The sequence below is a fragment of the Gossypium hirsutum genome, chromosome D09 (assembly GCF_007990345.1).
Source record: "Gossypium hirsutum isolate 1008001.06 chromosome D09, Gossypium_hirsutum_v2.1, whole genome shotgun sequence".
In the NCBI taxonomy this organism is placed as follows: Eukaryota; Viridiplantae; Streptophyta; class Magnoliopsida; order Malvales; family Malvaceae; genus Gossypium; species Gossypium hirsutum.
Window position 1 is genome coordinate 45,181,799 of NC_053445.1, and position 70,818 is coordinate 45,252,616.

At 32.7% G+C, this 70,818-nt stretch overlaps 8 protein-coding genes and 2 long non-coding RNA genes across 12 annotated transcripts; 6 read left to right on the forward strand and 4 right to left on the reverse strand.

Annotated features, from left to right (window-relative positions):
* Positions 1-3,076: 3,076 nt before the first annotated feature.
* LOC107891132 (uncharacterized) lies at positions 3,077-4,367 on the reverse strand. Its single transcript, XM_041100859.1, has one exon. The coding sequence runs from the start codon at positions 4,125-4,127 to the stop codon at positions 3,573-3,575; it is 555 nt and encodes a 184-aa protein (XP_040956793.1). The 5' UTR covers positions 4,128-4,367; the 3' UTR covers positions 3,077-3,572.
* Positions 4,368-6,074: 1,707 nt separating this feature from the next.
* LOC107891131 (60S ribosomal protein L12-3) lies at positions 6,075-7,202 on the forward strand. Its single transcript, XM_016815810.2, has one exon. The coding sequence runs from the start codon at positions 6,458-6,460 to the stop codon at positions 6,956-6,958; it is 501 nt and encodes a 166-aa protein (XP_016671299.1). The 5' UTR covers positions 6,075-6,457; the 3' UTR covers positions 6,959-7,202.
* Positions 7,203-20,072: 12,870 nt separating this feature from the next.
* LOC107891130 (aquaporin PIP2-1) lies at positions 20,073-21,915 on the forward strand. The gene is made up of 4 exons (XM_016815809.2): positions 20,073-20,694; positions 20,855-21,150; positions 21,241-21,381; positions 21,496-21,915. Exons 1-4 carry the CDS (start codon positions 20,394-20,396, stop codon positions 21,613-21,615), a joined length of 858 nt encoding a protein of 285 aa, XP_016671298.1. The 5' UTR covers positions 20,073-20,393; the 3' UTR covers positions 21,616-21,915.
* A 113-nt stretch (positions 21,916-22,028) lies between these two features.
* LOC121220941 (cell wall protein RBR3) lies at positions 22,029-23,954 on the forward strand. Its single transcript, XM_041100860.1, has 2 exons — positions 22,029-22,287; positions 22,380-23,954. Exon 2 carries the CDS (start codon positions 22,553-22,555, stop codon positions 23,561-23,563), a length of 1,011 nt encoding a protein of 336 aa, XP_040956794.1. The 5' UTR covers positions 22,029-22,287; positions 22,380-22,552; the 3' UTR covers positions 23,564-23,954.
* An 8,128-nt stretch (positions 23,955-32,082) lies between these two features.
* Positions 32,083-35,034, forward strand: LOC107891129 (serine/threonine-protein kinase-like protein CCR1). The gene has a single exon (XM_016815808.2). It carries the CDS (start codon positions 32,325-32,327, stop codon positions 34,860-34,862), a length of 2,538 nt encoding a protein of 845 aa, XP_016671297.2. The 5' UTR covers positions 32,083-32,324; the 3' UTR covers positions 34,863-35,034.
* Positions 35,035-38,092: 3,058 nt separating this feature from the next.
* Positions 38,093-39,852, reverse strand: LOC107892870 (uncharacterized). The gene is made up of 3 exons (XR_001682646.2): positions 39,750-39,852; positions 39,238-39,312; positions 38,093-38,278 (listed from the first exon to the last, which is right to left on the reverse strand). It is a non-coding gene; the product is annotated as an uncharacterized lncRNA (long non-coding RNA).
* A 7,211-nt stretch (positions 39,853-47,063) lies between these two features.
* LOC121220942 (uncharacterized) lies at positions 47,064-49,522 on the forward strand. The gene is made up of 2 exons (XR_005918217.1): positions 47,064-48,748; positions 48,834-49,522. It is a non-coding gene; the product is annotated as an uncharacterized lncRNA (long non-coding RNA).
* Positions 48,891-51,436, reverse strand: LOC107891128 (putative serine/threonine-protein kinase). 2 transcript variants are annotated; one of them, XM_041100861.1, is made up of 6 exons: positions 50,772-51,436; positions 50,498-50,573; positions 50,197-50,413; positions 49,788-50,025; positions 49,515-49,665; positions 48,891-49,397 (listed from the first exon to the last, which is right to left on the reverse strand). In XM_041100861.1, the coding sequence occupies exons 1-6, from the start codon at positions 50,819-50,821 to the stop codon at positions 49,074-49,076; spliced, it is 1,056 nt and encodes a 351-aa protein (XP_040956795.1). In that variant the 5' UTR covers positions 50,822-51,436; the 3' UTR covers positions 48,891-49,073. The 2 variants fall into 2 exon arrangements, with proteins under 2 accessions (XP_040956795.1, XP_016671294.1); XM_016815805.2 differs by having other exon boundaries at positions 50,498-50,619; positions 50,772-51,373.
* Positions 51,437-61,504: 10,068 nt separating this feature from the next.
* On the forward strand, positions 61,505-64,566 carry LOC107891126 (probable E3 ubiquitin-protein ligase LOG2). The gene is made up of 3 exons (XM_016815803.2): positions 61,505-62,429; positions 63,477-63,972; positions 64,259-64,566. The coding sequence occupies exons 1-3, from the start codon at positions 61,951-61,953 to the stop codon at positions 64,373-64,375; spliced, it is 1,092 nt and encodes a 363-aa protein (XP_016671292.1). The 5' UTR covers positions 61,505-61,950; the 3' UTR covers positions 64,376-64,566.
* A 134-nt stretch (positions 64,567-64,700) lies between these two features.
* Positions 64,701-70,311, reverse strand: LOC107891124 (probable catabolite repression protein creC). 2 transcript variants are annotated; one of them, XM_016815800.2, is made up of 11 exons: positions 69,687-70,311; positions 68,987-69,301; positions 68,789-68,897; positions 68,617-68,710; positions 67,848-67,935; positions 67,648-67,731; positions 66,881-66,977; positions 66,690-66,777; positions 66,452-66,557; positions 66,270-66,362; positions 64,701-65,527 (listed from the first exon to the last, which is right to left on the reverse strand). In XM_016815800.2, exons 1-11 carry the CDS (start codon positions 69,855-69,857, stop codon positions 65,132-65,134), a joined length of 1,641 nt encoding a protein of 546 aa, XP_016671289.1. In that variant the 5' UTR covers positions 69,858-70,311; the 3' UTR covers positions 64,701-65,131. The 2 variants fall into 2 exon arrangements, with proteins under 2 accessions (XP_016671289.1, XP_016671290.1); XM_016815801.2 differs by lacking the exon at positions 67,648-67,731.
* Between the last annotated feature and the right edge of the window lie 507 nt (positions 70,312-70,818).

Sequence of the window (70,818 nt, forward strand, 5' to 3'; positions counted from 1 at the left end):
CCGGCCCATAGACGCCTTTAGTGTTATCATGCTATTTATTTTCAGTGTCACATCAACATATTTTAACATTGTCAATGAAATACCTAGAAAAAGTATCAAGTTGGTTTCTGATTTCTAAGTTTAGATATCAATTAAGTCAACTCAAATAAAAATTTAGAAACCAAGTATAAATTGTTAAGTGTAAGTAGAAATAAAGTTTAAGATTGAAAGCAAAAAGATTTTCTTATTTAGTTCGGCACTCTTAATAAGTAAGATTAAAGTATAATAGATAAATAAATAAAAGTTTTCCAATATTTGTAATAAATTTTTAATTATAATTATTGATATAATTGTAGATTAAAAAAATATTTAGTATATTGTCAGTGGAGCTTTTAACAAGGTTAAGATGATAATAAGTGTCCAATAGATATAATAAAACATTTTAAAAATTAAATATAGAAAAAAAAAGGGACACATTAGAATTTTTAAATCTAGTTATAGAATTAAAAAAAGTTTATAGTGAATATACCAAATATTAACTCGAAATAAATAAATAGAATTAATATTTAGTACACAAACAATGTACTTTTTTTTTATTCAACAAAAATACTTAAAAAATTACCATTTATCTTTTTTTAATATTTTATTATATTTTTATACAACACTTATCAACCTTCTAACATTGCTCATGAAATTAAACTCTATGAAATAAACATTAAAGACATGTTTATCCATAGGGGTTTGAATTTCAACATTTAAATACTGTACTTGATAATGAGCACCTAGTTCTTATTTTTCAGGGGCATAATTCAGGGCCATCACCAAATATACCAATAAAAAAGAAAATACGTAACCCAGTATTCAACCAAATGTCACGTTTTCATAGGTGAATGCCTTCGCTTAATATTTATTCACATTGAACTTTCCCATTGTTTCTTTTAAGAAAAAAGAAACCCTGGTATTAAGAAAAAACAACTTACTTCAAAAATCAAACTCTATTGCCCTTTTCATCTATAGTATTATCCTAAGTATCTATCTTTAGAAATTCATCTCGCTTCATCATTTAAAAAATATCATATTTAAATTTTTTTTATTTAATGAAAAAAATTAAGATTTTAAATTTAAATTTAACTTATATAAAGCAAATGTAGTGAATTAATTCAGTATTTATAATAATTAATAGTAATTTAAATTATATTTTTAAATATATAATGTATGCAACAACAAAAAATCACCTTTATTACCAAATCCTAGACTAATTATTTTGTCACACAACCAATGGAAAAAAGAAAAGAAAAGCATAAAACAATGTGCTCGAAAACAAGCAGCCGCTGCTTGTTTGATAAATTATATTTGGACAACAAAATTAGGTGCAGTTTTCTTTGTTCTTTTTGTTAGGATGAACCCAAACTATAATAGATTATGACTAATTATAATTAAATCAAATTTAAAACCTAGATAAGGTATCTTCTTTTTCTTTGTTTAATGCTGATTTGGGGGAACTATTTCTTAATGGACTGTCAACTAACAATCCTTTATTATTTTTCTTCAAGCTTAAGTAAAACTATATTAGATTTAATCTTTTCTTGATTTTAAATATAAATTAATAAACTTTTTTTGAAAATTTTTTTAATAAACCTTAAATTTTTTATAAAAAATAACCATCCAATTATTAATAATAGACCACTTTTAAATATAAATTAACAAACTTTTTTTTTTGAAAAAATGAATTAATAAACCTTAAATTAATAAACTTATTAATAAACATTTTTCAAAAATAATCTCGGTTTAACACTCCACCACTTATTTTTAGAAGGAGTTTAGTTCATAGAAAATAAGATTATATATGGTAATAAAATTATCAGAATGTATAGTTATTTAGCATATTATCAAGTAATTAGTATGTTACATTATCTTTCTTTCTTTATTTCTTCTTCTTTCTTTTTTTTTTTGTTTATTTGGGTGCAATACAAGATTTTGTTGCCTAATTAAAATAAGGTAAGATTATCCAAAATAATATTTTATTAAATTGTTCTTATTATATTTTTTAAAACATATATAAATACAAAAGTTGGACAATTTTAGACATTACTAGAAAGAAAAATATTTATTTTGTCATCAATGAAATTTTAGAAATTACAATAAAATTAGGAAAATAGCATATATGTCTCAAAATGTATTTAAATTTAAAATTTAAAAAACAATTGTAATTATGAAATTAAAAAATTATGATAAATATATGTATTCTTAATTTAATTGTGAAACTAGACCTATTAAAAAGTAAAGTATTAAGTAGTGTAATTGAAATTAGTCCAATCCAAAAATATAAATAATAATCTAATTAAAGTCAATTCATTTTGATAAAAATAAATAAATCTTATTCAATTTGACTAAACTAGTTGCTTTATTTTATCTAACCTAGACTCAATTAAATTGTCACAAATGATAGAAAGAAAAAAAAAGAGAGAGAATAGGTTACAATGTAATAAAACTATAAAACTATCATAAAATCAACATCACATGTTCAATGTAATAGGCCAAAAATTGGTATGTTTGGGACATAATTTTATCTAAATCTTATTCAATGTTCATAGTATGATTTATCTAAATCTTAAGTGAACAGTCGTGTGTATGGCTCATGTGCTTTGATATATTGAAAACATGTCTCTTGATGTAATGGGCCAAAAATTAGTATGTTTGGGACATAATTTTTGCATGACATGGCTTCACTCACGATAGTTTAAACCCTAAAATTATAGTTCAATAATCACTCACGGTAGTTTAAACCCTAAAATTATAGCTCGATAAAAATTGGGAATAGTATATTATGAATCATGAAAATGTATATGGCTTTAATTATGAAACAAAACATATCACTTTCAAAATTGAAATTTAATTATTGAAATCAAGATATAATAGTTTATCGAGTTATCTTCGACACATCACATAGACAGTGACAATTATTTCTTTTATTAACACACCGGTAGGTATGCGAGAATAAGTTGTTATCAGATAAAGAAATAAACTTTGTTGACATCAAACCATAAAAATAAACATTTTGAATAATAATAATAAATAAATAAATAAATAAAAGAAGAAGCTAAGATTTGTCTTTTATTTATTTATTTTTTGTTTGTTCAAAACAGAAGGTAGATTTGTCATTTGCTTGAAATTGACTTGAACAATAAATAAAATTTTACTTAAAGTATTGCTCTTAGCTCCCCTGTTGCTATCTTGCCAACTACCACCATTTCAATGAGATTAAATCATCATCATCATCATCCACAATTTATTTGAATTTAATTTCCGTAATTAATAGAAATAACCCAAAAAAGGGGGCTAAACTTACCAAAAAAAAAATTATCATAGAGATCTGCTAACAATCTCAAAGCTTGAATAATTACATCATCCCAAAAACAAAAACAAATCCTCTGATGACTCTCAAAACACTGAAAATCAGAGGATAAAATTTATATATATGTAATTATATATATGGCAATTAAAAATTTGCCAATTCTTACTCTAAGAAAAAAGAAATTGAAAAAACGAAGAAGAAGAAATAAACCTGGGTTGTTGTTTGATGATGTTGTGGGTTAATCTTCAAAACCTGTTTTTTTCCAGACAGCATTCCTAACACGACGCAAATCTCTTCCTTTCAAAGTCCTTCCAATTCCTTCATGGACAGAAAAGGAAGCTCCTCGTCTCCTAGCCAAGTACTCATGCGGTGGAACCCTTCCGTCGCGATCACCGTCGTCATCGCCGTCGACAGCATCTTCATCGGTCTTCCCATGTTCCCTGTACTCCGCTTTGAGAATCGTGGACCAGTCAGGGATGTTGACCGGCAATGAAGCAGAAGCAGCAGTCATTTGGGCACTCCTATGGTTATTATTATCGCTAATCTGAAACTCCTTCTTTTTGAAAGCTTTCTTAGAGGAAGCTCGGTAACTTGGCAATGGTTTTTTGGCTTCTAAGTTGGTTGTTGCTTGATCATTTGAATTGTTCCATACATCCACCTCATCGAACTCCAGCAGATGATGATGATGATGATGATCAAATGAAGGGTTGTTGATGAGATTCCCATCATCAAATTCCATAGTTGGGTAGATATATCGTGGTTTTGAACCAAAAAAGATCCTACTTGTTGCCATTTTTGCAAAACCCCAAAAACAAAGAAAGAAACAAGGCAATATATAAAATCTTTTTGATAAACAGTTGCTGGGTTTTCAAGAAGAAGAAATATTGGGGAACCGTCTTGGCTTTCTATTAGTTTCGCCTTGCTCTTTTATTTATTTGGCTAGAATTGTTGATCACGTTGCATTTTTATAGTGGTGTAGTGGATAACTTCTCTCTTTGTCATAACCAAATCATTTGTTAATAAAATATAGAGTGGAAATTTTATCATGCTTGCTTCCTCAACCGCTACCCATGGGCTTCCCCATTTGATTTTCTCTCTATAATTCAATCTAAAAAGAATGGGATAAAGTTGACTATTTAAAGTATGTGTTTCATGCAATAAAACATTGACTATTTCGATAAAAGCCCAAGACTTAAGTGATAAAACAAATTGCCACGAAACAGCTTCTACCACTTATTACAAAAAAAAAAAATTCAAATTTTATAAAAAGAAATATAAAACCAACATTGGTTCAATGATTTGCATATGATTTTTTAATTCAAATGAATATAATTGGATTGCCTTTTTAATACTATACAGTGTCTAAAATACCGTAGAATGACACGTAGGACACTATCTCCAAAACCAATACTAAGTTGGTAATAATTTACTTGTGTGATGGGCCCTGCCGAAGGGTGAGGAAAACTTATCCAATGGGATGGGACCAAGAGGCTGAAAAGGTGGGCCAATCAGATACCTCCATTAATCACTCCAAGAATTTCATTGGCTTCTTCTATTTATTACACACGCTTTCACTGAGTGACTGAGGGGCGTGGGGCCCACTTTCCTTATTATTATTAAAAATGAAGAAGAAGAGATCAGAGCGTCCATATCTTGACACATCACCTACCGCAGTTTTTTCTTTTATTTTTTTTGTCGTGATGTGTGGATGACGTGGTACGTTATGACTAAATGAAATGTAGTTATCCAACACGTGTCATCTGCATGGAGAAGCAAGGAACCACTGAACACTGTATGGGAATTCTTTTATTTTTATAAATTTGGATAATTTTTTTTATATATATTAAAAACTGTTTGAAGGTTCATTGTAATTTCTACCAACACTTCTTTCTTATAAGTTATAATAATATATGAAGCAGTTGCTGTTCTTAATTTTTCGGAACTTTTAAATGTCTTGAATATACCATGAAGTTATTGCAAAAGACTTATTGTGTATAATTTTTATTTGAGTCAGAAAATTTAAATAGAAATTTAATTGTCATGTTATTCAATTTATTGATAAAAATTTTCTTTTTATAATAATATATTGTCATGCTAAATTCTCGCTAAATTTTGTCGATAAAAACGTTTTATTTGTACCAGATAGACGTGTATTGAAAACCTAAACCCTGGATAAATATGCATCATCATATGGAAGGTTTGACCTAAAATAGTCTAATAAAGCTATTAACCTTGTGAAGTAATTTCAGGTTTTATCCTCCGCTTGGACAACGTGTCGATTTAATTCAATAATGCTCGTGGAAATAAATTAAAACGAAATCCCAACGCATAACAGTTGAGATAAAAAAATCCTAGGCATGCATACCATGCTATAGACTGACCTAAAATCTATTGATAATCTTCTTATAAATCGTATTGGGATAAACAAATGCAATAACCTAATAATGCTGTCCTTACTTTGAATATTAGTAGAACCTATCCTTATCTTATCGAAAGCCCTTTATAAGAAATGATCCCATTTTTGTTTTTAAATGTAGTTAAGCGTCCTTTGTCTCATAATGGAGTTCCTTGGAGGACTTAAAGGATGCATGTGGCGTGTCTAGAGATTCTTTATCAATTGGTAGGGTTCACAATATATGGCAATTTGACACACAATCCAAAAGTAGAAAGCTTTTTTATTCTTTTTTCCTTTGACGTTTATATAAACCAAAGGTAGTTTTTTTTTTGTCTTCCACAAAATTTGCAAGTTTTTGTAGTTTTTTTTTTGTTTTTTAAATTGAGAAAATGGGCTATGGGGTAGATAGCTTTGGGCCAATGCATGAAACCAGTCTTCAATTTCATCAAGTTCAGGGCCTCTCACTTAGGGTTCAATGTGGATTCATGATAAACTCCTTTTGATATCAGGAACCCATTTTTATTGATTCAATTGTTGGGTCGGATGAACTCGAATTCTTTTAATGCTAAGAAAATTTCGCTCCATGGCCCAAATGCCCCAAAACCCTAATTTCTCACACCTTTTATCCCCTCTTTCCCGATTCTCCTCCGCCGTGAAATCTCAGTTTTGCCTTTTCAGTTCTTACACTTTGGAAATCTAAATCATAAACAGCATCATCGCCGCCAACCATGCCGCCGAAGTTTGACCCGACCCAAGTCGTCGACGTCTTCGTTCGAGTCACCGGCGGTGAAGTTGGAGCTGCCAGTTCACTGGCACCCAAAATTGGTCCTCTGGGTCTCTCGCCCAAAAAAATTGGTGAAGATATCGCGAAAGAAACCGCCAAGGAATGGAAGGGTTTACGTGTCACCGTCAAACTGACTGTCCAGAACCGTCAAGCCAAAGTTTCGGTGGTTCCCTCTGCCGCCGCTTTGGTCATCAAGGCACTGAAAGAGCCTGAGAGGGATCGTAAGAAGACAAAGAATATTAAACATAATGGGAACATTAACCTCGATGATGTGATAGAGATTGCGAAAGTGATGAGGCCCAGATCCATGGCCAAGGATTTGAGAGGAACCGTGAAGGAGATTTTGGGAACTTGTGTCTCCGTCGGTTGTACGGTTGATGGGAAAGACCCTAAAGACCTGCAGGAGGAAATTTCTGAAGGGGAAGTCGATGTTCCCTTGGAGTGAAAAACAAAGTGATATTATTTTTGAAGTTTGTGTTTAATGATTGTTTTCCTTTTTGTAAGTTCTTGATAAATGTTAAAAATGATGATTGAGTTGGGGTTTAGGTTTTAGAGATAATTACCGTTTAATGATTTTGCACCGGTATTTATACTCTATGATTGAGCCATGGATGCTCTTTCTAGCTTTGAATGTTTTCATGAATGTGTTTATTGCCTATAGAATAGCAATGGATTCTCAATGTTCATCATTTCCATTGTGGAATCCCTAGCCTTAAATTTGAATTACAGTTAACCTCTATTGTTGCAAATATCTTATGCTGGAAGAGGGAACAAATTCCAAATCTTGATTTAACTTATCTTCTATGTTTAAGCAGGGGGTACAAGCATTTCAATGGTAGTAAACCACATCGGAGCTCATCCAGGTATTAGTAAGTTTCCGTTTTTATATTTTTCATACAATTAATGAGAAGTTATAAACTGGTCATTGCCATTATTGACATTAGAATGATAACATTGACCATTTTCTTGTTGATGACTTTTTTAACCTATCTATATGCATAAAGTTGATTTATAATTTCCATTAAATTTTTGCTTTTCCCTTTTAAATCATTTTATTTATTCATGAATCTCATTTTGTTTTCCTTATTCATTAAATAGATTTTAGTTTACTTGATTTATTAACTTCATTTAATGTTTTGCTTTATTGGTTTATTCACAAAACCGATTAGGTTTAGTGGGATATTCTTTCTTTTGTGCCATTGATGTTGCAATGAAATTTGTTCTGTTGGCATCTCAAGGTTTAGGGTTCGAGTGCTGGTGTTAACATCCCTCCCTTTAAATTGTAATATAAGCTTTGATTGTACCCAAAAAATAAATGCTTTTTGGTACTGCCATTGCTGTTTTAATGCTTTCTGCACGTATGATTTGTGAACCATGTGCTATAATGTCTACTTCTTTGTTGACCAATAAGTTTGTGTAGAATTGGGATAGTGTGTGTGGTTGGTGAATCCATGGATTGATTGTGACGGTGAGTGATTTTGAAAGCAACTAATGCGATTCATGATAGTGTGCGCATGAGTTCAATAACGAGTTAGACATAAAAATCCTAAGTTGCAGCTATGAGAGGATACGTAAGTATAATGTTTTGCTGGGAATGATAAGAAAGGTTTAAGACAGTTTATAGACAAGGTGATACGGGGTTGCGCGCGGACCAAGATCGAGTTGCCAAGTCACGAGAAACTCCTACGAAAACCCTAAACAATTAGATCTGAAACGAAACAGAAAATTAAAAGATTAGATTTTTGAATTTTCAGATCTGAAATAAAATCTCCAAATCAGCAAAGAATCAAATTGAGAATAGAAATAAGTGTTAGGGTTCTTGAAACTCTCAAGGAGATTGTGATTCTGCCCAATTGAACACCAAGATAGTTTTCCCCAAATTTCGACAATCTAATTTCACCCAAAAAGAGTATGGAAAAACCCTAGAAATTGGGGATTTTTGGGCTGATTCCTTAAGATAGAAAAAGGCTGAAAACACAATAAGAACAGAAAATAGATTAGATAATGATTCAGCACAAGTAGAAATAAAGAAAGAATTGACAGTAAGAAATTAAAAGATAAGTCCTAAGAAGCCTTGAAATCTCGAAAGATCTCACAACTCCCTTCAAACGGCTCTAATCTCCCCTCCAAAGAACATCAATGGCAAGAAGAAGGTTGAAGATGGCTCCCACAATCACAAGATTGTTAAAACAACTTCTAAAGAAAACTCAAGAGAGAAATCTTGGAGAAAACTCAAAGAAAATTCTGCTCTCAACAAATCTGAAATTTTAATAATAATGATAAGTGTTTAACAAGGTGGACAGCCATGCCTTTAAATAGGCCTTATAACTAGTCCTAATCTAATTAGAAAACTAAAATAAAAAAACCCCTAATTATTTTAATATAAAAATTCGGTCAAAGGTCATTTTATCTGGGACTCTTGGACTGAATATTGACATAAAAATTTAAACTAAGTAAATAAATAAATAAATAAATAAAAATAAAAATAAAACTTTACAACTTGGGCCACTTTGACAATTTGGCCTGATTTTCAACTAAGTATGGATGGATTTCTTGATTGGGCTGGGAATTTGCTTATTGGGCCTCGCCTTCAAGAATTTGGGCTTTTGTGACTCGTATCATTCCCCCCTTCCTCAAAAAGATTCGTCCTCGAATCTGAAAAATCAAATGAACTCGACTTTACTCTATCGAACGGGACTAATGGCAATTGAGTCCACTGAAAAGAATAGCCATAAGATAGTAAATAGCAACGGAAACAAGCTTGTAGTCCAATCATAAGCATAACAGAACATGTATAACGCATGTGAATGGACAGATTCAGATTACCATGCAAACAATCTAATTTACTCACCACTGCCTCGTCAAATATTTGAAACAAAGATGGACATGTTTTAAGGCATTCAGTCGTCTCACATTGTTCCCACAAACCATGAATAAATTGCGAGTAATAAATCAAATGGTAAACATAATCGTCACAAGTAGGTATTTGAAAAGATTCACATGGTTCACAGAGTTGCATAATCATACCATGCATTAATCGACGGTCTATAGATTCACTCACACATGCATTATCAAAAACAAGAATCTTTTTATCAACCATCAAAACAGATAGAATAAATAAAATAGGACAGTCAAGCACGTTTCGATCTAAGTGTTCATCAACACGATCTTTATCACTATCCGAGGAGTACAAAAGTGTTTCAAAGGTTTCAAGCATCTTACCTCGATAAGCAGAAGAATAAGGGTCGATTTTACCTTTTTCATTTAAAACAAACCTTCGCTCATCGGGGGCATAGTGTAGTCGAATCTCCGTTGTTGAGTTAACCTTTGTCAAATGGAACTCAAACTTCATGTACAACCACATAAACTGTTTAAGGCACGAATATAAATTGAAAACAAATTTGAAAAATTTCGTTACCTTATTCTCGAAAACAGATTTGGACAAATTCGAGGATTTTACACAAGGTAAATCAAGAGAATAACAAATCACGCTTCTTTTCGTAATGACTTTATCAACCACAATCGAAGAGTAACAATTAATCGGATCAAAATGAGGGGACCTTTTAAGAACTAAGTCACCAAAAGTTTTATCAATAATTTTCAAATCTGCACTGGACTCGGTTTCTAAAATTTCCTTACCTCGCTTACCTTCGGGATCATGTAGTGTGATTTCATCTTTGCCTAAGTTGATCGTATGAAAGCGTCTTTCATTTGAGAGGTATTGAAGTTGAAAGTTATCTTTCGATCTTTCAGGAACCTGAAAAGTAGCAACACAAGAAAAATTCATATCTTGGTTAGTGGAAACATTCCTCACTAGCCTTTCCTCGTCTTTTTCTTTTGTTTCTTTTTCTAACTCATTTTCTCTTCTTTCTTCAACTTCTTTTTCAAATTTCTTTTCTGTTTCACATTCCTTTTCACTCTCAATCTCTTTTTGCTCTTTTTCATTCTTTTTTTCTTTTTTCTCACTTGTTTTAACAGAATTTCTCAGTTTGATTTGGTCCTCATGGACTTGTTCCGGAGTGAGCGGCACTAAGGTAAGTTTCTTTCCTTGATGCTTGAAAGAATACCTATTGGTACGACCATCGTGAGTGACTTTTCGATCCAGTTGCCATGGTTCTCCTAGCAATAAATGGCAGGCTTGAATAGGTACTACGTCGCACACGACTTCGTCTTGATATTTACCGATAGAAAAGGCGATGCGCACTTGTTGAGTGACCTTAAATTGGCTTTCGTTGCTAAGCCCTTGTAGTTGATAAGGTCGTGGATGCTTGGTAGTGGTTAAGCAAAGCTTTTCCACCATCGTCGTGCTGGCTACGTTCGAGCAACTTTCACCATCAATAATAACTCTACAAAGCTTACCTTGTACATGGCAGCGAGTATGAAAGAGATGTTCTCGTTGCTGCTCGCTCTTTGGTTTTGCCAAAGAGGGTTGTCCACGATCATGAAGATCATAATCAGTTCTAGGGACACGCCGAGGAGCGCGCCTATGAGCAGGAGGCTGGTTATCCACATCGTCTTTAATTTGATCTCGATATTGAGGCTCTTGATTCAACCGCACCTCATTGATAGTAGCAGTCAACGCTCGAAGTGCAGCAGCCTGTTCGTCCAACTGTTGTTGGAATTTTTTAAATATGTCACTAGTATTATCACCTGTAGACATTTTTTTTAAAACCTGCAAAACACTCAACACTCAAAAATAAAAGTTATCAAACCTCACCGTTAATCACTCAAAAAGAAAAAATCAAATTCTCAATGAGGTTGAATTCAATCTTGTGAGTTCTTTATCAGAGTTTATATCAACCAATTAGAGAGTGTGAACCAAACTACCAAAGAATCCTAATTTGCACTAGGATGCCAAAAACTGACGAGACACCAATTGATTCGTGTTGCACCGAGGAAGAAGTTGTGCACACGTTTAAATCCTACTAACACAAGAAACAAGAAGGTGTTAGATAACGTAAAGGAAGAATAAAGGGAAACAAATGAAAACCTACAGCTAAGAATCAATAAAAATTGCTGAAAACAGAAAACCCGAAAAACTGCGGAGTAACTTGACAACTTCGTTCGAGGTGTTCCCGATCTCCAAAAATCACGAAATTAAATCTGGAGTGTCCTTATATATTGAATTTTTGATTTGGAAATTTTGGGCACCAAATTCAACCCGCTAAATCTTTTTTTAAATTTTTATTGAATTTCGTATTTTTTTATTTTTTTGACTTTTTTGACTGATTTTTTTGCGGGAATAATTTTTTTATATTCAATCACAGTGCCAAAAATATGTATGTAAAATTTCAGATCAATCGGACAACGTTTACCCACTCAAATGAATTTTTTTTAAACAATTTTTCTGGGTAAAACTGCCGTTTATGCTTTAAAAAATAGAGATCAGTTTAAAAATCAACCAAGAACACCCAAAACGCCCAAAATCTGATACCAAATGATACGGGGTTGCGCGCGGACCAAGATCGAGTTGCCAAGTCACGAGAAACTCCTACGAAAACCCTAAACAATTAGATCTGAAACGAAACAGAAAATTAAAAGATTAGATTTTTGAATTTTCAGATCTGAAATAAAATCTCCAAATCAGCAAAGAATCAAATTGAGAATAGAAATAAGTGTTAGGGTTCTTGAAACCCTCAAGGAGATTGTGATTCTGCCCAATTGAACACCAAGATAGTTTTTCCCAAATTTCGACAATCTAATTTCACCCAAAAAGAGTATGGAAAAACCCTAGAAATTGGGGATTTTTGGGTTGATTCCTTAAGATAGAAAAAGGCTGAAAACACAATAAGAACAGAAAATAGATTAGATAATGATTCAGCACAAGTAGAAATAAAGAAAGAATTGACAGTAAGAAATTAAAAGATAAGTCCTAAGAAGCCTTGAAATCTCGAAAGATCTCACAACTCCCTTCAAACGGCTCTAATCTCCCCTCCAAAGAACATCAATGGCAAGAAGAAGGTTGAAGATGGCTCCCACAATCACAAGATTGTTAAAACAACTTCTAAAGAAAACTCAAGAGAGAAATCTTGGAGAAAACTCAAAGAAAATTCTGCTCTCAACAAATCTGAAATTTTAATAATAATGATAAGTGTTTAACAAGGTGGACAGCCATGCCTTTAAATAGGCCTTATAACTAGTCCTAATCTAATTAGAAAACTAAAATAAAAAAACCCCTAATTATTTTAATATGAAAATTCAGTCAAAGGTCATTTTATCTGGGACTCTTGGACTGAATATTGACATAAAAATTTAAACTAAGTAAATAAATAAATAAATAAATAAAAATAAAACTTTACAACTTGGGCCACTTTGACAATTTGGCCTGATTTTCAACTAAGTATGGATGGATTTCTTGATTGGGCTGGGAATTTGCTTATTGGGCCTCGCCTTCAAGAATTTGGGCTTTTGTGACTCGTATCACAAGGTATTTGGGGCTTAAAGAAAATAAATACAAAAAAAAATCTAGTGACCATATTAGGCAAATTTATGTATATGTAGAGGTGAATATAGGTGTGAAAGAGTTGAAGAATAGGAATATCCCATTTAAATAAATGACTCACCATTATCTTGGTATATTTGTCATTGATCCCAATTGCACACTCACTTTCTTGCAACAAGATGGGAATTCATTCATGTGTCACTAACCAAATGGAGTAGGGCCAAGCATAAGGCAGTTGAAATTGTTGTAGAAATTCATTATCAGTAATATGTCAAAATTTATGACTATTTTAACACACAGACCAATCTTGGAATTACTAATATAGTTTCTGCAGACTCAGGTTGATACTACGCCTACAAACTAGCTTTCAACAGACATAGATATCTCTTCTGAAATAGACTTGAGTTAACAGATAGTTGTGGTTCCAAGATTTGTTTGCTTAAGTGATCTTAGGCATATTGTTGTTTCAAGTGTCTAATGTTATTAGAAAATCTGTTTTCACATTGCAGGGAAGTTAGGAATAGTTGGGTTAGTGACAAATTGTCTGGTTAATATGCTGAGCCATCTGTTTAGATGAGGTGTTTCTATTGTTATCTCTTTCACTCATCTATATTTATATTAATTTGCCAAAGTATGGTTCACTGGATCTGTGTCAATGGACACTTTTGCTTACAGAGTTTTTTTTTTTCATTTTCTTGCTAATCTGTGCAAACTTGACATTATCTTTATGCTTCCATCCGTACGGCCTTACTGTTTTTCTATCAGCAAACACCTATCCTTTTTGCAACTTTTTCATGTATACACTACTACTGAATTTAGGACTCTGAAATCAGACTCATGTACACTGTGCAATTTCTCTTTGACACAATGAGTATAGATTTCTTATTTTTAGATATGCGCGAACCATCTAAATTGCTTTCAACCCCCACTCCTACATTGGCTTCACATGCTTCCACTTCGGACCCAACTACATCATTATCCCTCTCACACTCTCAGAAGCTTCATAATTCGAATATTCACATGCACCAAGAAGCATTAAGACGATAATAGAAGCCCCAGCAACATTCCTTAATAGCAATAGCATTGTCTGCATGTATGCAAATCCTAAACTTCTTTTTGCTTTTAAGTTGGTATTAATTAACTAAAAAGCAATATTCTATTTATAAAACGTTCACTTGTGATCGATAACATGTATGGCAAATATAATCCATGAAGCAAATCGTATCCCTTGTTGGTTAGTGTTAATTCATTCCTAAACAATAATTATATATATTTACATGTTTTGAAAGGATTATTAGTATCTACATCTTCAATATCTATATAATTTTGATAATTTTTTTTACTTCGAATCTCAAATTCAAACATGGAGTCTTTAACCTTGAATTTTGTATTTGAAACATTAAAATTTTGAGCTTTAAATTTTAGACTTTGGATTTGGGGATTGGCATTTCAAGTTTTAGATTCAAAGTTCATTTAATGAAAAAAAAATTATTAAAAAATTATCAAATAATTTAAAAAATACACAATGATATGACACCTTTATTTTATATCATAATTTATAATGAAGTGCATATAAAAAAAAGTCTCTCTCTCAATATAAGATCATCACACGTGGTATCTTTGGGTGAATCAAGGCATGCCCATAATTTCTAGAATCTTCTCCCTTTCTTTCTCTTTCCAAAGTAAACGACGAACTACCATCAATTTACCCTATGACTCGACCTACAATTCTATTTTCTTCCTCTTGATATTTTTAGTCATTATCCTTTGTCCATTTAACCTCTTTTCCCATCCTCAACCCTTCGCAAATCTGAATTTATTCCTTTTCTAAAACAGAAAAATCAAAAAAGCTTTTGTTTTTTTCTTCTGAAGCTGTTGGTGTTTAAACATCTCTCTTCTTCCCTGGATCAAGGAGGAAGAGAGAGAGAGATTCACATATCGATTAACCCTTAATTTGTTAATCATCATCAAATAAACGATTCGAAAACCCCCTTAATTTCCAATGGCTAAGCAAAGTGTAATAAGATGTCTAGCGATGGAAGTCGCTCCTGCTCCTATTATTTTCCCTCTTAAACCTTCCCATTCACCGCGTTTGGAAACCATTGTAGAAGACGCCGACGAAGAATACGGCGACAGTCCTTAAATTCCAGGATTCTACGCTGATTACTCCACACTTGATGACAATGTAAGGAATGCGTGGAATTGTCTATGTTCATTGAATCATGTGGGAGAAGCAATCAAAACCAAATGGAGATTGAGAAAAACCTAAGCACTTCTTAATGCACAAATGTAGTGTAGTTTTATGCATCAGTGACTTCTTTCGTTGTTCTGTATATATGGTCTTCCAACGAAAACACGTAAATAATTTCAATTTAAATTCTTTTTCATAAGACGCTGCAGTTGTCATATGAAATGCATCTTTCCCTTAATATCTTATCTATGCGATGTAAAATTTGTTTATTATATCAATCTTAATAACAGGTATCAGTTTAAATCATAAAATCACATTTACTTTGAAAAAAAATCACTGGATAGACTTGCTTTCATTTAGAAAAAAAAAACCCTACAAGTAGGGGAGTTAACCGCCACAGAGGTGAGCATAAGTTTTTTTACCGGTGCCGTTAATTGTTTTTTGCTTATAGTTCCTTTACTCGTTCGTTTTCAAATGAAGAATTTGTTCCTTCTAATTCTGTTTTTAGGCTTTCATGAACTTTTCATCCATGGAAGAAATGTTTTCCATTAAAGTTTTCTCACGACAGTTTTGTTTATTCTTATGGCACAGTTTTGTTTGCTTTTATGTCATGATTATGTTTGATTCTATAGCACGGTAATTTGGGTTTCTGTTTAGTTTTTTTGGTTTTCCAAGCAGTCTGAGAGAAAGAGAGTAAAGTCTTGGTTCGATGATTTGTTGAGTGGTTGTAGTGGCGGGCGAGGGGCAGGTAGGGAAAGGCAACGTCAGACGACAAGCCCAAATGGGTTACAGGAGAAGCTTTGCCATTAAGCGCCGTGGAGAGTCGGGTGGACTTTCAATTGCCAAGGATGTTGCCATTGGATCGAGGAGTGGATATGGACTAGATGCTATCATCTTGGAGCGGAACGAGGGCTGATTGGGGGTGAACAAATGGTGGTGAATTTTGCTGGAGTCGAGGCCTCTCGTCATTCGTTTGTCATGAGAGACGTGTGGTATCAAGAGAGCTCTGTACGTATCAATGTAAAAATGTTGGTTTTAACAAGGGGCAACTCAAACAACGGCTGGATGCGCATGGATCTTCCCTTTGACAGGATGCTAGTCAACGAAATGGACCCCGATCGTTATCTTATTGTAGAAGACTACATTTGTAATTCGCGGTCTAATTAGACAACATCTTGCTCCGAACGTAAGAATTGCTAAGAGTAAAATTCGGGAAAAAGGGTCGATTGTATGGGAAATACTACAAGAAGTTATGCAGGGACATCCTGACAATTCTAAGTACAATTAGAAATTCCAAATTATATGTAAATTTTTTATTTTTTATTATACTTTTTAGTTTTTTGATATATTTTCTATTTTGGTCAGAAGAATCCTCCGAATATTCTGGTCATGACGAAAAGTGTCCACGAAGGTGGTGTGGTGGATGAGTCAGGCTTGAGGGCGATGGTGGCAAGAGATGGAGGATTGGAATGGGTCTCAACGATCAGGGTGCTTACCATTGGTTTGTTTACTGTTGGATGTTTCTGCTACCGTCTGCTCCTAGCAACGGATGTGGTCAATGGTGAATTTGGGAGCTTTTGAGTTTCTTGGTATTTTGGTTTTAGATGTGGAAAGCTCAACTGTGGCTTAAATCTATACATTTCTTTTGATGTTTTTTTTAAGTCTAGGGTTTGTATTTTGTTTGGCTATTTTTTATTCTCATTTGTACAAAGTTGCTTTATTGATTCAATAAAGATGTCCAGCCTTTGTTTCAATAAAATAAAATAAAATAAAACACTATTTTTTGGAATTAATAAATTTGATCCTTTACTTATATAGTTTTACATGGGTCCGGCTTGACATAAATTTAAAATTGTCACATGAACAGCTATATAATTAGGTCTCTCTATTTTTATAATGTCACATAGGCTCAATGCTTTAATTTTTAGTTTTGACTCCTTATATTATGCTAAAACTTGAAATTTAATCCATTTGCATTGATTATATATATTTTAGCCCCTCTATTTTTATAACGTTATTAATTAGTCGAAATAGTTAATATTATTAACTAATTAAATCAAAATTTTGACATTAATTTTCTTAAAAATACTACTTCAAACAAATATTTTATCATGACAAGTTTAAAAGGTTTTTTAAAGAAATCCTAATTAATATTTTCAATATTATTTTTATCGTTACATGATTATTAAGTAATTTTAAAATGTCACGTCAATGAATCTAATAGAAGAATTTTAACAACGATAAGAACTAGACCTGAATTTTTAAATTCGAAAAGTAAGAGATTAAAATTTTGAAAATAAAAATAAAGAACTAAATTCTAAATGTAAAAAATGCATAAAAATTTAGAGCATATTTTAACTTTTAAAATTTTACTTTATAATTAAATACAAGATTTGAACTTGAATCCTCTTTAAAGAGTATAATGTGCCTTATTATAACAACAACACTTGTTGATTATTCAAAGACTAATATTAAACCTAAGTTATAATTTAAGTGGTTCAATGCAATTAAGTCTTAACATTTTAAAACGATTTTGAAATATTCATTAATGTAACAATTTTATCAATGGATATACACGATCAAAGTCTACCAGAAATTTCTATACTATTATATAAAGTTCATTTTAGTTCCTCTACTAAAAAATGCTCTATATTAGCTTTTATACGTTAAAATTTTATTTAAATTATGATACCTTCATAATTTGTCATTAAGTCAAAGATAATTTACATAAAATATATCATGTCCAATTAAATCACTCATGATCGACTAGACCCATGAAAACCCAACAAATAAAAAAAAAAAGTATGGTTGAACTATCGCACGACTGAAGTTTATAATTATTTTAGTCATATAATAGTTCAAAAGTATAAATCATAGGTAAATCAATTAAATATAATATATTTGATCTAAATTATTAGTAACTAACAAGATGTACATAATCGTATAGACTTTCTGCTCAATATACACTGATAGAACCGAATCAATGTTTTGAAATAGAGAAACGTGTGAAGAGTGTTCTTCTTCTTTGGGGATGCAGACTATCAAGTTTAAATCCAATCAAAATGTGTGGTTGATTCGAATTTGAGACAAGAAATTATTTGGTTTTACACTGTTGTTGTCCCATGCGTGTGTGTGACTTGGTGCTTCACTTCATCTTTCCATATTTTCCACATGCCTTTAGCGTAAAGGCGCAGCAATGCTACCGCCGCAACCACCGCCACCCTCTTTGCCTCTTCCAATTCATAATTTCCTTCGTTTTCAACTCTATTATTATTATGAAAGAAAAACGCATCCACCGCCCTTTCATATTTATTTTGTCGTACAAATAATTCTTTATAATTAAATACGAGGTGTAATTATTCAAACTCTTATATTTTATAATATATAATTAAAAATATTTAAATTTAATTCCGAAATAAATTTAAATTTAATTCCGAAATAAATTTATGTAACTTATATAATGAAATTGAAACTCAGATTATAAAACTCCCAAAGCCTCGGTCTAACTTCATCTAGACAAAAATTGCAATTCTATTTTATCGGAAATTATGCTTTCTTTTTCAAAGAAGAAAACTATGTTTCATCCAAACACGTCAAGTCTGAACTGAAATTTCACGAAAATAAGAAAATTTTAATATTTACAATAAAATTTATTTTACACTTTTACAATCCAAACCCACTACACCCTTCCAGTAAAATGTAAAAAAAAAAAAAACATAATAATTGCAATTTGGAGCTGTATTTATGATTTGATGGCAATTTTGGACTATTTATGTTTGTTTTAAGAAGCGAAATGAAATGCATGACCAATCACCACACATCCAAACAAAATGTCAAACATGAGGGGCATTACATCAAAATACAAACATTCTGATTTTCCCACAAATCAATTTCTTCCTTATCATTATTCTTAAACAACTCATCTAACATGAAAATCTTTTCTGTAGCCGCATTGCGTGATATGCAAAAGTAACGGATGAGGACAACCGACGGAGTCAACATCAGCCTCGAAATACTGATCATCTGACACGTGGCTAAACATAAGCCACGAAAAGCTTTTTTAATGTAGTATTTTCTTGCCGCTCAGGCTTTGGACCGCGACTGCACCATCAAGATAATATAATTAATTATGATAATTATAAATCAATTAAAAATAAATTTAAATAAAAACATTTCCTTGTTAGTATGCATATTATCACATTTATAATAAAAAATTCTTATAAATACCCTGAAATAACATCTAAAAATATTTTTACCACAATCTTCTAACTGATTTGGGCTATTAACTACTTTTTTATTAACATCAACCCAAGTCCCCAACTTAATTAGAGTGTCGTTACACATCTATTTGACATTAAAAAAGGAAGGACAAAACAACTGGACCAATGATTGGTGGCAGCTGTTGGGCTGGAAGACAACGTGGCAGGAGAAGAGTGGTTGAGCCAATCAACCAGTGGGACCGGGTTAAAATGGACGGTGGTGCCGTAAACAACAGTGGTTAGTCGGTAAGCCTTTTAGTCACGCACCAATTTCCATGTGATTCTAGCTGTCCATCGGGTCTTAAACACGTGGCGGATTAGTAACCACTTATCGTATACGGCTCTGATTATCCGAATCTGTCTTTCTTTCTTCTTCTACCCAGTTTTCGTCGGATCGGACGACCCGGCATTTTTCACATTTTTATTTTAGATAAAGTGTTGGATTGGAACTACAGTAAAAGGTGGTGCTGTAGTGGAAGATGGAGGGCACTCTGAAAAGTTAATATATATTACTGAGAAGTTAAATACATTATCCATGATTTAATTATTATGTAGTAATAAAAAAAAAAAGTTGTTTCAAACACAGAAGAGGAAAGTTGAGCATGATTGGAACGTCCACACTCCACCCACTAGATATGTAATTAATGTTGTTGTATTTTCTCACCAAATGAAAGCTAGAAGTTTGATCAGGTTAAAGTGGGGGGCTGTCATTGTTTTTTAAAGAAATAGAACTGACTAGAAACTATGAGGGAGCCGAAGAATCAAAGTCCATGAGCAAATAGTTCTCACTCATGGTGGGGTCTCCCACGGTGTAACAAACCACATCTTTTGTAATATGGGGCGGCAAAACTATATGTTAAATTACCATTCACTCAAAAACTCTCTCAGTTCATCCCGTATATATTCACACACAACTCCTCCACTTCCCCATCACAAAAAATATATTCTTCACTTCACATCTTTTTGGCAATCAATTTTGTAAGCAAGTATGGCTAAGGACGTTGAGGTTGGTGGTGAGTTCCAAGCCAAGGACTACCATGATCCTCCACCAGCTCCATTGGTGGACGGGGAGGAGTTGACAAAGTGGTCATTTTATAGGGCTGTAATAGCCGAGTTTATTGCCACGCTCTTATTTTTATACATCACTGTGTTGACAGTGATCGGATACAAGAGTCAGGTTGACCCTGATAAGGGCAGTGACGAATGTGGTGGTGTTGGCATTCTTGGCATTGCTTGGGCTTTTGGTGGGATGATCTTTATCCTTGTTTACTGCACTGCTGGTATCTCTGGTAAGTTTCGACTCTCTTCCCCTCATGTGTTTGATAAAAAGGGGCATTTTTTTCCAACTTCTTTTCAAAGTTGTTTTTCATGGTTTACAGTAAATGAGGTAAAAGAAAACCGGATGATGGTTTAGCAGATGAGTAATTGTTTAGCTGAAATAATGTGCAGGAGGACACATCAACCCAGCAGTGACCTTTGGGCTTTTCTTGGCTAGGAAGGTGTCCTTAGTTCGAGCCATATTTTATATGACTGCTCAATGTTTGGGAGCCATTTGTGGATGTGGGCTAGTGAAGGCATTCCAAAAGTCATATTACAACAAGTATGGAGGAGGAGCCAACAGCCTCGCTGATGGATACAGCACTGGAACTGGTTTGGCAGCTGAAATCATTGGTACCTTTGTCCTTGTCTACACTGTTTTCTCTGCAACTGATCCCAAGAGGAATGCAAGAGATTCTCATATCCCTGTATGTGTTCAATAGCTGCAAATTTCGTAATGATTGCTCAATTTCTTAAGTATGTTCTTAGGTACTAATTTTTCCATATTCTAATTTAAGGTCTTGGCACCACTTCCTATTGGATTTGCTGTGTTCATGGTTCACTTGGCAACTATTCCAATCACCGGCACCGGTATCAACCCTGCTCGTAGCTTTGGGGCCGCTGTTATCTACAACCAGGACAAGCCATGGGATGATCATGTATGAACCTTAAATTTTGACCATATATTCTAGTTTCCCTTTGTTTTATGTGACACCCTTTTGAAAAAATTTTGATGCTTATGCAACCATTTGTACTGTTTTGAAATGTTGCAGTGGATCTTCTGGGTTGGACCATTTATTGGTGCAGCCATTGCTGCAATCTATCACCAGTTTATCCTGAGGGCAGCTGCTGTTAAAGCTCTTGGATCCTTCAGGAGCAGCTCTGCCATGTAATTAAGCAAATCATTCTCCAGCCACAAGTTTAAACAAAAAAAAAAAAACGGGGGGGGGGGTGGGTTGCCATGGAGGATTGGATTAAGTTTTATCAATGTGGTCAAGAGGCTTTTTCAGACCACTCAATTTGTAAATTATAATGGAGGATGTCATGCTTTTATGTATGTGGCACTTATTTTCAATGTGCCCCATCATTATCCCTGCTTTTCTTTCCTTTTTTATGGTCTTTCTTTGTTTGGCTTGGTGTTTCTAAGTTATCTTTGAAAATTTTATAAAAATCAAGTACTTTGTGTTGCTTTATTTATACAAGTTTAATTCAATTCCTATCCTTTTTTCTCTTATGAAACTTGGGTGTCCTATAAATGCGGTAAAGTTGTCATATTTATCAATTAAAAAATGATCTGATCTAAACCAGGAAAATAACTGTAAAACTAGGAGCCTTTAATGCAAATTAAGTACACAAATCCTGTCAATCTATGGTTAATATGAGGGAGGACATTTTCAACTGTACTATCAAGTAATGAAGCAAGATAGTGACTCCAATTTAAACCCAATGTGCACAGTGGCTGAAACACGTCAAGCTTTCATAATTTGGCGTGTGTTAAGGTGGAGCTTTCCTCATTGTCTCATGGCACCTTTCTGTCTGGGGAAATTCTCTTACAACAAGAACAGGTATTAATGATATTAGCACCCATTTATGGCAATGCATTTAACCCTGATGTTGAGGATATATTAAATGCCAATCTTTTCATGATTTCAACCAGATAATCTATTCATTCGATGCTGAAACAATGTCACCTATGCTTCAGCATCAAACCAACTTGGTCTGGACCAAAGTTTATATAATGCGGTGTTCCGCAACTTGAGAAATCCAAGAGTTTCATTGCATATCTTGGAAAAAATCCTTAGAAGTTTTACAATTTCTAAGACCCCAACCATGGCAAAACAAACCTCCCAAGTATGTGGTGCCTTGTTTATAGTGCTTTCATTGTTAATAAACTATAGTATTTCTACAAAACCATCTGAGCAACATGCTCCCAGTCCTGACAGTCCAACATTTTTTGCTGTCCCGCCTAGTGCCAACATTCCCGACGTCGAAACCAAATCCAATGAAACAATTTCTCAAGAGAATGTTTCCACTCTTTCCAATGCTGATGAACCAACTGATCTTCAAACCAAAGGTGAAGAGACTCTCTCTGATCAACAGCCTGCATCTTCCCAATCAATCAATGTTGATGCTACCCTTGAAACCAATGGTGATAACAATATACCCACTTCTCTTTCTCCTCCCATTGTTGAGAATTCGGTCCTCGACACCCGAGATATGGATAGTGTCTCTCAAGAGAATACATCGGTTCCTCCTTTAAAGGCGGATCCTCCAGCTGCTGAAACCAAAGAGAGTGGTATCATTGAAGATCTTTTCCAAGAAAACACATCTCTTCCCCCTTCTCCAAATGTCGATGTTCCTAATGTTGAAACCAATGAAGAAAAGAATACATTGGTTCCTTCTTCTCCATACATTGACACCCCAGCTTTTGAAACCTCGGATGATGGAAGTTTCACTCAAGAGAATCTGTCTGCTCCTCCTTCCAACACAGTATCCGAATACCCAGAAGATGTACCTCAACTTAATGACTATAGCTCCCTACCCAACAACATCGTTCCTGCACCATCCGAGGCACTTTCGTACCCCGAATCAGACACTTTCAGTTCTGCTCCAACAAGTAATCAGCATACAATCTTGCCATTCAGCTATAGGGCTGAAGATGAGCCAGTTGAGCCTTATGAGGAGGAAGAGGAGGATTCTTGGAATGGAGTGAATGGAGCAGTAGCAGGTGTTCTGGTTGGTGTTTACGTCATTGGGGTGGGAGGCTTTGTCTACAAGAAGAGAAAGAATGATAATGTTAGAGCACAATATCATTCCTTGGCCAAGAAAGAAGGGGTTTGAACTTTGAATTGGAGCTATCTATCTATACATCACCTTCCGTAATTCCAGCTCTCTGAAGCTATATCATTTTACATTTATGTATGTTGTATTGCAACTATATTAGAATTTGGATTGAATGGAACTCGAAGGATCTATATAGGAAAAGCATGCTTTTGGAGAAGAATGCTTTCACTTGGATTTCTTGAAGACTTTTAAGGTAGCTTTGGATGGGCGGTGACCTGCGGCGTGGTGCGTTTAGCTTATTTTTTATCTCACGCTATAATATTAATTTTATCGCCACCTTTATTTTTACTCTAACCGCATTTAAACGCACTGCCCATCTAAACTTACCCCTAATTTGGTGGTGATTTGTCCTTTTTATACGTAAGTATAATTAAAAATTAATTATTTAGATGATTTTACTAATTTTGATTATAAATTAAATAAACATGGGATACTATAGTTGCAAAGATATTGTTTCTATTTGATTCATTTTTTTTAAGTAACTTGAAGGATAAGTTTAATTACCTAAATAACTATAACTAAAATATTTTTATAAAAAAAACTATAACTAAAATCTATATTATAAAGTATAATTAAATTAATAATTGTAGATGTTTGCTTTTTGTTACTAAGGGCTAGTTTGGATGGGCGGTGTGTTTACTTCCGGTGAGGTTAAAAACAGCGGTGGCGGTGAGATTAGTTACTGTAGCGGTGAGATTAGAAACAATAGTGGAGTGTGTGTTTGGATTCAAACGCAGCTGTAGCGGTGAGGTGAGAATGAAAAATGACTATTAAGGACATCAGATTAGAATTGATATATAATAGAATGAAAAATCTGGAAGAACTATTGGTTCACGTTTATTGCTTAAAAATCTATCTACAATACAATTTCTTCATGTTTCTGTCAAATAAAATTAACAAATGCTAATTTTTTTTTATCTATTTTAGAATGATTTGACAAAAACTATAAATTAAAATACTCAAATAAATTTTCTTCTAAAGTTGGAGGACTAAAAAGGTTATTATGCCGAAAAAGAATAATAATAAAATAGATAAACGTGTAATTCACAGGAAGGATGATGGAAGGCTATTTTGGTCTGTTATAATGTCAACTGCACTGAAAGCCTCTAACTGTTGCTATTTGCTCCAGCTGAAAATCAGCTGATCAGTGTGGTTGAAAAGCAACTTCACTGCAATGATACCCCCAACCAAACACAAATGCAGTGAGTTTGGCACCATCTTTTTCTTTCAAACGTGACTCACTGCCTCAATCCAAAGGAGCACTAACTATTCTATCAATAGTAATATCGGAAAATAATGTTGTTTACAATAGCACTTTTGGGAACAATTCTATTTTGGGAAACTACATTTGAAAACAATTCTACTTTCGAAAGTTGGTAGGATTCTTGAATTGTTTTACTTTTAAAATCTATTGGAGAGCATTACTTGGGGGTTCAAATACAGATACTATTAAAAAGTCACTTTTTAATGTTTCTTTATAATACAACTATTTCCTCCTTATTTCTTCATTAAACAAACAGTGCATTTGCACGTAAGAGCCTCCCCTTATCTACGTTTTCAAGTAACTTCTTGTCACTTTCACTACCCATTATATTATCATGTTCACTCCTACTTTTTTATTGTAACCCTTCATTAATAATTTCTTTCTAACATCTATGAATACTGGTTTAAAAGTTTCATTTGGGTCTTTTTGATCTTTTGGTAAATTAGCACTTTAAGGCTTTGCGTAGTAAGTTGGAAGAAAAATTGGAAGGATGGAAAGTTGAAAGGGTAGAAATTAGAAGGAAGGGAAACATAAATTTTCTTTCCATAAGTGTGCGAGATGAAAAAAATAAAAAATAATTTTTTTATTTCTATTCATTACTTGGTAGAGTTGAAAAATGGAAAGAAAAAAATAAAATAATTGAAAAATGCCTATTTTTGAACTAACATACACATCTAGAGGTGCTCATGGGTTGGGCTGGTCGGGTTTGGGTTGACCTCATGCAAAGTATTTAGATCAATTTTCTAAACTTGGGCCCAACTCGATCTAAAAAAAGGGGCTTACTTTTTGCCAAAGTCTAACCCAATTTAAGGAAGGTAAACTTGGGCTTGGGCCGCCCGTATTTGACTTTTTAAAATAATTTTTTTAAAATATAATACACTAGTACAGTAAAAAAAACTAAAAAATAAAAGTTTTCTAGCACATTAAAGATACATTAAAAAAGTATTATATTAAAAGAACTACCATAAATATAATAAATGTTTTATTGTATTAAATATAATTTTTAAAATTTTATATTTTGGGTTGAGTTATTTAGTTGGGTAAATTTTTTTTTTAGGTTTTGGGTAATGTGTTTAATTGTTATTGAGTTAGTAATTTAATATAAATATATATTTATTATTTAACATATATAATTGATATAATTATTTTTTATAACATAATATATTCGGGCCAGGCTGGGCTCATGCCAAACAAACTTATTCAAGGCCAAACCCATATAAGAAACATGCATTAAATTTTACCCAAACCTATTTTTTGGATTTTGTATATTCGGTCAAATCCTCCCATTTTTTAGGTTGGCCTTTGGACTTGGGCGGGTGACCCAACCAATGAGCAAGTCTAGTTTAAACAAAATGAATTAAAATCATTTTCACAAAAAAAAATTAAAATCATTAAAAAATAGAGTAGATTGTAAAAAAAAAAACATTATGAAAAGAAAGTGAAATTAATTTAGGAAAGAAGTAATATTGAGATTCCCATTTATATTCCCGAATCTTGAACTTATTGGTTATTGACTAAAGGTAATATTTAAAATCTAAATGTGGAAATCTTATAATATCGCGCATTACATTAAGACTGTTACATTTTTTGAACCAAGCATACTTTAAATTAACTATTAGCAAACATGAATATATCTACCCGAAAACAACCCAATTGACTCAATCTTAATCCAAAATAATTTAAACCCTAAATCTAAAATAAACTTAAACGACTCCACTTATTTATTTATGTTAAGCTTAAGTATTAAAAAAAGTCACTGTAAAATAATTAAAAAAATCAATTCAGTTTATCGTCGAAAAGTGTAATCAATTGAAGCCTTAATCAAAAGTTAGCAATTAATTGAGTTCTAAGAATATGAGTTTTCGTCGAAGTCTTTGATTAATTGTTAGGTATTGATGTGACAAGTAATATAGTGGTAGACATGAAAAAATGATGATGTGACATTTGATATGACAAAAAATTATTGACATGGAAGACTTAATTGATCTTTAATTATTTTACAAAGGTTTAATAATTTTTTAATTAGTTTAGGTGATTTAATTGATTTTTAGAAATTATATAAAAATAATAAAAATTTATAAAAGGAGAAGTCACTTTAGATTTTTATAATATTTAATAATTTTATATACCAATTTTTTAATAATTTATATAATTTTTTAGATTTTCTTTTTTATTTATAATTTTACAATATTTTAATAATTTCTAATGATTTTTTAAACTTTTTAATGAAAAAATTATTATTAAATTTTGTTTTCCCTCACAAACTACCCTACATCATTCCTCAATCTATCTTTATCAACTTTTCTCGTATCATTACTCCTTAATCAAAATCATTACTTGTTATTAACCTTAAACTACCAAACACTAAACTTATTCTTTTTCAAACCTCATACTCAGAACCCGTTATAATTACTCCTTAATCAAAACCATTACTTATTATTAACCTTAAACCACCAAACACTAAACTCATTATTTTTCAAACCTCATACTCAAAACCCGTTATAAGTTTAATCACCATCACACTTTTGAAATAATAAAATTTTTCTATAATTTTCTTATATATATTTATAAACTTTTAAAACTTTTAATCAGTTTTTATAATTTTTTTAAATAATTTTTTATAAATTTTTTAAATTTTTCTATAAGGTTGTGTTTAGAAAATCATCTAATAATTAACGAGTAACTATTATAATTAACGGGTCTCACTGAATTGCGTGTAATTGGAGCACATCAATTACATTTTTCAATCCTTAGAGGAAGGTGAGAATTAGAGTAATTATGTAGGTAATTACACCCAAATCTCATTTTTAAAAAATTATTGTTATACAAGTTATAAAAATTATATTATAAGTATGAACATGTATAAGTGTTTGAGATGGTTATGCTAAAAAAAATATTATAAATCCTAAAAAGTTATATTATAAAAATAATGTGTATTTTATAAATTTATAGTAAAAAATTATATTATCTAAATCCCAAAATAATTCTAAAGTTACGGTAAACAAATTTATTATAAAAAATAATTTATATATTATAATATATTTATTTATAAAAAGTTATGACCAGATATTGACATAACTTATTTATGTGTCCATATTATATATTATAAAAATAGTATACTTATTCATAAAATATATTTTTTATCATAATTTATTTATTAAAAATAACTTTCTAAATTTATGACAAAAAATAATATTATTTTATAAGAAGTAATATAAAAGTTATATATTATAAATTTTATATTATATTTTACTTAATTTGCGTATTATAAAAAATGATATAATAGACTATTTGGTCTGCAAATACAAACATTATAAGGTCGATGCTAATGATGCAAATAGAAAATATTTTCTTGCACCATATCGTTAGGTATGATACCATTTAAGAGAATGGAGTCAACAAGCACTATAGACAGCTCGTGAACTCTTTGATTTGAAATATTCAATGCTTCGAAATGTGGTTGAAATAACATTGGTTGTTCTAAAATAATATTTCTCATATTAACAACATCGTCTTAGTAAAGCATAAAGAAAATGTTGGATCATATTAGTATTTTGAATATTTCATAACCTCAATCATAAGTGGAATTGAGATAATCCATACTTTGAAGAGTAAATGGAAAAAGATATTGATAATCTTAATTATGCGGATTCAAATTCAGATGATACTGAACTCAGTCAAGGTTAAGGACCAGCAAATGATGATAATGGTCATGTGTTAAATATTAAAGAGGGAATAACCCAACAAATATGCACTAGAACAATTAGATAATATTACATATGATATTTATTTTTCTTATTTTTTTTTATTAGTGATCGTATTATTATATACTTTTTTAGACTAACATAATAAACATGACGATTTAATTTTAATTTTAGTTATTTGTTTATAAATTATTTTTGTCATACTAGTATTTTTTATAGCAATTAATATTTTTTAATATTATAAATTATGTAACTGTGTAATTACAATTTGTATTACCAAACATGAGATGAAAAATTACGATGTAATTACATTCTATTAGCCAAACATGTCTAGAGAATTACAATTTTTTGTAATTATAAGAGCGTGTAATTACTATCTTAGTAATCACACTTTCGTTTAATTACTTTGTGATGTCCAAATAGACCGTAATTTTTTTTATAATTTATATATGTTTAAAATTTTCTACAATTTCCAAATTTTTATATTATTTATATAATATTTTCATTTTCTCGTAACATATTAATAATTTTTTAGATTTTATAATATTTGATAATATTTATAGTTTTTCTATATTTTTTATATTTTTCAAAAAAAATAATTTAATAATTTTAGGCTCAAATAATAAAAAAATAAATTAAGTCCTCCATGTTAGAATTATTCCATATCAACCGTCATATATCATTTTTTTTCAACGACAGCTACCACATTAATACTTAATGATTTGTGAAGAACTTTAATGGAAAATTATATATTTAGAGCTTAATTGATTGCTAAATATTATTTAAGGGCTTAATTAACTGTAGTTTTGGATGAAATTATGAATTTCAAAGGTAATTCTTTTGGTAGTTAAGTCTCTATTTAACTTTTTGTTTTAGATTAACTCTCTGCATGGCAGAAGATCAAAACTTTGTGTTCTCTTGTTCATTGGAGAGAATAAAATTCTGTGAAAGATCAAACCAAGAAAGCAGAAAAAAGATGGAACCTTTTTATATATATAAATTCATCGTTAGTTCAGTACTTATAGTTATGGTTGGTAGGTTCCTTTTTTATCTCATTTTCAAGTAACTTTTTCCCCTCTTTCATAAGGATTTTAGCTATAACACAATTTAAGCTGATGATGGGATCTAAGGAAAGATCTTTAATTTAATAACTGTTTATCAAGCATTAGGACTGAACTTTTGTGGGAAAATTGAGCTGATGATGTCCTTAAGAACTTACCATTACAGTTTATGGCTATAAGCCTAGTTCGCTAATAGTTTACCGCAACACCTTAATACGAGTGAGGCGTTCTTGGCTTTGCAGACATGCAATTAGACTGTTATTATCAATCTTGTTGTTGAAAGTTTGTTTTGGCGTTGTAGCAAAAAACATGGAATCCAGCAGTTGCTTGCTGCAGAACAAGATGCTCAGCACATCATCGCTGCCAGAAACGGTGACCAGTCTTTCAACAGATTTACGGATTGGGCCATATGTAAGTGTTTTATATGGGTTTATTGAACTCTCATAGATTAATATCAATTACGGCTGCAAATATGAGTGACCACTATGGATATTTCCCTTTACCAAGCAGGACACAAACAAAAACAAAAAGAAATGGAAAGAAACATTAGTATTTATTTATTTTGGTTCCTTCTGCAGCTTGACTGCCCCCACCCCAGCCGTTTGTTAACATGCTACTGCCTACTACAATACTATACGAGTATACAGCAATAAAGTAAAATGAAAACAATGTAACCTATACATATATATTTTTAAAGAAGCAAACAAAATCTAGGTTGAGTTCCAAGCAAAATGTTCATCCAGGACAGTCCACATGCAATGATCAGAGTCCCCCTTACACAATGTGGGTCCACTTCTTATCCTGGACCATGGATCTACCACCCTCACCCTCACTCTGCATACCATATATTCACACAATGGAATGGCTTTAATACCACCGAATAGTGACTACTCTTGGACGCTAATATCTGCTCGGAACTCAAGCTTTCTGGGGTCCTAAACTCTATTAATTAAGGTATTAACATCGGATTCTAACAACAGCATTTGACTTGGGAGTTAATCTATTTGTCTGGTAAATGATGTACATATAATAAAAGAAAACTGAATACAAAAAGAATAAGATGGATCCTATGCAAATAATTGGGCTTGGGGATGGTGGGTGGGGGTAATATTTATATACTATATACAATGTATAGACCAATGGGATTAGATTTTTGGAAGATTTTGGTGACCCCAATTGGCTATTTGTTCGGGATTATAGTTTTGACTGTGGAACACAAAAAGATTCAGGTTGACTATAGAGTGAGTCGTTTAGTTCCAAAAAAGAAAAAAAAAGCCATACAATCTGAGCAAGCAAGCATGTGATTGTGATATGATGGGGGCGTTTATAATTTCTAGGGTAGAGGATTTTGGCAGCTACTGCACAATTCACACCCAATTAAGGTGACAACCCAACAAGGAAATTTCAATATTGGATTTGGTTTTTTCTTCCAGCATCAATGTTTAGTTTAGTTTTTTTTTTTTGGGTCTTTGAGAATTTGATTTACTCTCCATCCCTTTGCATTTATTATATTTGCCAGCATTCAAATCTAAACATAACTTTGCTGTCTGATTACAGTTCTTGTCCTGTTTCAGAGTTTTTTTTTTGTATTAATTAGCCTATTCTAATAAATTAACCGTTAAATATTTGAATATAATGATAAATATATATTAATTAAAAAAAAGTAAACATATTCAATAAAACACAAGACTACAATAAAATAATTTGAAATTTTAAAAAAATTTAAATTATAACATCCTTTAAATAAAATAAATGTGAGAAGAGATGGAGAAAGAAAAGTTATGGGGTGAGTAGGATCAAACTTGCAGACTTTTTTTTAATAATTGTAAAATTGTCTTGTGGTTGTAGTGGGAAAAGAAAAAGTATGATTAGCAAAATTTTATAAGGTTGGGAACCAAGTTAATGTTTGTTTTCTTAGTAATATTTGGATGATTAAGAAACAGGAAGAGAGTGGTTCCTGGTCATTGGTTGTTTAATATTTTGTGATTAACAAATGATAATGGCATATTAGTGCCCAATTTGTTTCATGGTAAGTGAGGCACTCTTTATCCATTTATACAAACAAACATTTAGTCTATTTATAAGTTAGGCCAATGCACCTTCAAATGTGTAACAAGCTGCCTCTTTTTTATTTTTAAAATAATTTAACCTTTCAATTTGAACCCAACATAAAAAAAAAATCAAACAATTTTAATATCCCACCTAATTTCTTCTCCATCAAATTTGTTAGTATAATCAGTGAAATGACACTAACTTAATTAAACCTAAAATCCGTGATATTATTTGAATCTTAGGAATAGAGGTAAAACCTGCAAATTAATTTTCATAATCCTTAAAAAAAAACCTAGCAGCCTCTAAGAGAAACCTTGCCACTTTTTGGGAAAAAACACATCACTGTCTTAAAAATAGAATAGATTTTCAGGAAGCTTATAAATATTACGATTTTAGTAAAAACTGTGTTATAATTTGAGTGTGGGTTGAAGCGTTTACGGATTCTCGTATGTCTCCGGTGCCCACACATTTGAAGGTGGGCTAATGGAGCATTTCTTGGAAATCAAAACAATGGAGTTTACTTTGAAATAGTAATTTGATGAGAAGTTGATTTCATGATTAGCACTGTTGACGGGTAAAACTCAACTATAAAGCAACAGTTAATTATGGAAAACCTTCCATTATCTTTGTAAAAATGAAAAACCAACAAAACAGAGGAGAAAAAGAAAAACAAAAAAATGGCGACACCCACGTTGTTTCATCGTCATTCGTCACCAACCTCATCAACTATCTCTATCTCTTTCTTTTTCTATTATTCACTTCAACCTCAAACAACCCACCCTTTCATTTCCACTTCAATCCCATGTCAACAAACAAGAGGAGCAGAAAACGAGGAGGAAGAAGACAATAACAACCAAGACCCGCCGCCAGCCATGCAAATCCTCAGAACCACAGTGTTTCTCCTCCTTGCTTCCGCCATTTCCACATCTGGGTTCGGATCAATGGGCCCCATCTCCGCCGCATTCGGCGACGACGGGTTCTTCTGCGCCATTGATGCCAGTGGGAAACAGGAAGTCATATGTTGGAGCAAAAACAACAGCTCTCCTTCTTCATCTACTTATACTAGTACTAGTACTACTACAACTACTACTTCATCTGCTTCAACTTCACTATCATCGATGGACACTCCTTCTCAAGTTCCTCCAATGGCAGCTCTATCAGGCGGCGAAGGTTTCCTTTGTGGCATATTAGCTAATACTTCTCAAGTTTTCTGTTGGAGCTTGGTGGCGTCAGGTATGGATCTTGTTCCTTCAGATTACAAAACCACAGCATATTCTTATATAGCTTCTGGAAGGAATCATGTTTGTGGAATTAGAGGGGCTTATTATTCCGATCATGGATCTGGTACCGTTGATTGTTGGGAAATTGTAAAAAGTTCTAATAATACTTTAAGTTCAAAACAGAGTACTCTGTTTTATAATGAGACTATCAATAACCTTGCCTTCAAAAAGATTGTTTCTGGTGAGGGGTTTAGTTGTGGTGGGATTAGAGAAGGAGGTCTTGTTTGTTGGGGACCAAATTCTGATTCTTTACGGGTTTCCAATGTTTCCGAGAGTTTTTTAGTTTTAGCCTCAGCTAAAGGTTCTATCTGTGGTATCCTGGATTCATCTCGTGAAGTGAAATGCTGGGGTGATTCTGATTCATTTTCCGGTTGTCCAATCGGGGTCCATTTCATATCATTGACAGCTGGCGCTTATCATTTTTGTGGGATTCGAGAGGATGATCATGGGGTTGAATGTTGGGGCAGTTTCAATTTTTCTTCAGTTCCGAAGCATTCTGGATTCATGGCACTTGCTTCATCAGACGTCACTACATGCGGCATAAGGGAAGATGATTTAGTTCTAGATTGTTGGTCCAGAAATGCCACATTGCAGCCTGATTATAATCCTCCACTGGAATTGTGCAGCCCCGGTCTTTGTCGTCCGACCTCTTGCCTTGAAGGGGAGTTTGCTTTCAACGCAAGTAACCTAAACGAGCCGGATTTGACTAGCTTGTGTGTTAGGAAAGATTTGCAGATTTGTTCACCTTGTGCATCAAATTGCTCTGCAGGTTTCTTCTTGTCTAGTCCATGCACTACGAATGCCGACAGAATATGCACTGCTTGCTCTCTTTGCCAAAACAGTTCTTGTTGGGATGTTTGTGGACTCCAACCATCCTCAGAGAAAAACTGGCATCATATGATTAGACTAGTAATAATAGTTGCTTCGTGTGTTTCTTGTTTTTTGCTGATATTGCTTAGTTGGTGTTTTCTTCCACGTATGTTTGCGACAAAACCGGAAGAAGGGACAAAAAAACAGTTCAAGTCTTGCATAGGAAAACCAGACCAGTTGGATGGCGAAGCCACTGCTGATTTATTCCCTTCTGTTTCAGTCACTTCTTGTCCTGGAACAGCTCAAATTTTCCGACTTACGGAGCTAAAAGATGCCACTAATGGGTTCAAGGAGTTCAATGTGCTTGGTAGGGGAAGTTACGGTTTTGTTTACAAGGCAGTGCTAGCGGATGGGAGGCAAGTTGCTGTCAAGAGAGCGAATGCTGCGACAATAATCCACACCAACAGTCGTGACTTTGAGATGGAACTTGAAATCCTTTGCAATGCGAGGCATTGCAATATTGTGAATTTGTTAGGTTACTGTTCCGAGATGGGGGAAAGGCTGCTCGTTTATGAATATATGCCTCATGGTACCCTTCATGACCACCTTCATGGTGGGCTTTCTCCTTTGAGTTGGAGCCTTCGTTTGAAGATCTCATTGCAGGCTGCGAGGGGACTTGAGTACCTGCATAAGGAAGTTGAGCCTCCAATTGTCCACCGTGATGTCAAGACTTCAAACATTCTACTGGACTCAGATTGGGGAGCACGGATAGCGGATTTCGGACTTTTTACATCAAGCGAGAAGGATCTTGATCTTAGTGGAGACATGAAAAGTGATGTTTACAGATTTGGGTTTGTTTTGTTGGAGATTCTCAGTGGAAGGAAAGCTTATGATAGAGATTATACACCTGCAAGCATCGTTGATTGGGCAGTTCCCTTAATTAAACAGGGTAAAGCAGCTGCCATTATCGATTGTTACGTTGCGCTTCCGAGAAATGTTGAGCCTTTGCTTAAATTGGCTGATATAGCTGAGTTGGCTGTCAGAGAAGATCCTAGTGAACGTCCTACTATGTCAGATATAGTAATTTTGTTGCAGCAAATTGTGAAGGATGGATTGCTCTTATGATCTTCGCCCCCTATTATTCATTTTTGTTTTTTCTTAAAACCAAATGAACAGATTAGCAAAATGCATAGGTAGTTTGGAAACTGTAAATCAGCTTCTTGTACATTAGAATGAGATGTAATGTATTACTAAATTTCCATAAAGTGAAGAAGATTTGATTCTTTTTTTATGAAAATAAGAGTGCTTCATGATGAGCTTAGCTTTCTTGAGGGAAATGGAAATATTTGAGCCTTTGGGGAGACCAAAAACCTTATATATGGTATTGGGTTGGCTCTCATTGATTGTATAATACTGCATTCGGCATCATAATAGACTTATAAAAGGGTAATTCATATCATTTCTGCAATTATGTTGGAACCAGTAGAATCACTCGTCTGATGTCTGTAAAGCAAGCTTTCAGCTTTAAATGTTTATAGTTTTGAAGTAGAAGCCCAAAGCCTTTATGTTCAACTCTTGGTTAGTGTTTTCCATATCCCATATCAGATTTACTCAAACATAGGTTACAGGAGAAAAGATTTTGATGCTCTATCCTACAGACTACAATTTATGCTAGGAATTCCAAAATTACATTGTTTTTAAGGGACCAACCAACAAGGATTTTAGTATAGATTTTGTTTTCCTCCCATGTCTTTGGTTCCTCTATAACGCAGGCCTCTCATCATTGCATGAAATGGTGTCTTTGAAATCCTTATAAGCGTATGCACATTATGCAGTTAGTTTTTCTCTGGTTCACTACTTGACTACGATTTATGATCCTCAAACCATTTTTCTATTTGAATTAGTATGTATCATTATTTATCCATATTTTAAAAAAATATTTAATATAAGTATATAAAAATTATTTACAAATATAAAATAATTGAGAAAATAAATATAAAATACTCATCAATCATATAAAATAATTTTTATTTGTCAAGATAACTTATTATTATTAATTTTAAGTTTCACTCTTTTCACGGAAAGGATATCATAATATATATTTTAAATAATCAATGCAACTACAAAAATGTTTAAAAATATATGTAATATTAATAATATTTAATCAAATAAAATAAATTATAAATTTATGAAGCATTTCATATTAAAATAAATTTATTTTTGTTTCAAAAAGTAAAAATTTTATCTTTTTAAGGATTAAAATCTTATAAACTTAGTTAATTTATATATTATATAAAAATAATTTCTAAGGCCATTTTTGAAAAAAAAACCTTTATGAGCAAGTAGGGGAGTTAACCGCCGCAGAGACGAGGGTAAGCATCTTTGTCAGAGTCATTAATCGCCTTTTGCTTATAGTTCCTTTATGCGTTTTCAAATGAAGAATATGTTCCTTCCGTTTTTGTTTTTAGGCTTTCATGAACTTTTCATCCATGGAAAAAAACGTTTTTCCATTAAAAATTTTTTACAACGGTTTTGTTTGCTTCTATAGTACGATAGGTTTAGTTTTTTAATTTTCCAAGCATTTGGGAGAAAGAAAGTAAAGTCGCGGTTCAGTGATTGTTGAACGGTTCTGGTGGCGTTGTCCATATAGGATGGGGAAGTTGACGAGTAGCATATCAATTCCGGTGAGGGGAGGAGTAAATCAGGCAAGGGGCAATGTCAGACAATAGAGGGATGGGTTATAGGAGAAGCTTGTCGTTAAGCATTGTGGTGGGTCAAGTGGACTTCCAATCGCCAAGGATGTTGCCATTGGAACGAGGAGTGTATATGGACTAGATGCTATCTTCTTGGAGCGGAACGAGGGTAGATTGGGGGTGAACAAATGGTGGTGGATCTTGCCGGAGCGGGGTCTCTCATCATTCATTTGTCACGGGAGATGTGTGGTATCAAGAGAGCTCAGTACGTATCAATGTGAAAATGTCTGTTTGCACAAAGGGCAGGTCAAACAATAATTGGATGCGCATGGATCTTCCCTTTAACAGGATGCTAGCCAACGAAGGGATCCCAGTCATTATTTTCTTGTAGAGGATGAACGGCGAAAAGTGTCTACAGAGGTGGTGTGGTAGATGGGTCAGGTCTTAGGGCGATGGTGGCGGGAGACGGAAGATTGGAATGGGTCTCATTATTTTAAGTAAAGTCGTGGTACAGTGATTTGTTGAGTGGTTATGGTGGCGGTTTTGGTGGCGCTGTCCATATAGGAAGGGGAAGTTGACGAGTAGCATATCAATTCCGGTGAGGGGAGGAGTAAATCAGGCAAAGGGCAACGTCGGACAATAGAGGGATGGGTTAAGGAGAAGCTTGTCGTTAAGCGTTGTGCTGGGTCGAGTGGACTTCCAATTGCCAAGGATGTTGCCATTGGAACGAGGAGTGTATATGGATTGGATGCTATCTTCTTGGAGCGAAACGAGGGTAGATTGGAGGTGAACAAATGGTGGTGGATTTTGCCGGAGCAGGGTCTCTCATCATTCATTTGTCATGGGAGATGTGTGGTATAGAGAGAGCTCTGTATGTGTCAATGTGAAAATGTACCACCCCTTACCCGAGACCGTTTCCGGAGTCGAGCACGAGGCGTTACTTAACTTATTTTACTAATTCGGAGTACAAAAACTTGTTTTGAAAATTAATTTCACTATTTACTACACATCTGTCTAATCATGCAGCAGTTACTAAATTAATTATAACTCGAGCTACGGGACTCGAAATTTACTTCCGTAAATTTTTCTTGAAACTAGACTCATATATATTCCTACTATAAAATTTTTAGAATTTTTGGTTCAGCCAATTAGTACAGTTTATTAGTTAAAGTCTCCCCTATTTCACCACTTGACTGTCCTGACCTCTTGTCACTAAAAATAAATTTTCTCATTGTAGGATTTTCATATGAAGTTATTACTTGTTTCTACAGAAAATAGACTCAATAAGGAATCTAAGCATATAAAATACAACTCATAAATATTCTCGTACAATTTTTAATGATTTTTTAAACTCAAAACAGGGGACACCAAAAACTGTTTTGACCCTGTGTCACAAAAATTCACATATCTTAAAATATAAAACTCCTTTTGTTAAACCGTTATTTTTCCATGAAAATAGACTCAATAAGCTTTCAATCTACATATCATTCACCTTCTAACTCATTATATAATATCCTAGGTGATTTTTCAAAGTCATGTCACTGTAGCTGTTTGAAATCTGTTTCTTTGCAAATTTTTACTCTTTCATGATTTCCATGCATGATTTATCACCTAAACATACATAGTACCAAACACATTCATACTTAACCATTTTAATCACATACTCACACATCTTCCTTTAGCAATATCATATATACAAACATTCAATATGACTAATTCCTATACATCACTTAGGTATATATATTACTTAGGTACATGCCACGTTATCAAAAGAAATGTACATCATTAAAATTTCTCTGAGGTCGGGATTACTCTGGATGTTGGACCGAACACTGGTTTTCTACTAACCTGCGCACGGAAACAACCGTACGCTGAGCATGGGAATACTCAGTGGTATTACCATAATTCAAATTAATAACATTAATCGATAAATTATATACATTTAATTTATGTCTATAATTATTCGTTAATTGTCTCATACTTTAAAACAACTTGATAATTAATAACAATAAGCAATATTTCAATCTTGTATTTAATTGTATTTATACCTTATTTCACTATCTCAATTCTATTGGATTTTTCAACATCTCATTCTAATAACTCATTTCAACTCATACAAATTCAATCAATAAAATTTATATTATCAAAATTATTCATTTACCCCTATTAACTTGACTCGGACTCTGACAGATACGCGGATTCCACCCAAACACACCAGAATATCCAACCAAAACACACCCGAAATAAATATAAATCCTCCATAACACACCAATATATCATATCCTCCCAAACACACCAATAAGACATTAAATGTCTCTTTGGATAAACCGAAGCATATAATAACATAATCATCTTCTCGGCCGAGCTACAAATCTCCTCATCGCATCACAAATCCTATGGCATGCCATTTGTATCCAATCTAGTCCGATAAGTTAATAGGGTATTCGAATCACATTTCAATTCAATCACTTTCTCATACTTTCAATTCCAATTTAATCACAATTTAATTCAATACATTTTTCACCTTCCAATCAGTATACCATCAATTGCTCATACATATTCATACTTCATTTTAATTTCATTCAATTCACATACAATTCAATATCATTTAATTCAATATCGATATTCACCTTATTTTTATTTATTAAATATATTATTCAAAATTCAACAATTGCTATTAATAAATTCAATATCAATACGTATTTATCATTCAATTCAATCATGATACTTACTTCAATTTGCTTATCATGTATATTAATTTAAATTTTAATAATTAATAATTAAATTCGAATTATGGTAATACTAACCGTAAATTTTCTCGAGTCACTCCTTGTTCACCTTCTCCTTTCCTTTCTCGGACAATGACTCTTGCATGACATTAGCTACGTAATTAAACAATTAAAAATCATTAATACACAATTTCATTAAAATATTTCCTTTTATACCTAAACTTTACCCAAATTCCAATTTAATCCCTTATCAATACTAATTTTATTTTCCCATTCTAACTCTATATTCTCTCTTAATTCTTACTATAAATTCACTTTAACTCTTCATTTTCACCATAAATCCCTAATTTCAAAATTCTCTCAATTTAGTCCCTATTAATTCAAAGCCTATAATTTATTTTACAAATCAACCTTTTACTAACTTCTAACTTGAAATTTAATCAATTTAACCCCTAATTCTTTCATTTATTCAACATAATCAATGTCTAGAAATATAATAACTTCCCAAATTTCAACATAAATCCAATAATACTTTGTTCTAGGATACCAAAAACTCAAAAATTATAAGAAAATGACTTAATTTAACTTACCAATTGAGCTTGGAATCTTGAAATCCCAAATTTTCTTCCTTTGCTTCCCTTTTTCTTTTTCTTTCCTTTCTCCCCTGTTTTCGTTTGCCTATTCTGTTTGCATTTCTCTTTTTCCATCTTTTTATTTCTTTTATTTAGTTAGTTTAATATAATAACAATAAAATAATAAAATAATATTACTTACTTAAATAATAAGAAAATATGTAATCATTACTAATATGTATGTATTTCATTTTTCCACATATCATCATATACACCATGCATTTATCAACAATTTTGTTTCTTTGAAATATAATAATATAATACAATTAATATAATTTACAATATAATAAAATAATAATATACTTAAAAAAAATCTCAGATTTTATCATGCATATGCCGCCTCATTTATGGGACTTGGCATATTTACTTATTTAGTCCTTTTAACTTTTCTTTAATCTATTATTTAACTTTTACCCCTATTGTAATTTAGTCCTTTTTAATCAATTAACCATCAAAACATTAAAATTTCTTAACGAAACTTTAATACTACCCTAATGACACTCCGTAAATATTTATAAAAATATTTACGACTTAGTTTATAATATCGAGGTCTCGATACCTCGTTTTCGACCCAAATTTCCTAATAATTTATTTTAAATCACAAAATTCGCTAATTCAAAAATATTTCTAAAATCACGTTGAACTTATAATTATTAATTAATAAATTTTTCTAATGTTTTCATCTGATTTAGTGATCTCGAATCACTATTCTGACACTACTGAAAATTGGACTGTTACAGAAAATGTATGTTTGCACGAAGGGCAGGTCAAACAATGATTGGATGCGTATGGATCTTTCCTTTAGCAGGATGCTAGTCAACGAAGGGATCCCAGTCATTATTTTCTTGTAGAAGACGAACGGCAAAAAGTGTCTACGGAGGTGGTGTGGTAGATGGGTCAGGTTTTAGGGCGATGGTGGCGGGAGACGGAAGATTGGAATGAGTCTCAACGGTCATGGTACTTACCATCAGCTTGTTTATTCTTGGATGCTTCTGCCACTGTCTGTTACTAGCAATGGATGTGGACAACAGTGAATTTGGGAGCTTTTCAGTTTGTTGATATTCTGATTTTTAGACGAGGAAAGCTCAAGTGTGGCTAGAATCTAATCTTTTCTTTTGATGTTTTCTTTTTGAGTCCTAGGCTTTGTATTTTATTTGGTTTTTTTTATTATTTCTATTTGTGCAACGTTATCGTATTACTTAAATAAAGATGTCTGGCTTTTGTTTCAAAAAAAATTAATAGGGATATTTTAGATAATATAAAAATTAATATAGATATTTTAGGTAGCATAAAAAATCAATAGGGGTAATTTAGACATTAACAAAAATAAATAGGTGTATTTTAGGTAATATAAAAAAGCAGGGATAATTTAGAAATTAAAACTTAATAAGGATAATTTAGTTATATTTTATTATGATAATATCATAAAAACGGAAATTAGAATTGCAATATAAATATCTGTTACTTTCTTTTATGATAAAATTGTTATAAAATAGGTGAAAAATTATACCATTTCTCTTTTATCTTTCTGCATTCAATTCTTTCTTTAATTAATTATATATTACTTAGCAATTAATTCTTCCTTCTTCTTTTTTATACTCAAGCTTTGGGTTGAATATAAAAATCTATTAGGTCTTTTTTTTTTAGGGTTTATGTTTTTAATTTTTTTCCTTTTGTATATTTTGGATGATGAATTTATTTATGGTAACTAAATTATGAAATCTGCAAGATTTAATCTCATTTTAAAACCTTTTATATATTTTTTATTCACTTTATTTACCATATATTATATTGTAACATTTCATATAACAAAATTCCTCCTACCCTTTATTTCCAGCTAAATGTGGATTTAAAGAAAGAAAGATAAACACTCCATCAATCAATAGGTGACAATTTATATTCCTATTTTTAATTTTTTATCATAAGAATTAATTATTTTTATTTTGGAGATTATTGAGTCAATTTCCAACATAAAAATTAATAAAGGGAAAATAATCATTTAATTATTTTCTTGTTCACAATAACTTATAGGATTTAAATTTAAATTATTGAGCCAATTGCCAGCCTTAGTTTTCATCAATTTTCTTTTCATTTTCCTTGAAACTTTTAAATTATCATAATAAATTTTACTTTAATTTCTTAATTTCCATTTTACTTATTAAAACTCATAGTATTCCTTATTAAATCATATGTCATATATATTATAAGGTTGGAGGTCCTGATATAGCTGTTTAATTTTTTGATATGTACATATGGCAGCACAATCTGTCTATATATATTTTTTAATTAATAGAAAATTATAATATATTTTTAAATTAATAGAAGATGATCTTAAATTAATTTTTGTTTAGGATGTGAACCATTAATTATAAATAAAATTTTTAAATAATTATTATATGTTAATATCTACGCAAATAAAATTAGAAATATATTCAAATGAAATACAATAAATTGAGAAATCAAAATCTAAAATATTTATATAATTTGTCAAACCCCTTCAAATATTTCTAATAGATCCCTAAAAATAAATAATTTAAATAATACAAATAAACTCTCAAGTTATACAAGTACAAAAACAATAATTATTTTTATTATTCCAAATTTTTTAAATAAATAATAATAATAAAAACCATGGCAGCTTCACCAGCTCTTTCTGCTTCTCCCACTACGGCACCATTGAACCCTTCCTTCCATGGCAGCTTCACCAGTTCCTTCTAGTTCACCCGCTCTTCCATTGTTGACCAACATTTTTTTTTCCGTCGACGGAGTCCACCACTGTTAATTGAAGTTGGGGGTTACGTCCACTGATACTTTAATAGATGGATGTTGAGATTGATGACCAGAAACGCCATCGAAAGCTTTGGTATTTTGAACATAAAAATTTCAGATTGAGTTGTTCCTCCATTTTAGACAAATCAAGATCTCGTGGAATGTTGAAAGTTTGATCGAGGGGCAATATTCCCCCACCGAATTGTTTCATCGAGTGGGCCTAGTGTCTTGGTCGAAAAAACTGGAAGTGGCTTCAACCCAGTTCACAGTATCGGTCCAGGAAGGGGATAGAGTAGAGAAAACGGGTAACCGGTGTCTGAATCGGGCAGGAGATGACAAGGTTAACCGTGTGCACCCATTGGAAAGAGGGACCGCCATTGAAGACGGCAGTAGCTCAAAGCTTCTGTGGGTTTTTTCTTTTTGTTGTTAAAAAAGGTTCAGTGGAGATTTGTGTTGTATGGTTCTGGATGGAATTTTACGGAATAAATCATATTAAGATATGTCGAAAACTTTAGTTTTTATGCATTTATTCATTCATATCTATTATTTTCTTCAATTTAATTTAATTATTTAAAATGATTATTTTTTAAATTATAAATAAATATATTTTCTTCTTTTACAATTTTTAATCATTTTATTTTTTTCTAAAAATTAATATTTTTTATTTTGGGCAACCATTTTTTTTTAAAAAAAATTAGTTTCTAGAGAGTGAATTTTTTTTCATTTTAAATTGTTTTCTATTTCATACTATATTTTTTTAAAAGTAAAAATTATATTGCGTTGAATCTCCAATAACAAGAATTGTGTAAAATTTAAAGTTTCTATGTTATTTGATTTTTTTTTATTTTAATTACTTATGTTTTTAAATATATATATATATAGAGTTGGAGAGTAGTTTAAAAATGGATTGGTGTATAATAATACTTTCATATTTTAAAATTTGATGATGTGACCAAATTCTATTAATGCTTAAAAACTAAGATTTTTAGGATCATCCTAATGTAAGTTATTTTCGAAATTTTATGTGTAAAAAAATTCCAAAACTTTAAAATACATGTCATCTTATCAACGATCATGTCAATAGTAGTTATTGTTTTAACGGAAATGAACTAAAAATACAAAAATACAACTCGAATAATTATTTTATAATTTTTTAAAATCAAATAACTCAATAAAAAATATAATAATTAGGTGACAATTTATGTAGTTTACACTTTATTTTATTATTAACTTTAGATATATTTTAGTTATGAATATGATGATGTTTTATAATTATTAATTTTGATTATAATTATTCTAATGTATTTTTTGTCTTTGTAATTATGAATTTTTTAACTCTCAAAAAGAAATAAAAAAAATTACATATATTAATTGAAAATATATTATATTTAACATATGATTCTATTACAACATAGTGCAACATATAATATAATTTAATAATAACTAAATTATTTTTATATAATTGATTAGATTTTTATAGTTTTTAATTAAAATTTATTGAATATAAAGATTTAAGATGATAAAAATAAGTAGAATAATAATTAATAAAGTATAAAGAAACCCTTTAATTTAGAATTTATTTAATAAATAAGCATTACGGGTTATTGTATCTTCCATCAAACCATTGGAGTAGGGGTGTATGAAAAAATTCTAAATCGAAAAAGCTGTATTTTTTTCTGTTTATTGATTTTTTTTTGTTAAATCAGTTTTTATGTTTGATTTAATTGGTTTATTGGGTTGATCTTTTATTTTGACATTTTAAATTGAATAAACCGATTTAACAGTAAAAAATGCTTTTGAACTTAAAAGTAAAAACAATTATTTTTTAGTTTGGCAAAAGCGTTTTTAAAATCAAATGACAATTTTAACACTTATAAAGTATTTTATATAACATTTATATTGGCTATGTAATTACTTTCTTATTAAAATTTATTTTAAATATATAATATTTTTTAAGCTTTTAATGGTTCTATTTTAATATTTAAAATATAGTTTATATATTCGAATTAAATTTTATAAATAATTAATATTAATAACTTAAAAAATATTTAAAATTTATATTTCATATATTAAAATATTAACAACAAATTATAATAAATTAATATTAATAACTTAAAAAATATTTAAAATTTATAACTAATTTGAACATTATTTAAATACATCTTTGTTATTTTATAATATTATGTTTAAAATGAACATTTTATTTCTCAAAAACACTTTTTTTTTCTCAAGGTATTTACCAGAGCAAACCCAGTAACTAATCCTCCACATCCTCAAAAGCACATTTTGACAGTAATACTAAATACTTAAATCTTAAACCAAATTTCTCAAAAACACTTCTAAAAATCATTTTTCCACATTATTTTTTAAAAATAATGTTAAATCCATAAGGTCATAAACTCATAACCCGTTTACATACCTAAATTAGAATTTAAACCTTAAACCTAAATAACCATTAAAATTTAATGCTCCTAAAAACTCGAACCTATTAAATTTAAAATCCAATGTGAATTAATATTTAAAACCCAAATTGACTTTTGATTTGTGGCACATAAACAAAACACAAAAATCCAAATACTTAGAGACTTTTTTAAAGAATATAACCATATCGGACTTCAAATGATGTATTTCCTTTCACTACTTTTCTTGGAAGTCCGTTGAGTAGAAAAACCATTGTATGTGTAGCTTCTGCCCATATAACAAACATCTAATCATCCCCTTTTATGGTACGATTCTTCCTCTCACTACTTCCTTTTTGTAGTGGAGTATTATGAAGTAAGGAGTTGATGTTCATCCTAAAATAAATTGAATTGATCAAATGTGCGGACCTTAAAGCTTGAATCTTACAAATACTTTTAAGTTACAATCTATTCTTTAAATTTCTAGAACACACCAATAACCTTGGACTTGAATTTGAGGAAGTAAATCCAACTCATCTTGGTATAATCATCAATGAAAACCATGCAATACTTGCTCTCTTTGAGCGACAAAGTTTTGTGAGATCTAGTCAAGTCCATGTAGATTAATTTAAGTTTTTCAGACATTTTGGTATAATCATCAATAAAAACTATGCAATACTTACTCTCTTTTGAGTGACAAAGTTTTGTCAGATCTAACCAGGTCCATGTAGATTAATTTAAGTTTTTCAATAACTCTCTATGTTGCTTTCTTTCTTGCTTGCCAAATTGAAAATTTTTATAATCTAGTATATCATCTTCAAGGTGAGGTAACCCCTAAACTATATCTTTTTTTGTTGAAAAAATTCGATTTAGAAATTGATTTTGTTGCACAACGAAAATTTAAAACTTTTCTAAAACTCAAGCGGTTGTGCTATTTATTATAGCAATAAACTCTTTATCAAATTCATACATATGGTTTGGAATAGGCAGACTGTGTTGTTTCCTAGATTTCGACCAACACGACCTTCTTTGCTATTCTCGAACCTTGACTTGCTTAGAGTGTGGGCTCTAGATCATATATCGATTAACACAATGAAATCTTGATTAGTATTCCACTGAGGAAAATCAATAACTCTCTATGGGCTAGAAATCAAAAAGCAAATCGTCTCAAAGTTAGAATTTATTTGAAAATAAATCTCACTAAAATTTGACAGTGTGTCATCGCTTAGTATTGTTAGTCTTGACTTAACTCATAATCGCTATTTATACATAAAATTACAAGTCTTACTTGAACAAGAAAAAACAAAATAATAATATTTTAAACAGAAAACACATATCCCTATCGGGATAATAGAGTGGGCAATGACAAACTCCCTCTAAGAACCTTGCTTGTGTGTCACCCATCCCATGTAAAACAGGTTTACTAAGTCTTTTTCTTGTATTGTATTCAATTATATATTTTATTTGATCTTTAAATTAACCCATATAATTTTACCAATCCAATAACTTGTTTTCTATACCCAAAATAGTATTTATTTAAAATAAATTTAATTAATGTTTCCAATTAAATTATTTTCTTAATCCAATTCTAATTCTATTAAAATCATGACGAATTTGTTCTACTAGAATCTGTGAATAAATAAATTTAATTATCTTGTTCAATAAAATTGTAATGACTAATTAATTTAATTTTCACTTTGAACTTCAATTATTTAGCTACAATTAATTGAAAAATGATTCAAAGAAATGAATAATTTAATCTCTAAATCATCTCTTGCTCATAGAGAGAACATATTTTCAGCGGATAGTGATGCATGTGATTTATTTCTTTAATTTGTTGTGTTCATACATTCATCTCATCGATTCAAATGTAAACCGTCAAGATTGTATCGAACTAACAGATCGATTAGACATATATAATTGAAATTAGCTTAAATAATTTGTAATTAAATTCTTACTCTTCATCTATTAATTACAATATTATTTAGCATACAATGAATCATCGTCCAATAACCTTATTGTATGTATTACTGTTATAGAATTAATATTATATACCATTACATCTTCTTTGATGGTAAACATCACATACACATATCGAATACTTTCATAATCATGTGCTGCATAAACGTAATTTATCACGAACCGAAACATAACACATTTTCATTAACCGTCTCCTGAACCGATCCGATTCATCAAGACTCTACTCTAAGTAGCTGCTATTTACTTCATTAAATTGAAGCAATTCTGACAACAGAAAAAGCAGAATCTGTAGTCCAAGGCCAAGCCAAACTCAATGGTCGACCCAACTCTTGGCACAAGTGCTAACTAAGCTCTAACTTCTGACAACTTAACACAAAGATTCACGCACTTGCAGCACCTTCCAACCCCCAAAACGACAAAATATATGAACCAGTTATTGCTCTTGTTTTCAAGTTTCAAGACAACAGTTCATGCATGCATCCTTTTATGTTAATGTACACTGTTTTCTTCTTCAATTCACGAAAGGAGAAATCGAAATTTTTGCAGCCTTTTTGGCCAACTTGTCACTAACACACACACACACACACACACACACATGTATATATGTATAATATTATATATGACTATCAGGTGACCCTAAGGGAAACTTTCTTCAAACCCTCTAAGGAAATGGTAGTTGCCTTCACTGACATGGCGTTCATAGTAGCAGCTAGCAAATTAGCAATTGGGGAAGTTGGGTTCATCAATCATGGAACTAAGTTCCTTTGAGACTATAGTGTTTGGTCGACATCTGGTCCCACTGTATACCGAATGGGTAGGGAATGCAAGGGAAAGCTGTAGAGAAGAAGATGGGACAAAGGTTTCAAAACCAGGTGTATAGGCATGGGAATCTAAGTCTTCCAAGCACTTCCAGACAAATCAGTTTCAGAATTGCGAAAGAACCTTTGCTTTATGATATTGAAAAGAGAGAAAAAATAAAAATAAAACCAAACAATAAAGTCCTCAAGAGAATTACCCACTTTCCCTACCATCTTTTCTTTTTCTTTCTCTTCAACCAAACAGCTTCACTCCTACTCTTCTTTCTCAAGTGTCACCACAAAAAACCCGGTCATTTAGAGACAAAAGTAGGCTAAGAAAGTGGCCTTTCAGGTAGAAAAATTATATGCCTTGAACTTGTGTTCATAGCTATATGCCAAATTGACAACTCAAAAGCAAAGGGAAGTTATGAGGGGCAAAGTCACCTTGAAGCCAACTTTATTATGACCGATTACGAGTTTATTCAAGATGTCACCCTCCTCTTTCTTTCTTTTTAATAACATATTTCCTTTTCTTCAGTATATATACAACTCCTTGCCTCCTTTTTCTAATGCAATCTTCTTAACCTCTAACAGTTTTTGTACATTTTCTCCAACACTTCTCAAGTATGTGTGTGTATTCATGCTTGAGAATGCTTGCCATGTGGTACTTCTTCACTGCCTTAGACACCATTGTCCAAGTATTATCATCATTATTCGGTTATAGACACTAAAAAGTAACAGGACGTTATACATTCAGTGTGCCTCAACATATATATATATGTATATTAGGCATCCATTCATTTTCATATTCATATATCATCATGCTTGCATTATATTAATTAAATGCATATTTTGCATGCCTGGCTCCCTGTATGCCATTTGCAAAGCTCATCAAGAGTCTGGTGGCCTTCGCGTATGGCGTGCGAGGAGCCATGCATGCATACTGATGTCTTAATCAGGGAAAAAGAAAAAGAGTTAGGATTTCCATGACAAAATAAGCTTAGGGATACAGGTATCTTCTGAGATCTCTTGGATTAGTTCTTTTTTATTTGTTTTTGCTTCTGAACCCGGTTTTCTTTTCACATCTTATACTGCAGAAAAGGAGGACTCTGATGTTTCACTCTATTTTCCTCATTTCCTAGGGAGAATTCAACTACCAAACTGTAATATGCTTTTAATTTATATATGAAAAGAATGAAAAGTTGTAGTGGGAAAATGCTATTCTTCTCTCTCTATCTTTTTTCTTTGTACAACATTTTCAGGACCGTATAGGAACTGTTACAATGTTATGGAGAAACAGGGATTAGTTCTCCCAAAAGAACAATAGAGGCAGCAAGTCAAGAACAAGAGCTCAGGGAGCTTGGGGTGCTTTCCATGTTTGAGGCTTTAGAGTAGAGGCTCTGAAACGTTGTCTTTTGTCCCAACTTGATGTTCATCAGATCAGCAACAAGACCAGGTTGTGAAATCTGAACTCCTTCTATGTCTATCTCATTAGTCAACATTTTCAGGGCTGTTGACATTTCTGGTCGGAACCTGGCTGTTTCTTGAACGCAAAGGAGACCCACCTTGATGTATCGAACCGCATCTGCTTCAGGGTAGTTCATACCTAGTACAGAATCCACCAATTGCAGAAGCCTGTTAGCCCTGTATAGTTCCCATGCCTGCATGTTTCACACACAATATGAAGTCAACAAGTTACTAATTTACTAAGAGAATTTATTTTCCGAAAACGAATCGGGAAGTTAGATTCACAAGTTACTTTGAATAACATCCATTACCTTTTGAACCAGGTAACGTTCACCATGTTCAAAGTCAAAATTGACAACTGTCTGGCCGCTGATAATTTCCAAAAGTAGGACCCCAAAACTGTAAACATCTGTTTTTCTTGTCAAACGTCCACTAATGGCATATTCTGGGGCAAGATAGCCTCTATCTCATTTGCCATCGTAATAAATTCCATTAGCCACGGTTACTTCAAGGAGCATAAATTCAATCACACAGGAGAAATATTCATTAAGTTTATTGGTAAAGAACCAGCATTTCTCACTTACAATGTGCCTGCAACACGGGTACTAATATGAGAAGCATTATCCCTCAAAATTCTTGAAAGCCCGAAATCTGAAACTTTCGGTATTAAATTTTGATCCAAAAGTATGTTGCTAGCTTTAATGTCTCTGTGCACAATGTGTGGCTTAACTTCCTCGTGAAGATACGCAAGCCCTCGAGCGACCCCTAGCAAAATCGCTCCCCTTGCTTCCCACCTGAGTTTGATCCTGTTTTGCTCTCCACCTATTAATCGACAAGACATGGCAACCAAAATTGTCTAAACATAAATTCTATCGTTTTCGTTCACTATCTGATCAAATTTCGAGTATTCTGCCATGTTTTAATTCATCAAATGAAATCTTTATAACACGAATTACTCAATTTAGAATACCAGAAAAATGAAAACAAGCTTACCTAGTAATACCTGCGCCAAGCTATTATTTTCCATGTAATTGTAAACCAAGAACCTTTTAGCTCCCTCAACACAGCAACCTACAAGTGTGACAAGGTTTTCATGTTTAAGATTTGTAAGTGTAGTTATTTCAGACACAAACTCCCTTTCCCCACGCATGGATTCCAGTTCAATTGAAAGCATTTTTACAGCTACAATAGAACCATTTGTAAGCAAGCCCTGCAAGATGAACCCAAAACTTTATATGATTACTGTATTAACCAAGGTTTTAACTTTTTGAGTTCAAGTCAAAAGATGTTTAACCTTGTAGACCGAACCAAAGGCACCTTCTCCGATCTTGTTTGAAGCAGAGAATCCATGAGTGGCAACTTTGAGCTCACTATAAGAGAAGACAGTAAAATTTTGATCATTTTCTGGTTCAGGTTCTGCAATGAAAGAAAGAAAGAAAAGCAACTACTGTTGAATAGAGAAAATAAAATCAATATTGGAAACACTAAATCCTCTTTAAACTTTTTTGAGACGAAACATAGTCAAAGGTACAAGAAAGAGAGAACACGCATAAGCTTATGTTCTTTACCCTCTTTGCGTATGTCGATGATAGCTGTTTCTGATGGAAAACAAAAACATTTTGAGAAACAGGAATTGAACTTCATGTCTTTGGGTCTGCCTGGAAAGTGGAAACTTAGAAATTTCCCCCTTTTCTCTCACGAATCTTTCTAACCCTGAACTGTGAGATTAGATGTTTGGTTAGAGGGAAAAAGTTTTCAGCCAAATTGGAGGAAGGAGAGTACGGTAGCAGTTAAAAGAGGAAGCGCAACGAGAACATAGCATGCCTATGGATTTTGACTTTGTCTTTTAAAAAAGGAAGACTTATAGACTCACTCATTTCTCCAGGAAAATTTAAAAACAAAGCCTAGTTTTAGCAGCATAATCGGATGAACAACAAAACAAATAAGTTAATATAAAACAGTCATGCTCATTTCAGATTGGGAGTTCGTTTTTTTTCCCACGAAATGAAAAATATCTGTAATTAAAGAATTACTCATTAGATACCAATTTTGAAAAAAAAGAAAAGAAAAAGAACTTAGATTTTTACAAGACCGTAACAGGAAAGAAGACCCATCCATCCATCAGGACCAACCCGCCAACATGGACTTGAAATTTAATCAAAAAGAAAAACATCCAAATCTTGTCAACATATGTTGTTTCTTTTAACTATGTTTTAAGGTTTAGCTGGTGAAGTAAAAATAATACTCTTTGTTTTTTAGATTTAAATATTTTAATCCAATTTATTCATAATCATTATTTTTATTTTAAATGATAGATATAATATTTTAACTTTGCCATAGGTTAACAATTATATTTTCCTTTTTCCCCAATTAATGGAGCATAGAGTAATGAAAATAATATTCAAAAAGGTTATTGCTTGGAAAGAGTAAAGAAGCCCAAACCCAACTCAACATCAAGCTGCAGAATATAATACCTTTTCATAATGTTAATTTAGCATTAATCTATACATCTATTCTTTATTGTAAAAATACTTTTTCTTGTCGCTTTTGAATTTTTTAAACATTTCGATGATAATTAAACCTAATCCTGAATATATTATATCGATATGAGAAATGAAATTTCAAGGTTGCTACAAAATTTTAAAAATAGCAGCACCTACTCCTAAGGGAATAATTAAGATTAAGCAGGTAGGGTAAACCCACTTGTTTACGTTTTTTATTTGTGCTCATTTTTCAATCATAGCCTTGAATTACAGAATTACACTCTATAATTCTATCTTATAAGTCAATATTAATCCAAATCACCCTTTAATTGAACCCGTTATGATCATTTTTATCTTGAATCCGTACGTCAAAATTAGTGGAGGGTATGTTTTGATTTCAAGTGAGCCAAAGGGTTTGTGAATGATAACACCACAAAGTATGCATATTACGTTATAAGTAAAGCTTTTCTTTCACGTATATTACTCTGATATAGAAAATGAAAGTTTTGTATACTTTTTTTTCTTTTGTAACATTTTTTTGAAATTAAATAAATAAATTTATGTTGAAAGATGTTATACATCAATAATCATTGACCTAAGTATTAGAAAGGATTTGGGTCTCTGACCCGTTATTCGAATAGGCCCGTCAGAAGATTGAGTGCAAGATGAACCACGAAAGGACAGTAAGGCGAGTTCGTGGACCCTACTCGCAAGAACTCAAGGAAAATCGCGGTCTCGACTCGCATACATCCAATGAGCTCGCAGAAAGGATCACGTGCTCCGCAGGTCACCCAGACACATGTCCAGCAGGTGCAGAGCCCGCTCAGAATGTAAGTCCCAATAACAAAAAAGATCATGTGCTCTGTAGACACGTGCCCAATAGATCTGGAGAATGTTAGCACTAAAGGCAGCGGAGTCAAAGACAAAATAGTGGAGCCCGATCATGAATTGTAATAATATCTGTAACAACATATACAAATACCCGAGCACTCCTATCAATAAGATAAAAGGGTTTTTTTATTTTTTATTTTTTAAAAATTATTGAGAAAAGGTCGAAATCTACTTGCCTTTTTGAACCCGCATATGCTTATTAAAATTAATAAATCAAATTCATGTTAGTAAAATACTTCACCCAAATCTAGGGTCTTCCAAAAGGACCAGGCAAATCAAATCAAATCAAATAAAGAATGTAAGTATCATTATCGGCTAAAATTTCAATACCAAAAGTAAGCCTTTTCAATTGGAGTCTCTATCACTTTCATTATTAGGAGAAAATGTAGAAATTGATTTTCCTATGAATTGAGTGAGATATTTGGTGTTCAGTCCTTACCTATTTCTTATCCTTGTAAAATAGTCCCTCCACTTATGAACCCCGAAACTACGGTCCTCTTGACCCCCTGGTCGTTGGTCTTTAAACTGACCGGTTCAAGCTTTAACCAAAGCTCGCCTTTTGCTCTGGGTATTGCTTAGTAAATAAAATATTTGATTCTGGAGTTCTTCTTCTTGTTAGGTTTTCTTCCAACACAAGACTTATCCAATGACAATCGTTTCAAATCCTCAATTAGACTGGAAGTTGGATCCATATATATGGATTATGGTTTAATGTGCAGTTATGCACATAAACTTTGATTTTGTATAATTTTATACATGAAATTTTTATTTGATCTAATTCTTGATAATTATTAACACAATTATTGATATAACATCATTTTTTGTTTATATGTTGCATACATAAATAATTATATTTAATAAACTGATGTATTTGTTTCTTTAAATGTGTATGATTGAATCAAAATTGAACTTTCAAGTATACATTTGAACCGCAATTGGAGTTTCACGTGTATAATTGCATCAAATTAAAATTTATGTATACAATTACACATTAAATCAAAGTTCATGTATAATTTTGAGATTTATCCCTTTATTTCTCATTATAAATTCTGATCATATATGTTCTTTTACACAATGCCTAAAACTATCAATAGTCGCTCCCCAAATAGAAGGATATTGCACTTCAACACACTCGAACCCACGTATTCCTACATTGATAATAATATTCATACCAATCGAGCTAACACTCAATAACTTTTATTAAATTATTTTTTCCTTTTTCGCCTGAGACATGTAATACCATATTCTGTTCAACCAACTTAGAAGATGTCAAATATATATCAATATTTATTTATAATTAAAAAAAAGAGATAAAAATGTCAAAATTTAGTTGGTTTCTTTTTAAAAAAAAAAAAACTAAAATTCCAAAATTTGAATTAAAGTATTTTACTTATTCAATAAATGGCTGTGGTTGAATGGTTGAGTTCAAAGTCTTCTTTTTTTAATGAAGAAATACATTTCAATTTCTAAAATGAAACAAGTATTATGATACAATAATATTAGGTATATCAAATTAAAAAATTATTATCCTTTTCCAGAAAAACAAAATGTTCCTTATAGAGTGAAGGCATGGGTACAAATATATATTATATGTAGCAAAAAGAATATTATATAAATTGAATCCAATACAACCTTTATATAACTATCATTTATAATATACTAATTTGTATATATATTGATTTTGTAATACTTTTTTATAGTATTAACGTTCGTTTAAAATCATTAATATTTTTTAATGAGTTAAAAAAGCAACAAATTACAAAATAATTTTAAAAATACTTAACATTAAAACAATACAAAAATTCATTATAGTTTGAAAGTTAATCAATTGGATCAAAACTAAAATTAGTGAAGTTTTTATTATCAATTAAACCAGTTAAATCAATTGATTGTATAAAAAAAATTTTAAGCATTAATTATTTGATTTTGATAATACATAAGTATTAAATATTATAGATAGTTAGAATTTTGTCACTAAAATTAGCAAATGTCGAGTGCTACGCTTCCTAATGTGGATCTTACAGCAGGTGCTAATAGTTTGGGTTCTAATAGTGGTGTTGGTAGGGCTATGAAAAAAGTGCGCACCAGGCTGGAGTTACATTTAGACTAAGATGATCCAATGGTGGACAAAAATGGGCAAAAAGTTTAAAGTTTGGATGTTTCCAAAGCATTATACAGGTCAACCTTGTTAGTGCGTCATCGGAGAAGGAACAAAATGTATTCATGGAGGAAGATTTTGCCCTAACTAAAGGGGATGTGTTAACTGAAATGGTTGAAAGTGTCCTATCAATTACGTTTTTGGATAGGGTGCAAGAGTATATTGAACGTCAAATGGCTAAAACTATTATTGTTAAATTGCTGAGGGGAAGATTGGATATAATGTCCTTTTGAACAAGATTACCTTATTGTGGAATCCAAAATGCCCAATTCAACTCATGGATCTTGAAAACGACTTCTTCCTAGTTAGATTTCAAGACGAGAACGACTACAATAAGGCCTTAATTGGGGGGCTATGGGTAAGTTTTTAAAGATATCTGATTGTTCGGCCATGGTCACTGGATTTCTCAACATCGCGAAGTGGAATTGAATCGCAATTCATTTGGATACGACTTCTGGAATTACCTAAGGGGTATTACTCGGATTGTCTTCTCAGGGTGATCGATAAAACAATTGGACCAGTTGTTAAGTTGGATGTGCACGTGGATTGTGCTCGCATGGTAAGATTTGCCCGACTAGCGGTTTGGGTCAATTTGAGGAAGCTGCTGATGTCCAAGGTTAGAATCAATAACCACCTTCAACGAGTCGAATATGAAGCTTTGCCTAACATTTACTTCAAGTGTGGACTTTATGGGCATGGAGCAGACTTGGGATCAGGAGTTAAAACAACATCACCGACAGCTGATTTTGATTGTGCTAGTCCAGTGATGGAAAAGTCAGGGCTTGAATGGAGGGTGGAGAATGAGCCCTTTGCCCCTTAGATGGTGATGGAACAACGAAAAGAGAGAAGCTGAGTCACAAGGAAGGAGAGCAATGATAGTTATGGTGTTGCTTTTGGGGTTTCGTGGTTTGCAACACTTAGAGATCTTAGGGAGAAAATCTTAGTGATGTTGATGGGAAGATTGACGACGAAATGGAGGATAGAAATTAGGGACAAATTAATGGTGTAGGTGACAATAGTGTTTTAGGCTCCAAGTGACTAAGAGCAAATCTACGGATACTAAGGCTAAAAAGCGGGATAAAGGAAAAGGGGTAATGAGCTTCAAGATATACGGCTTCTATTAGACCAACGATTGGAAGCGGAGGTATTTATTTATTTAAATTTAAACTATATAATATTAACATAGTCGGTTTCATATTTAGTCGTATATATATAACTAATTTTTTATCACGTTAATATAGTTTGAATGGACACCATACGAAGATTTGACAATTTGAGAAGTCATCCCCGATGAATTATTTGTGAATCCCAACATCTGGCATTTGAATGTCCCCATTGGTAATGTATGCTACCATTGAAATGCGCAAGACTGGTAGAGTGCTGCGACAGTTCAGATTTCGACAATTGATTCCCGTGGCACTTCAAGACCTTGATGATCTGCATCCTATCGACTTGTGGCGGCCGAATGAGAATTGTTTGGTATTCCACTCCCAACATATCAACATGTGGAATAATCAATATGATTTCTTACCTACTCGCAAACCTATTATCTTTCCGGAGTTAGTATGCGATCCAGAGTACATGCCATGACTTAGGATCTATGGCAAGCCATATTTTTATAGAAAAAAAGAGCGAGGGGTCGGCATCCCTATACGAATAGGCCACGACACCCCCTTTAAATCCAAGGCCTGGCAACGGGGGTCCATCATCAACATCCACGTAAGAACCGGCACCGACGGCCCTAAAACCAATGCCCACACCGCCCACCGGTCAGTATGTACCATCTTATTCTGGTGCATATTCTAACCCTATCATCTTCACACAAGCACCATATATTGCACCACATTTTTCTACTTCTAGTCCTATGTCAGGTTGGAGTGTAATACATTCGTCCTCGATGTATTCAACGCCTATGCCATCGGCACCTCCGATGACACCAACGATGATGTATAGGCCATCTATGTTTCAGGCACCAACAGAGAGTCTATTCGTCATCCCATCGGTGTATGGGACTTAATATAGTTATGCTCATTTGTCGTTTGTGACGCAAACACCTCTGGGATCTTTATTCTACCAAGCTGGGTCAACTTCCCAACCACCTATTCCTAGACCGAAGGATGCATGATAGCAACCGAGAATGCAGGGATCACAATCGACTGAAGGCAAAGAAGAGGAGCTACTAAGACCACAACCCTACCCAAAGGTTGAACCAATAAGGAATCTAGTGTGCAACCGTTGACCACCCCGATATGGCACAGATTTTGATCGACATTAATTTTATCATTGTATCGAACGTTTATATTTTTTGATGATTTTTATTATTATGTTTTTAGAGGAATATTGTTATCATTTTAAAAAAAAACTAAAGTTTATATTTGTTATCATTTTACAAAATTGAAATTGTAATTTGTTACCATTTCACAAAATGAAAGTTGATATTCATTATCATTTTACATATTACAATAGAATTGATATTTGTTTTTTAGTTTGCATCTTCCTCGATTGGTTTGACTTGTCCTACATATCCATGTTGTTGTGTATTCGAGTCAACGTCGATCAACCTTTTGGTTTGCGATGTAATGACCTATTGGGTAACAACTTAAACGGAGTGCTCGATACAAGCGGTCACATACGATTGGTGTAAATATGTATTTTAAATATTGAATTCAATAATTACTAATATTATGTTAAACGTTTAATCAATTTAAATTTTAAAACCCTAAACCCTAATTTTTTAAAATTGGCCTATTCCGATAATTTTGAAAAAAATTTCAATCAATTTACCCTAATTTTTACAAAATTTTATTATTGACAATTAAGGATAATAGCATCAATTACATTGGTAGCTAGCTAACAATATTGCAATGTGATGAAAGCTTGAAAGCTTGCTGCCTTCACACGGCTAAATGATTATTGAGGTGAAAATTCATGAGTCGCGCTACTTGTATAAGAAATGAGAGGGTTTTAATAAAAGTACGAGGATCGTAAAATGAACTTAAGTAAAATTTAAGGTCCGTTTACTATACAGGCTATGCCTTGGGAAAGATTTTTGGCTTGAGCCCGGCTTGATCCAAAAATATTATGTTATAAAAGAATATTTATATTAATTATATGTTAAATAATAATTATATATTTATATTAAATCACAAACCCAATAACAATTAAACTTGTTACTCAAAACTTATTCAACTAAATAATCCAACTCAAAATATAAAATTTTAAAAATTATATTTAATACAATAAAAAATTATTAAATTTATAGTAGTATTTTTTAATATAAATATTTTTAATGTGTTAGAAAAGTTTTATATTAGTGTATTATATTTAAAATAAAAATAAAAACAAAAACTAATCTAAAAAAAGCCAACAAATATGATTGGGGTAGGTCAGATCTAAATTTACATTTCTTAAATAGAGTGAAACTTAAAAAAAAATATTTTTTGAATTAAATTCCAACATAAAAAATGAATCTAAAAACCATCTCTAAATGAAAAACTGGTGAATGATTTTAGAATTTTCATTATTTTAAGGCAAAAGACAAGTTGCCTACGGACAACATCTAGGGCGTTTGAAATTTGCAAATGAATTTTTAACAAAAAAAGAAAGAAAGAAAAACATTGATTGGGATGGAGACAATGACTATGACTGCATAAGCAATGGAATTGTTTGAAGGTTTCCACTTTTTGTCTCTGCCATCACGCCTTTCCAACTAGTCGTTATCAGATTACACAAATTTTAGTTACTATAATATAATTGCTAGACACGGGAGAAAATAAAATATCTTATCATGAAAGACTTAATGAAAAGGGAAATTTATCATTAAAAGCTTTTTTTTTTTAATTTCTCGAAATAGGTTTGATATTTTATTATTTATCAGAATGGGCCCTTTTTTCTTAAAGTGCGCCCACTTCAGCATGAAGTCAGGGGACGTGTAAGCAAATTGCGTCCACATCAACGCGTTTTGCTAACGTGGCAACAAATCGCGTCCACGTCAGCAAAGCGTTCTGACGTGGACGCGATTTGATGCCACATAGCGCACCCTTGAGGATGCGATTTCCCCGCGCGTGAACAGTGCAACGGTCATTTTTTTTACCGTTGCCCCCCCAATGGTCAAAAAAAATCTATAAATACCCCCTACCCTTTATTTTTTTCATAAACTAATCATCTCTCAATTATTTTCTCAATTTCCTCTCAATTTGCTCTCAAATTCCTTCCAAATTTCTCTCAAATCCATATTTAATCTCAATTTTCTCTCAATTTCCTCTTAAATTTCTCTTAAACCCCCTATTTTTAAATAATTTTAAAATTTTTTTATTTTTTAAAATTTTATAATCCTGCTTTGATTTTATATTAAAAACTCAAACACGAAACGTAATCCAATTTTGAATAAATTATAATTAATTTAATTAGGACACCCTAAACCTTTATCCCTTATTTGTTTATTTTTTCCTCCAAAACCCTAAAAACCCTAAACTCTAACCCTAAAAACGAAAAACCTAACATGGGAAAAACGGAGAAAACGTGTACCCAGGGGTGCACTACATGTCAGCAAATCGCGTCCACATCAGCGCGCTTTGCTGACGTTGCAACAAATCGCTCCCACGTAAGCGTGATTTGTGTCCACATCAGCAAAGCGCGCTGACGTGGACGCGATTTGCTGACACGTCCCCTGACTTCATGCTGACGTGGACGCGCTTTAGGGGAAAAGGGCCCATTCGGATAAATAATAAAATATGGGGCCCATTTCGATAAATTAAAAAAAAAGAGACTTTTTTTGGTATTTTGCCCTAATGAAGATATGAATAAAAATATATTTATTCTCAGTTGGTGAAATTAGATTGAAAATGATTCACATAAATAAAATAAAATGAAAGAGTAGCAGGGCAGAAAGATGGTGAATTCGTGGTCTTTCTTTTTTTTCTTTTGTCCAGAAAAAATAACCGTAAAACTTAAGAAATTAAAAAAGAAAGCAGAAAAATAAAATCACGATTCTTGATTTGCAGAGTTTTTATTGGGAAATATACGAATTTAAATGTAATGCACAAAAAGAAGTATTTTAGTTTTTGAAAATAAAATAAAAAAAAGGAAATAAATGAACTTGGTTTCACATTCACTGTAACGAATCAAAAATGTTTTCATCATTTCTCCTTCAAACTCGGTTTTTATTATATATAATTTCTTCTCATGATAATTTATATGTGGAATTTTATTATATCTCCTTTAATTGGATCAATTGAATACTTATATTATTTTGAAACTTTAACTACTATGATTTTCATTTTAACTAAAATTTCCTTTGTTTTTAATTTAGTTTTCTATAAATATACTACTTTAATTTTTTTAAGTATTAACTGTCCTAAGAACATTATTTTTATACTTCCTACAACTTACAAGTTTATTTTAAAAACATGATTTTAGATTATTATTGCATAATAATTATGATTGGGCCAAGTCAGTGCAAAAAGTTAGGCCTGTTTCTTAAGCTTGAGTCTGACCTAAAAATTGGGCTTAAATTTTTGTCCCAAGTCCGGTTCGAATAAAAAATTGCTAAACTCCAGTCCAATTTAGCCCGCCCGTATGAATTTTTTAGATTATTTTTATATAAAAATAAATTTAAAAAATATAATACATCAAACTGATTAAAAACATTTATTTTCCAACAAATTAAAAATACATATAAAAAATATCTTTATACTTAAATAACACTAACATAGTTGCAACTTAACAAGCAAATACCTTTAAAATAGTAACAAAATTAACAATAAAACAAGAATTATACAATATCTAAACAATAATAACAAAATAATAATAATATGGTAACAAAACAAAATATAACAGCAGTATGCAATAGCAAACAACAACAATTTTTTTTTTAAATTCGGGCTGGGCTTGAGTCAAAAAAGTCTTGCTCGAGGCTCGACCCATTGTCTAAATAAGTCTTATTTTTTTGTCCAAACCTATTTTTTGGGCCGATATTTTCGTCCAAACCCTTCCATTTTTTAGGCAAGCCTTCGAGTTTGGTTTTTTCTAGATTAGTTTGGTTTTTGTTCTTTCTTTTTTTTTTTGTTCATCGTACATTATTTTGGTTGATTTTGTATTATAAATAGTGGGCATATATTTATATTTGTGCTTAAGTTATACTTGTATTGTATTAGTAAGACTTTTAAACAAAATTGAAATCTTATCACATACGTATACATGTGGAAACCACATATTTGGAATATATTGTGCACGTTAAAATAAAAATGTATGAAAACATTAAAATGAAGTTTTGATTTTGTGGTAAATTTAAAACTTTACTAATGCAATTGGCATAAGCTCAAATCTAGAGCTATCCATGGACCAGACCGAGTCAAGCCAAGGCTCGATTCTAAAAAAATTCCATTTTCAGACTCGTTTTCAAGCTAGCTTGACCCGCTTAAAAAGCACATTTTACTGTTCAAAAATTAAAAAATATTAAAAAATATTTTTAATTGATATTTTATAATTAAAATTAAAATTTTAAAATATTTTTATTATTCGAATTGAATTCCACCTAGACCAAGTTGAGATACAAAACTTTTTGTCTAAGCTTAACCTAAGTCAAGTATATTTTTATTAATTATTATAAAAATAAAAATATTAAAATATTTTTAATAAATAATATAATTTATTTTAATTACGAAAAATATTTGAATTGGGGAGTGGATTAAGAGTTTCGAAAATTGAATAAAACCTATAGATATAGTAAATTGTAGTGAACCATACATTCACGCCCTCAGTCTGCTGCTAAGTGCTTCTGCATAAGATTCGGAAATACAATCTGAAATGGACCAAAATTAGATACTTTTTTCACCAAACAAACAACTAGTGTAATTAAAAAGAAAAAGAAAGATAAAAGTTGAGATTAGCACACAATCTCTCGAGATCTCCCATTAATGGTGGGTTTGGGTGGAAGGTTTACGCAATCCATTATAGCAATCCAAAGATTCTCTTTTTCTCCAACTTCACTTTCCCTTTGCTTCCGTTTCCTTTCTCTGTCTTCTACTCATTAATCAAATATCCGTTTCGTTCCTTCCTCTCCCAAACAACTTCATTTTCTCTCTTCTTTTGTGGAAATCCCAAAATTATTGACACGAATTTGGATCTATCTTTGTTATAAAAATCTTTCCTTTATACATATTTATAACAACTTCCAATTTATTTCCCTTTATATTCCTTCTTCTGCGAAATACCATGGGAAACATCGGAAGTAGCGGTTCACATGGCTGGCGTAGGAACGGCAGTCGGCGAAACCACCCTCCGCCGCCGGCGCAACCGCCTACTCCATCTCAACCTCAACCTGAAATCACTGCCAATCGCTACGTCTTTGCTGCCGCCACGCCTTACCCGCCCCAGTACCCCAACACGAACCCACCCCAATACTATCAGTATCCAGGCTACTACCAGCCTCAGCCGCCGGTTCCCTTGCCACTTCCGGCGCCTTACGATCATCACCGTCGAGGCGGTCCTCACATGGAACCCGCCAATTGGGGTAGGTATCCTTATGTACCGATGGTGCCGCCGCCTCCAGTGCCGTATATTGAGCATCAAAAGGCGGTTACTATAAGGAATGACGTTAACTTGAAGAAGGAAACTTTGAAATTGGTGCCTGATGAGGAGAATGCTGGGAAGTTTTTGGTTTCTTTTACTTTTGATGCTACTGTTGCTGGAAGGTATAAAACTCATAACTTTTCCGCATGAAATTTTCAATTTTCGTTGTCAATGAGAACCAGTAGTTGCAGCTTGATTGGAACTTTACTCTGTGCTTAGAATTGATGTGATTATTGTTTTAAAGCTGTCTTTATTAGAGCTTGAGATGTATATTATGTCAAATTAGAACGATAAGTGTATTTCAGTTGGAGAGAGAAGCACTTTTAGATAGATTAAGCCTGCCAATTTGTGTGGAATTGAATGAATGATTATCGGGACAGCTTTTGTTAACTTATATCAATGTTGTAGTTTGTCTGTTGCGATTCGAGGTCTTAAGGCTTCCTTCCTTGAATGGGGTTTGACAATGATTAAAGAACCTGGTTGTCTGTAAGTTTATTTACAATTGTGAATCTACTTTAAAATATATACCAAGATGACAGGAAAAAGGATGAAAACTACTGAAATAGTATTTCAGAATCCTGCGCTTGTCAAAGTTCAAGCTGTGTGATTTTGTTGTTTTACTTGACAGAGAAAATGTTAATAGCTTTAACGTAATCAAGACTGAAATTATGGTGATTTCTGTGTCCTGGTGGTAATCGATTATGGGAACTGCTTAACTAGAGTAAAATGATGGAAAAGTAAGCTCTATGCTTTGCTTGAAAGAAGTTTTGCAATAGATTACCGAAAAGAATCATAAATGGTTTGTTTATCAGCACAACTTAGGTGACAAGCATTTATCTGGCACAATTTCTTTCTGAAAATGTACAAAGGACATTTCATATAGTCCTTTGGTCGTTCAATCATATCACATTATGGGTGGTATTGTACTTTGAATTGTTCTAATGGATATAGCATTTATGGTATTTTTGTTTCTCTAACATCCATGTAGCCATTACCGACGAAGTCTTTTCCTTTTCTTCTTCTTACTAGCATTTATGCATTGAGGTTATTTCTTATGCAGCATCTTATTTTTCTTCTGTGTTGCTTCTCTCTACTGAAGATTGCCATTTTTGTGTGTCTCTAATATAGTTATTAACAAGATGTAGTGTTTGCTTTTGCTCTGTGAACAGAATGGCTGTCATTTTCTTCGCAAAAGAAGGTGAGGACTGCAATCTAACACCAATGAAGGAAAGTATTCTACCCCCAGTAACTGTGCCTTTCGAACAAGGTCTAGGACAGAAGTTCAGACAACCCTCTGGTACAGGGATTGATTTCTCTATGTTTGAGGAGTCAGAATTACTGAAAGTGGATGATGCCAGTATCTATCATCTGGCAGTGAAAGCAGAGGCATTGCCTGTCAACCAGAGTGAACCAGATGGAAATCAAGTGGCGGGAGCCATGAATTCTCAGATAACTCAGGCAGTGTTTGAGAAGGAGAAGGGTGAATACCACGCTAGAGTAGTGAAACAGATTCTATGGGTGAATGGTATGAGGTATGAGCTACAAGAGATTTATGGAATTGGAAATTCAGTTGATAACGGGGTCGATGCAAATGATCTTGGAAAAGAATGCGTCATTTGCCTTTCGGAACCTCGGGACACAACCGTTCTTCCCTGTAGGCACATGGTAACCAAGCCACTTTTTTGCTCTGCATTTCTTTTTTGGTGTTTTACAATATTGGTCGATTAGATGAGAAATCAGGGGCAAAATTTGACTGTTTTCCCTAAACCAATAAATGACAGACCTAATAAGGACATTATATCACAGTGGTGGGTCTCAAATAAATGGTGGATTTCACCAATTTTCAATCTAAAAGTCTGTTCACAAAGAAGACAGACAAATGCAGTAAAGAAGATACTATATGCATATGACTGGTTGCTGATTCAATTGTTTTGTTTTTATCATAATGCAGTGCATGTGCAGCTCTTGCGCAAAGGTTTTGAGATGCCAGACTAATCGCTGCCCAATATGTAGGCAACCTGTTGAGAGGCTTTTGGAGATAAAGGTCAACAATGTCCCTGATGAATGAGATGACTATGTTTCTTCAAATATCTTCCTGTATAGTACCTTGTTGCCTTTCTTTTGACTTTTACCCCCTTCTTTTTCACTTTTTCATTGCCTCTCTGTCACTATATGTTTGGCCTTTCTAATAATCAAACAGGAAGTTATAAGAATTATGCTGCTATATAGAATGAATGAATTGATGGAATTTTTACCCAATATCTATTAGCCAAATATGTGCTTTTCTCATCTGTGAAATTTCTTTTATGATCTATTACATTTTTTTTATGTTAAAGAAGAAACAGTAAAAATCATATGGTTGAATCCCATCTGATAAACATGATTTGCCCAAATTTGAAGAAAAACTGTGTAAGCCCAGACACCTAACTCGCGGAGCTATCCACATGTTCAACATTAGTCTTTCAATGATCCAACAAAAAAATCATAATCTTAACGGCGATGATGCATCACCAATAATAAATAACTCAAATTCGCCTCTAAGAAATACAAATCTTAAAGGAGCAACTTAATGTTATTCGTGTCAGTGTCATCATATACTCTAGGAATAGCCGTTTGTACTTTTATAATGGAGGGTCTTTCGTCCTCCACAACTCTTTCGTGCTGTCAAATGGATTCATCTCACTGGAATTCAATTCAGTTCACACGGTTGTAGTTCAAGACAACCAACGGGTTAAAGCGGTGAGTGGCCAAACTTGCAAATCAAAATGACAGAAAAAATGAAACCACAACCTTTGTTTTGTCTCGAATCTTGATGATGGTCTGATCATTGCTTGTAGCTAGAACCACCAGTCTTGCCGGGAAGTAATAGCTTATCCTTGGCGCTGCTACTTAATGTTTCGGTGTTGCTTGATTGACTTTCTGTAATACCTGGTCTCATCCAGATTTTTATGTGCCCCTCTTGACAAACCGTAAGTACAGATTCCTGGGTAAAAATCAAACCCGAGAGGGGTTCAGTGTGTACGCGATGAGCAACCACTGGCGAAATTTTTGGAACATCTCGAATGCTCGAGGCAGGTTGCAGGGTACCCAATGGGGATACATTGTCCCAATGGGAAGACTGGCTCCCGGTGCTGTAAGTAGGAGACCCTCCGGGAGGGCATCGACGTAATGGCACCACAATTTCATCCATTTCCAAGTCCCACAATAGCAATTGTGTGTCCTACAGAGATGAAGGCAGTAATGAGATATATATATAGCAGGTGCTACAAGGAAGCATATTCTCAGAGCTTGATGTTCAGTGCTAATATATTAATGCTCAAGCACTACAGTCGGATGCCCCTCTTCAACAGGAAAGAAGGAACTATTTTTTTATGGTCAAACATATTGTGGTGTGCATCTGTGGGTTGTGTGGTTGGGATGGTGTCCATTATTGGGCAGGGGGTTGCTTTTCCCCACATGTTAAAGGATCAGACAGGAAAAAGAATCACAATAACCAACTTTTAAAACCATGTTCCTTGACCATAAAATGTTCTTGTAGAACGGTAAGACATTTCATAAATCTGTTCATCCCAGAATTTTCTCCTAGTACTCCCTTCTTCTCTGCCAATATTTTTTTGGCTTTGACCATCATTGTTCAGTTTAAGCCACTAGTATTCCCATATTAGCTGTAGACGGCACTATTAAACAAGAACCTAATCCAAAAAACCTACAACGGATAGTAATCTATGCAGAAGTAATGTTACATAAAGGAGGCAACCCCTACCACTATAAATGTTGCTTCGTAACTTTAACATAAACGTGAACCATCTATAACTTGCAAAAGCAAAGACAATTGCATAACTCAAGAGTTGATCCCACATAAACACAATCAAGAAACAATCAGAATACATGAGCAGGAAAGAACCATAGGAAAACATGGCATAAAGAAACAGGGCAGTCATTAGTTTGACCAGATTATATACCTGTCCAACAGAACCGAATCGGTACATCACGGTCTCCGTTGTGCCATCTGAATTAGGTGATGACCAATATGGATCAAACGCCACTCCACTGACCTGTCAGTGCCAGTTCATAAGAAATGAGTCTAGAGACATCATCCAAAATAAATAAAACAGAAGCCTTCATTAGAAGACAAAAATCTCACCCACGAGTTGTGCCCCTCACCCCATGCCACAACCTTCCGATCTTCCATACTCCAAACTTGAACCAAATCATCTTCGCCCCCAGTCAGAATATATTTCCCATCCATACTGTTCAGTGGACATTGTGTCAATAACAAATTTTATTTTATGTATAAAACAGATAACATTGACAAAAGGAGAACACAGTATACTAGAGAAACAGCCACAAGTTTAAAAAGTTTAACAGCAAAAACAGAGCACCTCCAAGCACAACACAGTACAGCACCATAATAACCTTTGCCACCACATACAAGCTGTTCTTTTGGATAATCAAACACTCGCAGATAGCCTGTACCCGGCATATGAAAAGAGAAAAAGAGAAATTAAACTTCAAACAAACTAGAAAAGAAATGACCATAAAATGTAAATTATATGAATTTGAAGTAAAATACCATCTCTTCCAACGGTGGCTAAGTAGGCCCCATCAAAGGAGAAAGCAATGCTATTAATTGACCCTTGACAAACATGCCACCTTGCAATTGGATTACTCTGCAAGTAAAAACGGCACATCAACAAAGTGAAAGACACAGAATACATGGAAAGCTTGGAGTAAAAAGTACACGGCTTCCTCAATGATGTCAAACAACAGTCAGACTAATCCCAAGTTATGGTGCTAAGGTAGGTCCACTATCTTGTCACGTACCAAGACTATCATAGCATTAACTGTAACAAAATAAAAAAATAAATACATACACCAGCAGTCAAGCACAAGACTAAATTCTTTCTTCCTTCTTCTTTCATTCCTGTACCATGTAGCCAGCTAATCTGTTGAGTAAAGGTTTGCAGCATGCATGATTAACATGGGCTTCTATATGACTACTTGCAGCTCTTCAAAAAAAATAAATATGGGCACACTTAGGACTAATTGCAGCAGTCTAAGAAATTTGGGTGTAAATTACCATTTTCACAATCTAGATCATGAACACCCCAACTGCATAAGAATCATCAAATTTTGAACAGAATATTTTCCAGCTAGAACTTACTAGATAAGTGAAAAATATGTTATAAGCAATAAAGCACCTACTAGAGCTGTACAGATGATATAATGCTAATGGCCTTCTCCTTTAGGCAAGAAGTTCTTAGGTAAAAAAAAATACTAATTTCAGGAAGCATACACAAATGACAAAGTCAAATTTCTAAAATAAACACCAACTGGTACCTTACTGTAACGTGCATGTGCTACAGAAAATTGAGTTTGGTCTTTTATAACAAAGAATGAAGAATCGCCAGCACCATCCTTGTTCTAGAGGGGAAAAGAAGAAAACAAAAACTAAAAATCCAATGAACTGTATAAAAAATCATGAAATTCGTAAGTTGTACCCCCAGATGAAAAAAAGCCTTGAAATTATTGGAACTTGCCTTTTCATATACATACATATTGCCATCAGCATGAGCAACCACAAAAGTACCATCACCTCCAGGAACCCATGCGATACTAGTACAGCGACTGCTGGAAATAACAAGCATTAGTCAAAAGCCAACACTAGAAATAAAAAACCATCAATATCAAAGATAAACACCAATTAGTCACAAAGTTGGTTGCCCCTTTCCATTATCCTAAGGGAAGCCCAAGAGGAAAGCAAAGGCAGAAGAAAATTACAAAACAAATATTGCTAACAAGGTTAACAATCAACTCATAGAGAGGCCAACTAATTGCTGAATTTAAGCGGATAACATTGATACCTTAGAAATAAAGATTGAATATTTAAGGTCAAAGAGAAAACAAATAAAGCACGCTACAAAAAGGTTTCAAAGGTGGATGGAAGATTAAATTCATGGTCACCCAAAAAGGCAATATTGCCCTGTAAAACAACATATTCCAGAGAAAGATATTTTGATAATGATCTTATGGGGTAAGCTACATATGCACACCTGAAAGAAAAACTAAGCTATATGATGTCATGGAAAATTATTCTGCTTCCAAGCCTTTGGGTATTACAATATGTCTTTCTTCTATCCTAGAACTGAAACATATAAATCTGCAAGTCAACACCATGCAGTAAGACCTAAAACAGAACCTGCTGAACATGGAGGCTTAGAAAAGAACTTGGGTAGGGAAAATAAGTTGAAAGAGTCACTTTGAGAATGTCAAAAAAATGTATAAAAGATGTGGTATTCTTAATCTTGCCTGTTATTGACACAACCATCTTTATTGTAATGATGTGCCCCAACAAGCTTCTTTCCAACATCCTGTAACTGCTGTCTCAGTGACACGGAGTAAACTACAGCAATACAACAGAACCCATAAGTTGCAGAGTTTAAACCTTGGAATCGAAATTGCAAATCAGAACAATGATTACCATCACCAGAATTCAACCCAATAAGTAAATCATGCCCTTCCTTGGCATCCTGATCAAACGCATGGCAGACAGGGTTTGAATTGCTGAAATGGATAGACTTTATTGGATCCTGCGTCAAACATCAAGGTTCTTAAAATAGCACCATGTAAAACCCTTTCCATTCATCAAACATCTAACCAAGCCAAAAATCTAAATTACCTTTTCCTGAGAATTCAAATCACTTATAAAAATAGCATCACCAACATTAGAGATTAAATAAGTTCCTTTCCCATCAAAATTTGTATTAGTCATTGAAGTGCTTGAACTTGAAGTACCCAATGACCCAATCCTACTAGTACTACTAACACTTTTACTCCCACCATTCCCTCCAACAAAGCTAAGAGCACGGCTGCCGTTTCCAGAACCTAGCCACCTTGCTGCAGCTGATTTTACCCCAGTGCTAGCACCGAAGCTGGACGATGAAGCTGTTGGAGTTGACGGAGCTGGCTTGTCCTTTAGATGCGCAAGGGTAACCTAGAAAACCAATATTGAAACACAACACTTGAAATTTGAGTTTAGAAACATGGGCATTAATTTGAAGTCCTTAATATTCAATCTTTCAACCAACAATGCTCTAATTGAACATGAAAAAGTAACCTATCAAAATCTATTCATTCAGTGCTTCCAACAAATGAGTGTTTGTTAAAACCCTATTTTTACTAATAAATCGGAAACGTTATTATGTAATAAGAAATTTTAAGTACAAACCCACCAAATTGAAATTCCATACTACAAGTAAGACCTACTTAAAGCGAAATAAAAAAGATGGATCTTGATTACAACCCCAAATATAATCTCTCCCTTTTTTTCAATAATCTAAGAAAATGGACATATAAAACCCTAGAAATTTTGAAGTTACCTGAGTAACAGTCTTGCCATGAGCGTAGTGAAGAAGGCTAGAAGGGTGAGTCTTTTCATACTGAAGCTTATATCGACCTTCTGGGGTTTTAAAATAAGTTTTCAAGCCCGGCGATTGAGCGTTCGCCGAAGAAGATGAGGTCGACATCATACCGTTAGCTGTGTTGATCATGCCGTCTCCTAATCATACACCCAAGAATATCGTCTGATCATGACACTCTAGGGCTTCCTCTTATCTTCTTCCATTTCTTCTCAATTCTCAATTTTTACAATAAAAACAAAAAGACTTCTTTTTTCTGTTCTTCAATGGCAATAGCTTAAAGGGATCAAAGAAAGGAGCTCAGAGGAGGGGAGGATCCTGTGTGGTTGCAGCTTATGATAAGTTTCTTAGTTTGCACTGATCGGTCTGTAATCTGAGTTTTGCTTCATATTTTTATATAGTTAAGAGTTTGACTTTGTGGCCAAACGAAAGGAAAATCAACACAATGGACGGTGGAGATGGGATGGAGAATTGAAGAGAGCGTTTCTCAGGCGTTGAAGCTATAACTTAGAAAGGGTTGGGAGAGACTGACAGACAAAGATGAGATTGAAGAGAAAAATGGCAATTAGACATATCCCTCTGTTTTCTTTGGTTTAGTGTTTGAGATTTGATTAAATATATTTCAGATTTTTTAGCTCCAATTTTCACTCTTCTAAACTTAATTAATTTATGGGCTTTTTAAGGCTTAAGCCTACCTTTGAATGTTTTTTACAAAAAAAATTAGTAAGGTACAAAGATTGGGCCTTTAATAAAAATTATAATCCATGTTTTTTTAATTAACACCAACCCAAAAATAGTTTTAATTGGTATCTATTTCTTCTTTATCAACTTTTTCGAATGAAAAATCAATAAATCAATAAAGTGCACCGTCAGAATGAATGCTGAATGACACTCTCAACTCAATGACACGATAAAATGGATAAATTTCTATTTCACTTAGATGTTTTCTTTTGAAAAAAAAACATAAAGGGCTTCATTGAATGGACTACATCATAATTTTTTGGTTGGAGCAAAGAAATACCAACATTTTAGGAAAGTCGGATATAAAAATTCATTTATTTTAGTTATTTAAATATTTTTTTTTCCATTTTGG

Excerpts from the sequence above, each read along its gene's own strand:
- LOC107891132 (XM_041100859.1), bottom strand. The coding sequence starts at position 4,127 with ATGGCAACAAGTAGGATCTTTTTTGGTTCAAAACCACGATATATCTAC.
- LOC107891129 (XM_016815808.2), top strand. The coding sequence starts at position 32,325 with ATGGCGACACCCACGTTGTTTCATCGTCATTCGTCACCAACCTCATCA.
- LOC107891130 (XM_016815809.2), top strand. The coding sequence starts at position 20,394 with ATGGCTAAGGACGTTGAGGTTGGTGGTGAGTTCCAAGCCAAGGACTAC. Across the intron at positions 20,695-20,854 it reads CTGCACTGCTGGTATCTCTG|GAGGACACATCAACCCAGCA; the intron begins GTAAGTTTCGAC and ends AATAATGTGCAG. Across the intron at positions 21,151-21,240 it reads CAAGAGATTCTCATATCCCT|GTCTTGGCACCACTTCCTAT; the intron begins GTATGTGTTCAA and ends TTCTAATTTAAG.
- LOC107891124 (XM_016815800.2), bottom strand. The coding sequence starts at position 69,857 with ATGATCAACACAGCTAACGGTATGATGTCGACCTCATCTTCTTCGGCG. Across the intron at positions 67,936-68,616 it reads GATGGTTGTGTCAATAACAG|TCGCTGTACTAGTATCGCAT; the intron begins GCAAGATTAAGA and ends TATTTCCAGCAG. Across the intron at positions 66,363-66,451 it reads GTGAGGGGCACAACTCGTGG|GTCAGTGGAGTGGCGTTTGA; the intron begins GTGAGATTTTTG and ends TGGCACTGACAG.
- LOC107891131 (XM_016815810.2), top strand. The coding sequence starts at position 6,458 with ATGCCGCCGAAGTTTGACCCGACCCAAGTCGTCGACGTCTTCGTTCGA.
- LOC107891128 (XM_016815805.2), bottom strand. The coding sequence starts at position 50,847 with ATGAAGTTCAATTCCTGTTTCTCAAAATGTTTTTGTTTTCCATCAGAA. Across the intron at positions 50,620-50,771 it reads CATCGACATACGCAAAGAGG|AACCTGAACCAGAAAATGAT; the intron begins GTAAAGAACATA and ends CTTTCATTGCAG. Across the intron at positions 49,398-49,514 it reads AACGTTACCTGGTTCAAAAG|GCATGGGAACTATACAGGGC; the intron begins GTAATGGATGTT and ends TGAAACATGCAG.
- LOC107891126 (XM_016815803.2), top strand. The coding sequence starts at position 61,951 with ATGGGAAACATCGGAAGTAGCGGTTCACATGGCTGGCGTAGGAACGGC. Across the intron at positions 62,430-63,476 it reads GATGCTACTGTTGCTGGAAG|AATGGCTGTCATTTTCTTCG; the intron begins GTATAAAACTCA and ends CTCTGTGAACAG. Across the intron at positions 63,973-64,258 it reads TTCTTCCCTGTAGGCACATG|TGCATGTGCAGCTCTTGCGC; the intron begins GTAACCAAGCCA and ends ATCATAATGCAG.
- LOC121220941 (XM_041100860.1), top strand. The coding sequence starts at position 22,553 with ATGGCAAAACAAACCTCCCAAGTATGTGGTGCCTTGTTTATAGTGCTT.